Source organism: Atractosteus spatula, chromosome 10 (genome assembly GCF_055471065.1).
Source record: "Atractosteus spatula isolate fAtrSpa1 chromosome 10, fAtrSpa1.hap1, whole genome shotgun sequence".
NCBI classification, from domain to species: Eukaryota; Metazoa; Chordata; class Actinopteri; order Semionotiformes; family Lepisosteidae; genus Atractosteus; species Atractosteus spatula.
In genome coordinates this window covers 17135954-17208042 of record NC_142715.1, presented here as the reverse complement: position 1 = coordinate 17208042, position 72089 = coordinate 17135954, and the positions used below count along the sequence as shown (strand labels likewise).

Sequence of the window (72089 nt, the reverse complement as noted above, 5' to 3'; positions counted from 1 at the left end):
TCCTCCTAGGGGGCTAGTTTGTATCCTATGGCCTGTGTTCCTTCTGTACGTTTCTATATGAGTAGGTGCAGTTTCAGTTGGTGAATGGGTTTCTGCTTTCCCTGGTGGGGATTATGCATGGACCATTAACATCTCAATAGGCAATCAGGGTCTTTTGTTTTCCTCCCTAGTAGGACTGTGCAAGCTGTGCGAGTTTCCATAGCTGATTGGTTTCAGTTATTCTTCTGTTTGTTGCGTGTTGGTATGGTGAAGAGTTCCAGTCCCTGTAGGATCTGGCTAGTTAGGAGAGGGGAACAAAGCTCCTTCTCCCAGATTTTATCCGAGAGGGGACCATCTGGGACAAGGAGAGCACTCTCCTTCCAACGACTAAAACCCTCCCGGTTTTTCTGATGTTCAGGTCTTGTGTAAAGATAGTATTAAGTCTTTTGATCCACTCCCTTTCCTTTTTCTTTCTTTCTATCTCTGTCCAGTTGGGGTTGCTTTCCAGTCCCGTGGTTCCTGATGTACCTGTGTTGTGTCAGCTGGGTTCGGATGGAGTTACCCGTTCCCCCCACATAGGTCACCCCGCACTTTTTGCACTGGATGCTGTAGATGGCGTTATTGATGTTTTCTGAGAGTGCCCTTTGCAACTGGAAGATTTCTTTAGTTTCTTTGTTTTGGATCATTGTTTTCTGTTATGAAATGTTTGGCTCTTGGTGTATATGATCTGTTTTGTACAGGTTTTAGCTTGCTTTGGACTAATTAATGCTGAAGGTTTTTTGTTTTTTTCTGTGTGCAGATATGATTTTGTGCTCCCTTAGTATGTTTGTGTTTTCTAATATCATGGTTTTTGGTTGGTTTTTATGCTGAGTTGAGAATATGATGTGTTGAGGGGTATTTTTCTGTCATCTGGAGTTTTTCTATTTAGAAATGTTTGTGCCACATTTTTGAGGAAACTTTGTGTGTATCTTCTCTGGCATAAAGCTGGGAAGAGTGTGTATTTGGCTTCCTCAAAGTCTTGTTGTTGTGTACAGATTTTGTGGAAGTGTAGAAGTTGTGATTTTACCAGTCCTTTTAAAGTATGTTTTGGGTGGAAGCTATCCTTGTGCAGTAAGCCGTCTTTGAAAAATACCTTGATGTCCAGTTTGTCTGTGTTGTTGAAGGAAGAAACCTTGTATGTGGTGGTGTCTAGGAAGTCTATCAGGCTACCATGCTTGGTGTATTTGAGTTTAATGGACCTGTGGTGTGTGTTGAGGGTGTTAATGATTTCTTGTAAGGCTTGATATGTGCTGCCTATATGTTTATTTTTTATATCTTTGCCCTGGGATGGACTGGTGTCCTTTCCAGGGTGTAGCCTCCCATGTGTCTATTTCTTGCCACGTTTTAAAGTGGAGTTACAATCTTACTATTTTTACAGTTTTAAATTGAAATTTACAAATGTATATTGAAGCAGCTACCCACCTCAACTAAAATATGTCAGCATGTGAAGTCTGCAAAGGAACAAGTAATAGGTTTATTCCATACTGAAAAGAGAAGAGAGAAAACTCAATGTTTCGGCTGTGAAGCCTTCTTCAGGTGTGAGAAAGACAGGGCAGATTACAAAGATTAAATAGCACAGAAGAACAAAAGCTGGGAGAGGGGAGGAGGCAGGAGCAGCAGAGAGGCCACACAGGAAGTGCAAAATGGAGAGAGGTGAAGAAAGGTGTGAAGTCAAAACCTGCAAGAGAACAGAGAAAATTACATTAAAATAAGTCAGTCATTGAGAGATCCTGGCTATTTGAGGTGAAAAGAAAAACTATGGGCTTGGAGAAATCTTTAACCTTCCCAGCCCTAATATGTTCTCTGAAGCATTCTCCTAGTCTCCTTTCGGTTTCCCAAATGTAGATAGCTGGGCATTTTTTGCAAGAGATACAGTAAATGAGATACAGGATGTTGTCAGGGTTATCTGGAATTGTCCTGTGATGCCCTGAATGTCGTTAGATATGTATTTGCCAGTGATGCAGCGAGTGCTATTGCAGGGGAAGGTGCTGAGTGTGAGGGAGCTGTGAACAAGAAGCTTATGGTCAGCGATAAGAGATGATTGGGCGGTCGGAAAAAAGAGTAGCAATGGAGGGATCGTCCTGTAAAATGTAGTCATTGTTAATGATGGTCCTGGGGATAGAAATTGGGTTAGGGTGGTAGGGAAGCACCGAGGGAATGCAGTTGTGAGACTGGGAGTTCCTGATGGAGTTGATGATCCGAGGGCTGTTTTTGGCCCGGGAGTAGAATAAAGCGACACCTTTCATCAAACATTTTGACAGGTACCACGCCCCCTTTTTCAGCTAATGGGAGGCCACCATGGGCAGATGTCCTGCCCCCTTATCGGCCAATGGTGCAATGTTATGGGCGGATGTCCCGCCCCCTCGAGAGCCAATGGTGGGTCATAATGAGTGTTGTTGTCCCGCCTTCCACCCCTGGCAGCCCCAGGCCTCAGGGTCCAAATGCCCACCACCGCATCCCCTTCGATTTTTTAAATAAGTGTGTGAAAGAGCGTATTAGCAACGAGGGATGGAAGGTGATCATGTCTGCTGCAGGTTTGAATGCAATCTATTATAACCCTAGGGAATCGGCGGTGTGGGACGTCTGGTGAGTGCCGCGAGTTTCTGGGATGTGAGCGCGCGCACGCACGCACGCACGCTGGCTGGCTGGCTGGCTGGCTGAGTAAAGTGTCATGTGAAATGTGAACCACTTTATTTCATCAGTAGGTTTTAAATTACAGAAACATCCCAGTATACACTTTTAAACTTTTCACACACATTACAGACTACTGCTTGCAATCGCCAATTAAATGTTGGTGCAGAAAATTAGTTGTAGCTATCGCCCCAACATTGTTCAGAAACTCAGCAGCATCTGAAAAAGCATTCATAACGCCTTTTCTCTCGCCATTTCTATAGCCGTGAACACCGAACTGGGCGACCCTAACAGAGCAAATAAATTAGCCTGAGTGATCAGAGGGACGGTGTTACCACAGGTTCTATGTAAAATACGTTGTAGTTTTCGAATACACACCGCTGAATCCGCCAGGCTTCAGTTTCTGATCTGAAAACATCAGAATCGCAGTAATTTCAGTCATGTTCTTTACATACACATCTATCTCTTTAACAAATTCAAGGACATTAGCATTCAGTTAATTGATTTTCATTTCAAGCTTTGCAGAAAGAAGAGTGTAAAGCACTTTTTGTAAGAATTCTTACATATACATTTGAAATTTTTCATTCTTCTCACGATGGCACACCTGTGTCTGTAAAACAGAGTGAAAGCTCTATTCACATTGCGAGTATTTCACAGCCCTGGTTTCACATAGATCTTTTTTCTTTTCTGTAAAAATATGTATAAATAAGTATAAAATAAGTTTTGCAACGCACCAAAAGTCACATGTAGTATTTTTCCATCTACCTTTACATGTAAGGAGCGTACATACTCATATGGCGAGCGGTCGTCAATTATTTTTCTCAGCTAGTGCTTTATACTCCGCTCAGTATCATCTGTAAAAGTATAGGCACCCAGGCCACTGGCGATGTACAGAACAGCCGATAAAATTCGGGCTAAACTGAGACACTTATAAATTTCTAATGCGGCAAACAACACATCTTTGTACTGCAACATGACCAGGGGAAGGGTCATTCATAACAGGTATTTTCGGAATGACCTACTTAAAATACTAGATATGGACCTTAGCAAAATGGCTGCCAAAAAGAATCAGATGACCGGTAAATGGAAAGGGTCTACCCTGAGAAACAATGAGACACAGCTGAGCCGCATCAGGAACCGAAATATAAGTGCCCCGGAGGCAGTGAACAGGGCGGAAGCCGATAAGGTGAATGCAGTTTGGAGGAAAAGAGAGGAAAGAGGTGTATGTTAAAGATCGGGCTAAAGAATAACGGACTGCTGAAAGGAGAAAAGGTTTATGGTTTTTGGATTACGGACACTGGATAAGGATACATCGCGGATTGGCTTTATTACGGACTTTTGGAACTCGGATCGGATCAGGATTAAGGGAACGGATTACGGACTGTATTTGGAAGATAGTTGGAGGAAGAAAAGCCACGAAACTCAGGAAAGAAAAGTGTGGTGTGAGTACTACTTTCATTTACATAAACTTTCCCCCGGAGACACCACAGTACTCATCCGCGCACCCGACAACCAGGCTTGTGTGACCCCGTTGACCTGGATGATTAATCAAACAGGCCGCGCATTCATCAACCACAACCCCCTTTAAACAATGGTTGAAGGTGCAACATACCACCGACTTTACAATCTGATCCATAGCATCGGGCTCATTAGAGCCATCGTTAGCTAAACTAGGTTGAACATCATCATTAATCACATTTTGGCGAACACACATGAACAGACACGAAACATTCAAGCTTGATGGTAGTTTGAAGATTGATGCATCGACCTCTTCGTTATTCTATTAAAGGAAAAAAGAAAAGGAAGGCTTAACAAAATAAATAGGCATGCTTTTTACCTAAAATATTTACAATTGAAATGCCTCTTTTGTGTAAGAGTTTTTCGTTTGCTTCGAACTTGCTGTGGTTTAATATTTACCATTTGTAGCAACTCTTCATCAGTCGTTGACGGACCCCCAACACCTGAATCACCGTCAGAGTTCACATGACAGCCACTGTCACACACCACTGAGTGCTGGGTCAGCTTTTGCTAAAAAGAAGACGAAGTGTTGAAAATGATATACGCTAAGCGCAGATTGAAATAACAATTCCATTATCAGAAAAAATATTTTAGCAACTTACCTCTTCAGTTTGCATAGCAGAGGAATCCGATGTTTCACCACTTAAAGAAGCCATCTTCGCAGCAGTCAATATCGGGGCCTGACAGCTCAGGTATCACACTTCAAGACCGGCAAGTCGGCTCATTTAAGCATAAACTCCAAATCCCTAACCATGCCTACATAGCTCAAGACAGTTTTCAAATGGTTGTGATGTTTTAGAATACCCCACCATATCCCCCTGCCCCAAAATCACACGTGTTTTATCGAGAGCGAAAAGTAATCACGTTGAATTAAAATACGTAAGCTTATTTTTAATGAGAAATTCTCAACAGCTTTTCAAAAGTTTGAAATAATTTTCCACATACTGTGAATGTAAAGTCTTTGAACCCTAAAAATATTCACATGCAACCCAAACCTCAAATGATGTGTGTTTGCCTAGAAAAGAAATTACATTGAATCAAAAAATGTAACTTATTTTATTTTTTGAAAAGAGCATTGTGGGGCTGGTCTTTATATTTTAGTGGATAGGTCATAAAAGTGTTAAAATAATTGAATAAGACACATTTAGCAGCGATAACTTTTAAGCACAAGCAAAAAATTGATATTTATAACACTTATAGATTTTAACAATATAACGGACTTTACTAAAATGTTTACTTTTAAAATAAATCCTCACCCAGGCATCTGCCGTTAAAGGTTATGGGATGTAGACCCACGGTATCCAAAGAGGAACAGCTCTTTCCAGGGCACCCCGTCAAGAACAGCTCCTCGGACAGCGCGAAACAGGCCATCCAGCAGATCCGTCAAGCATGCCCTCAAATCCTTCAATCCATCACAACTGAAAAAAAAGAGGTGCAGCAGCCCCTCCGTCCACTGCCTGCACACAGGGCAGAGGGAGTCCTCCTCAGCATGGAAGCGCTGCAGTACGATCTTGGTGAAAACGCAGTTGTGACGGATGAAGTCCAGCTGCTTGCATCTCTAGGGCAGGAAAGGCAGCCTCAGACATGCCCAGATCCATGCCGGCTCGAGGTGGGGGAAGATCTTACCACAGAACTCCTCAGAGATTGGCGCACTGAACCGTTTCGCCACCATCAGTCTGTAGAACATGCTGGTGGTGCACTCCAGGAGGTCCAGCCCACAGTCCCCCCCACTTCACCCTCAGCTCCAGCCAGGCTGGGCCTGCTGCCCCGTCTTGTGGACGGAGCTTCTCCAACCAACTGTCCGGGAGACCGAGTTTGAGTTGCTCGTAATCCTGATGGATCTTACTGACAGGCAGCTTGTCATCGACCTCTCGGACAGTGTCGACAATAGCCTGGGTGGGCAGAAAACTGTCCTTTACTTCATAAAGAAGATCCTTGACCTTGGATATGCCAGCCTCGTAGAGCCGCCTGTTCCATCGAGACCCCAGCAGGGGGTTGAGGAACAGAGGCTGTTCCAGAAGCTGGGCCCGGGTCTCCGGCATGTAGGAGACATGCTGGGACATGAACTCCCCCCATGCCAGCAGGACCTCCCTGTTAAAAGGGGGCAGATGTTTTACCAGCCCCAGAGTCAGCCTCATCAGGAGGGTCTCCTGCCCCAAGCCCCCACAAGTCTTGAGGTAGCGTGCCATTAAAAATCTTCCAAATGCCGACATTATCCAGGTCAAGGAATTTCTTCACTACTTTCAGCCTAAAGCTTTTCAGCTTCAGGCCTACATCACACAGCTTCAGCCCACCCCTGGAGATTTCCCCAATGAGGGTGTCATGAGCAACCCGCGGAGGCTTCCCCTCCCACATGAATCCCACCACCAGTTGCCTAATCTCATTCTCTACCCATCCAGGAAGAGGCATCACAGACAGTGGGTACCACAAGAGGGACAGGCACAGTGTGTTAACGAGCAGGACCCTTCCCTTTAGGGTCAGGGACCTGTGTCTCCACCGATTTAGCCTGGCCCTCATCTTAATGAGCTTCTCCTTCCACAGGAGAAGCCCAGTGGCCTGCTCATCAGCGCTAATGTAGACGCCAAGGACCTTCAGGTGACCCGTCTCCACCCTGAAAGGGTAGCCGAGGAGCGGGGCAGGGTCTGCCCTCCCCACTGCCATGACCTCAGACTTTTCCAAGTTTACCTTGGCGCCCGAGGCAGCGCAGGAGGCCTGCACCACCTCCAAAATGGCCGAGATCTCCGCCACCTCTGCCAACGTCAGTGTGGTGTCGTCAGCATATTGATAGATCAACAAGGTGGCAGTGCCCCCAGGCAAGGTGACACCGCACACCCCCTCCTTACTGGGGATTGCCAGACCCAGGGGCTCAGCCACTAAGGAGTAGAGCAGAGCTGACAGAGGGCAGCCCTGCTGCACTGACCTGGTCACTGGAAAGAAGCTCGTGAGGGAACTGTTCACCTTGACACAGCTCATGATCCCCTTGTACACGAGCCTCACCCAGGAGATGAAGGCCTCGCCGAAGCCGAAGCTCTTCAAGACCTCAAACAGGAAGGAATGCTCCACATTGTCGAAGGCCATCTCCCGGTCCAGTTTCAGGACGTATCCGCCCTTCGGCTGCTCCCGCATAAGGTCCACGACATCTCTGATGGAACACACCGTGTCCGCGATGTCTCTCCCCTTGACGCAGTAGGTCTGCGAAGGCGACAGGATCTTGGGCAGAACCTTCCTGAGCCTGAGGGGGAGAACACGAGTTAGGATCTTATAGTCCGAGTTCAACAGGCTGATCGGGCGAAAGTTTTTCAAAAGGGAGGGATCCCCCTGCTTTTTGTAGACGAGAGATCACCCTCTTTCTCATAGATGGGGTTAGAGCACCGGTCCTGGCAATCTCCTGGAACACCTCCAGAAGGAGGGGCCCCTGGGACTGCTGAAAGTGTCTGTAGAGCTCAGAGGAGAGCCCGTCCCACCCGGGGCTCTTGTTAGGAGACGAGCCCCGAAGTGCCTCAAGCACTTCCTCCAAGCTCAGCGCACTGTCACAGAGCTCACGATCACTCTGTGACAGGCAGGTACTCACCCTGGCCAGCATTGCCTGGGTCTGCTGCTCATCCACCCATTCGGTCCGGAACAAGGCGCTATAAAAAGAAAACACCTCATTCCTAACGGCCTCAGGGGCAGAGAGCCGCACACCGTCCTCTCCCACCAGCTCCTTGATGAAGGAGCTGCGCTGCCTCTCCTGCTCCAGGACGAAGAAGAACCTCGTGCTCTTCTCGCCCTCGGCCAGATACTGGGCTCTGCTGCGCACCCTGGCTCCTCTCCACTTTTCCTCCTCCAGGGCTTGCAGCTCACCCCTCAGCTCCAGCAAGAGCTCGCAGCCCCCGCCGTGATCTGCCAGGAACCTGAGCTCTGAGGCGATCCGAGCCCGAAGCTCTCTCTCCCGCCCGGCCTTCTCCCGCACCCGGGACAGGCCATACGAGATACTGAACTCTTTGATGGCGTACTTGAGATTATCCCACCAGACCAGCTTTTCTGACCTTATTAAAGCACCAGAGGCCGGGGCCCCGGTCCTCCTGTGCCCCTGCTAGAGAGAAGTGAAGCACAGCATGGTCGCTCAGGGTCGTGAACACATAGTGCATCCGGCTCAGGCACGGGAAGAGACTCATGTGCCCCTGCAACAGGTCGATCCGGCTCTGTCTCAAGACACCTTCGACGACCTGCCGCCGAGAAAAGTCCCTCCGCGCACCATAAGCCTGACGCCATGCATCCACGAACCCGTGAGCTTCCGCACTGCGCTCCAGGAAGCTGTGAGCAGCGCTGCTCTTAAAGGTCATCCCAACCGCGACATCGAGCGGACTCAGTGCACAGTTAAAATCTCAGACGACCAGCCCTGGCTGCTGAAAGCAGCTCGCCTCCAGCTGCGTGAAGAAGGCGAGCCGTTTCTCTTCCCCACTGGGGGCGTAGATGTTGCTCAGCAGCACGGACTGTCCCAGAAACCCGAGACAGACCTGCAGGAGCCGGCCGTCCGTGTCGCGGTGCAGGAGCTTTATGCTCTCGTACACTCCCCTCCTCACCAGCACGGCCACCCCCCCTCCTGCACAGGCCAGAGGCGTTGCTATAAAACAGCTCCCCGTCCCACTGTGCTCGCACCTTCCGGACACACTCCTCGTCCCAGAAGGTCTCCTGGAGGCAGACAACATCCGTCCGCCCCAGCAGAGCTAACACTGCCCCCAGCTTCGCTCTGTCCCTCAGCCCATTGGCATTTAAAGAGGCGAAAGATGCCATCACGCATATGGCCGGGAAAGAGTGAAGTTAATTCTCCGGCCCGCGCAACAGTTCTCCCGCCCTTTCTGCCACATTCTCATTGCCAACACTTGCTGCTTCCTCCCCACCTCCTGTATCCACCACCGCAGAGACATCAGGGATGGGTCTGCGGACAACTCTTGAACTGGGCTTGAGGTTGGGCTGAGGCCTGACGTGGTGCCACTGGGTCCCAGCCTTCGAGGGCCCAGGCAGTTGTACCCCGGCTCGCCCACTCCCCTCCCCCTCCTCCCTGTCCTCCCTCTCCACCCCATCCATCTCCACCACCTCCCCTTCCCCCTCCATCTTCATGCTCTGTAATTCCCCCTCCGCCGTCCCTGCCCCATCCATCTCAAGACACCCATCCTCCATTCCTTCTTCCACCACTTCCCCTACCTCTCCTCCCACGACCATATCCAACTCCCCTTCCTCAGTCTCTGCCAACGGTGCCTGCCCGAGTATTGAAGAGGCTCCCTCACCTGGCAGGGTGTCTTGTGGCCACTGCAGGGCAACCGGGTGCTTCCCCTTAGGCTCCTCTGGGTCCTCGGGCGTCTCTTCGTTTGGGCCTATGTCCACCTTGCCAGGATCTTGTCGCCGTTGCCGCTGCCGCTTGGTCACACGCCTCGCAGCAGCGTCTTTGCTGACCCCAGCAGGTTTCTCATCCCTGGACCCAGAAGAGGGCCCTGCTGGCTCACCGGTAAGCTGGGGAACCGCTGACGGTGATGGTGGAGGTGGTGGTGGTTGTGCCGTCGCCTCCTCCCTCTGCCTCTCTCCCTGCACAGGCTGGGGTGTCATAAGCCCACTGGTACGCTGAGGGGCCACCTCTGGTGGTGGTGGTGCCCGTAGGATCTCAGCTGCATCACGCTGCACAGCAGCCTGTTGTGGAGCAACCTCCCTCCGCTTCTCTTGCAGCACAGAGTGGGACGCAGCATGTTTGTTAGGGCAACGGGGCGCCCCTGCTGGTGGAGATGTTGGCTGGTCCCCGGCTCCTTTCTGCTGCGCTGTACCCATTATTGGAGGGGCCTCCCTCTGCCTCTCCCCCATCACCGGCTGGGGCGTTGCTGGCTCACTGGGGTCCTGGGGCGCTGCTGCTGGCAACTCTCCATGGTCAGCTGCAGCGGCCACTTATAGTCCATCTTCAACCCCCTCGGCGTTGTGGGCAGCTACTCCTACGGCGGCTGGATCTTCCGGCTCCGGCTCGCAGTTGCAGCTCATGAGCGCGTGGAGGCAGTCCGGGCACTTGGCAGCGGTGCAGTTCCTGGCGCGGTGGCCGGGCTGTCTGCACTCATAGCAGAGGAACTCAGGGCAGTCCTTGGCGATGTGCCCCGAGTCCAGGCAGACATGACACACCCTTTGTTGCTGGTCGTGGAGGACCCTGAAGTACTGGTCCCCCTCTGCCGTGGCGAAGCGGGTGCTGTACGGTAACGAGGCTACATGCTCAGGAAAGCGAATCCGAACAAACCTCGTGCCATCAGCAATGGTGGTCCCAGGGTAGTGGCGCATCCTGATGTCCGAAATCACTCTCACCCCCCAGCTACTCAACTTCTCCTTGATAGTCTCGTCTGAGATATATGCCGGGAGGTGGAGGAAGGAAACCACTACCTCCTTCGGCTCCAGCCAGCGGCAGTAGCAGGGTGTGCCCTGCACATCCAGCCCCACAGCCACTGCGTCCGCATGTTCTTTTGAGTCCAGAGTCAGTTCAAACTCTTTTGGCGTCCGGGGGCGGCAGGCAAAAAGAGAGCCCTCCCCACAGACGCCGTGCACCGCTGCGATAATAGCACCCGCAGATGGTTTCTCCACGCCGCTCACATCCACCACAACAGTATGCGCCCTTGCAAAAACCCGCCGGGGGGGTTGGACTGAATTCCTCATCCTTCTCTTTCCTACACCACTCTCCTCCTCCACTACAATAACATTCTCTGCCTCCATGTTTTTTCCTTCCATTAAAACACAAACAGGACTCAGAAAGCAACAAAAAAGCAACCAAAAGTCTCTCCCCTCCCCAAACAGAGCTATGGGAGGGCTTCAAAAATCAACCAAAAACACCAAAAAACCACAAAAATTCACAAAAAACAAAGTCTTACTTGAGACAAACAAATGCTCTATTCCTCTCCTTTTTCCTGCTCTCACGCTGACCACGCCCCCTGTGACATCAGAGGGCCTGCTCAAGGGGGTGTGGCCGTAAGCGAGAGCAAGGCTCGCTGGCACCCTTCTTATAGAGAGGACAGCTCCGTCACCTCTTTTACGACGCTGCTTTTTTTACCTTGCGTTTTTCTCTTCTTCCCACGTTCTCTCTCTTCACTGCCTTCGTCCCCGCTCTATTTCACTTCAGCCTTTCACTCTTGCTTCCTTCCAATGAGGACGGAGCTGCGGGAGAAAGGGCGCTATAGAGGATCGCTGTGGAGAGCTGCTGCTGTGCTTTGACATCTGAGCTCTGTGGAAAACCATCTCAATACAATTCCGAAAAACGCGACTCCCCGAACGCCAGCCGAACAAGTCTCCACAGCCGAAGCGCTGTGTCTCTTTTCAGCTGGCGATAAACCTTTCTTTGATCCTTTGCGGACTTGTAAAACTGTTCATGATCAGAATAAAAAACGCTCACGCTAATACACAAGCACCTGTGTCTCGCCAAAGCTGACAAATAAACAGACGGACAAGCCGCACTGCACGTGTGAACAGGGGAATGAGCAAGCGAGCGGGGATAGGGCGCCTCCTGCGCTTAAAAGCTTACAGCACCTGGTATTCCCAGGCGGTCTCCCATCCAAGTACTAACCAGGCCCATCCCTGTTTAGCTTCCGAGATCAGACGAGATCAGGGGTGCTCAAGAGGGTGTGGCCGTAAGCGAGAGCAAGACTCGCTGGCACCCTTCTTATAGAGAGGATAGCTCCATCACCTCTTTTACGACGCTGCTTGTTTTCCCTTGCGTTTTTCTCTTCTTCCCACTTTCTCTCTCTTCACTGCCTTCGTCCCCACTCTATTTCACTTCAGCCTTTCACTCTTGCTTCCTTCCAATGAGGACGGAGCTGCGGGAGAAAGGGCGCTATAGAGGATCGCTGTGGAGAGCTGCTGCTGTGCTTTGACATCTGAGCTCTGTGGAAAACGATCTCAATACAATTCTGAAAAACGCGACTCCCCGAACGCCAGCCGAACAAGTCTCCACAGCCGAAGCGCTGTGTCTTTTTTCAGCTGGCAATAAACCTTTTCTCGATCCTTTGCGGACTTGTAAAACTGTTCATGATCAGAATAAAAAACGCTCACGCTAATACACAAGCATCCGTGTCTCGCCAAAGCTGACAAATAAACAGACGGACAAGCCGCACTGCACGTGTGAACAGGGGGATAGGGCGCCTCCTGCGCTTAAAATCTTACAGCACCTGGTATTCCCAGGCGGTCTCCCATCCAAGTACTAACCAGGCCCATCCCTGTTTAGCTTCCAAGATCAGGCGTGCTCAGGGGGTGTGGCCATAAGCAAGAGCAAGGGTCGCTGGCACCCTTCTTATAGAGAGGAGAGCTCCGTCACCTCTTTTACGACGCTGCTTGTTTTCCCTTGCATTTTTCTCTTCTTCCCACGTTCTCTCTCTTCACTGCCTTCGCCCCCGCTCTATTTCACTTCAGCCTTTCACTTGTAGCGGCAATGGTTGTTAATAAGACAGAATTAAGTGTTGCTGTGCTTTTTCAAATGAGGCCCCATCTCTCTGTTCATCTCTGTGGTGCAGCCACAGAGAAACTATTCCTGCAGGCTGATTTAAAGATGTTTTCTTTTGATAAGGGACAGCTCCCAAATGGGGATGCACTTAGCTAAGCCTAGCTATCATGATCAATGGTCATCCATTGGCGCCTATCTGTCTAGGGTGTGCCAGATGGACATCTGGACTGCATTCCTAAGTGTCAGGAGTAAGTGACTCACATCTCACCTTGATCAACCAATCAGGGACTGGTAGGGCCGAGTAACCCACGTGGGACTCTGATGCCCATGGAACTTTCAGCCAATGAACAAGCTAAAGTTCCTCCAGGTAAAAACAGGCAACACAGAGGGCCTGAGAGACTATTTCGTGGACTTTTCTAAAGGGAATTCAAAGGAGAATTCCAGGGCAGGACAGCCCAGGAGCAGAAGGCTCCCAAGGGCAGGACATTCTCGTAGCGCACCTCCTGACCATCCTAAGACTCAGCCCGGACAACCACGGAACGGCCAGTGTGTCCGAGTGCCAGAACTTTCCTTTGTTCGAAGAGAACAAAGCGGAGGTTGCCACAGAGTAACCAGAGGATCCACCCGAGGTTAGCACCAGCAGCAAGCCTCGTGAACAGGTCGGAACTGTGGACAGCTGAATCACTATTCAGAACTAGCGCTTCATCAGGAATGAACCAGTTCTCTTCCTGACTTGCTGGGACCCACAGTCATCTTTTCTCCTGTGCAGAAACTTTGCTAGTTAAAGCCAACACTAACTAGCCGGTCAGTGAGCATCTGCAGCACAGCACAGCCTGGCACGGAGCCAGAGAGCCCGCAGGAGATCTGAATCCCCAGAGATTGGATGAGTATTCAACTTCAATGCATTACAGCTTGAGAATTCAATTGTTATCCCAACCAGTTGATATCAATTTTATTCCTAAGAGTTATGTACTTGTTTTCAGTATCTAATGTAGAAGTTGTAACCAAGTGCACTTTATGAAACGGTCTAAATGAATGATATACTGAACGTATGTCCTCTTGATATATGTAACTCTTTGTAACTGATTGTATATATACCTTTTGTATTCTGTTAACCCTCTCAATAAGATCTGTTAGGTTTATCTGCATATTTTATGTATTAATAAATGTATCCTCGTGTATTAGTACCTGTGTGTGTGTGTGCGTTGTTTGAGTTATATCGCATGGTTGGATTCTAAGGCCATCAAAAGAATCATTTTGTGATTTACAGCTACAATTAATAAATGTCCCCGTAAATGCCCAAACCCTACAGAACTGGTGCCTTCAGAGAGCACACTACATTTATTGGCATCCCTGGAGTCATTTCAGTCATACCTGGGCTATGGTAAGACTGAAATGAGTCAACCAAGCGGAATAATTCAATATGAAACGCCGCGGGTTTCATATGCGACAATACAGTGTGCTGAAAGCCGAAAGGAAAAAAGTTCCCCTTGCTCTTTAAGCAGTGCTTGATTGTTTTGTGATCTTTTGCGATCAACGGGGTTGATTGCATACTTTATCTTGTGGTTTTCTGTGGTAGAACTGTGATTTCGTACTTAAAAGTAATACTCTTTAAGTTTAACGATGGTTGCTAAAAGGTCTGAATTCGAGTCGCTATTAAGCACTCTCTCTAGCAGCGACAGGTCTGACCACGATCTCCGTCATATCTCCGTCAGCGGAGAAGCTAGGAGAATAAACCTCCATTCTCTGAGAGAGCTAGCGAAGGACATGGAGAGATATGACCCTGCAGTGTCAGAGAATAATATCAAGAGTTATATTCAAGACCTCAGGTATACCCTGCAGTACCTGCCAAACGCCACAGAACAGGAGAAAGTGTTTCTGGTCAGGAAAACTAGCAGCAGAGCTGTACATGAGTGGATGGCTAGGCAGATGAAGAAAGTCTGTGATGACTTTGAAGAGCTGTGTCAAGCACTTATCCGAGAATACAGTGCGTTTATTGACCCGACTGCCGCGATAGCCGCCGCCCTTAACATTAAGCACGAGAGAGCAGAGTCCCCTCGCGAATAGTACGAGAGACTTAGACGAACTTATTTTGCAGGGCGAAATGATGAGGGTTGCGAAGAGAACACACATTTCAAGGGTCTATTCATTACGAATCTCCACCCGTCAGTCAGAAAGATGATCTTAATGCATACAGATGCACAGACCATGAAAATGACTGATACTAAGAGATTCGTGCAGAAAGCCTGGGAGTACGATGTCCAAAGTCACTCTGAGCAAAAAGCTGTTAAAGCGACTGTGTTCGCCGTCAGAGCCAGCAGGGTTAATTCCCCCCTGCTCGAAGGAGCACAGGCCCCTGAGCTGGCTAAGCCCCGTTCCAAAGCAGGCACACAGGACCGCACCCAGCGTCCCAAGTGCCATGAGAACACCGGGGAAGGAAAAGGGCTAGATAAAGCTGAACAAAAGGATTCAGTAGCCGCCCGCCTGGCCAGGCTTGAACAAGTTTTATTGGGACAGAGACAACCGCTCCCCAAGGCTGCCGGAAGAGTGAATGGGCTGATACTCTTCACTGGAGGAGGCGGAGACCCGCCCCCTCTCCCTCCCTCAGTCTATCTGATTGAGTGGAAGGGTTCCTGCCTGGATGAGGTCAGCCACTCCCAAGCGAGTGCTGACTCCACCCCTGAAGTCACAGAGCAGGCAGTAAAACAGAGAGGAAAAGCAGGAAGCTTTTACCTCAAGGCTGCCATGGGAAATGTCTTACACAGTGAGACATTGATTGACACTGAGGTTGAAAGGTGTTTGATGTCATACAGCAAGCTCAAACGGGTAGAAAAAGAAAAGGGCATGCGACTCAGAGATGAACCTTTGGTGGATCACCAGAAAGACAAGGTGTGGAAACAGGTCAAGGCTCCTATGCCTTCTGTACAGAAGGAAAGGGGGGCCAAGAGGCAGACTGTGCTCACACAGTGCCCACCGAACACAGAAGCCTATGTGGAGATTCCTTCTGTTCCCTCTGGACAAGAAATAAAAATATTTTCTTGTTCCCCGGATATACAGGGAAGTCATGTCCCGGCTGAGGTCACAACAGCCTCCATGCCACAGAAGCGGTGCTCCAAGCAGCCGCCTGATCCACCAGGTAAAGCACACCCCTTTTACATCCCTAAAGAGGAGCAGATCTCCCCACCTGGCGATGAAAAGGAGCTTTCCCTGTGCACCCTGGCACCCAAGAGGCGTCAGGACCACCACCCTGCAGTGGTGGAAGGGATCCAGATGGCAGGAGAGCAGGTTGGTGATGTAGCCCTCACCCTTAGCCCTGAGAGGTCCTCTATCAGTGAGGATCTGCTTGAGCAGCTGTCACAGGGCCACCACCAGGTGCCCCTGGTGCAACATTCACAGGTTAGACAGGAGGTCCAGCTGAACGCTGAGACTACTGCGCTGTGGACACACCTGATCCCAGATGCCGATTCCCTCTGCTGTGACCCAGGGAACCTGCAGTCAGGTAACATTATTTCTCACAACTACCAGTTGAGCCCCTAGCGAGGGAAGGGGGGAGCGAGCAGGTGTCCTACACCGGCCCCCAGCGAACGACTGTAAACATGCTGATAGAGGGATTCCTCAATCAGGAAGTGTGCAGGGTGGACCTGAACAGTGAGAATGGGGTAACAATCCCAGATCACTCAGGTGCTCCAGATGACCACTCAGCCGGGGGTCAGGCATGCTCCACCGCTGCACCGCCCCCTGCAGGGTTCCTAGAGCACAGGCATGAACAAATCGAAAAAGCAGATGCCCTGGAAATGGAGGAGCAGCATCAGCAGCTGCGTCAGATCTCCCCAGATTTCCAGGATGTCAGTGCCCAAGATGCCACATGGCATACTGAGAAAGACACCATGTACACACTGCGCCAGCTTAGAAAGGCAACAGTCACTCAGAAGGAGATGACTGGGATCAGCCACCCTAAAAGACTTTTGGGAGGAGTGATTGCTGCCGCCACTGTTGTGCATTTGCTATTTCTGGTAGGTTTGTTTGCTACTGGCACTCTCACCCTGACTGCCCCAAGAAGGCAGGTGTCAGAGATGCCAGAGGGTAGTGACAGACTGTATCAACAGCAGCAAAAGTTGGAAAGCATAGGGAAAACCCTACAGGCAATTTCCTATGCAACAGGGTTAAACCTTATCCCCCAACCAGTGGACATGATTGCCGGTGTTATACAGTGGGTTTATGCTTGTGTGCAACAGGCCAGAATGTAGACACAAGACCTGTTCAGGGAGCTTAGTGCCACTGTAGCCAGTCTAGCCATGGCACAAATCCCAACCCACTTGATTCCACTCTTCTCAGTAGAGGAGTATGTGACATTAACCCCATCGCTCATAGCTCACCCAGAAGGCAAACCAAGATTGTATTCGGTTCCAAATCTTGAGATGGGTATGGCTACTAAAGCTATCCATTGGCTGTGTCTAAACAATTCACCAATGAAGGGTGTAAAGCTACTAACGAGCAGAGGGAGGTTATTGAACCCCATGAAGAGCAGGTGGGAAGTAAATGGCTGGTCAGCACACCACATTTAACTGACACTATGACTTGTGACAGGTATGATACAGCTACCACAAAGCACCTACCTAATAAAACAGTTCCTTTAAGTTCCTGAGGAGGCCATAGTACAGCATGGTAACTTAACACTGTACGGTCTAGAACCAGACAACATAAGACCAAACTGGAGGTCGTGGATGCCTTCAGGTGCCACACTATTGAATTGGATAGAAATCCATGAAACACTATACCCTGAAGAGGTACAGGTAGTTAGTTTGCTTTAATGGAACAAACCTCCAACCCACCCTGGCAGGTGCCCAACACAGGTGTCGTGGTTTATCAGGGGGGCTGGGAACAGGAACTGTTGTTATTGTAACACTACTGCCGGGTAGCTGGGTCATGACTGGCAGTGTAATCTGAATGCTGTACTCTTACATCAAGATGTACTCCGGGTAGCATGAATGAGTCAAAGGTAGCATGTCAAAAGAAAGGAAGTTACTTCTTCCCAAATATCTGCCTACAGAGGTATCAGATATTGACAGTGAACTTCCTGATGTGTAATGCCTAGACTGAGATGATGTCTCCTACCGTGTTTATACATACTCCAGATTTTATTCATCCTGTTTGTTCCCAATGCTGGTTCCGGTATGAATTCTCGAGGAGTAATGTGGACATTTAAGGTTAATGTTCTAATGACAAGGGACATCACTTAACTCTGTTTACCAGGCAACAATGCCTCAGGACCCCGTGACCTTCAAAAAGGGGGGATATGTAGCGGCAATGCTTACTAATAAGGCAGAATTAAGTGTTGCTGTGCTTTCCCAAATGAGGCCCCATCTCTCTCTTCAAATCTGTGGTGCAGCCACAGAGAAGCTATTCCTGCAGGCTGATTTAAAGATGTTTTCTTTTGATAAGGGACAGCTCCCAAATGGGGATGCACTTAGCTAAGCCTGGCTATCATGATCAATGGTCATCCATTGGCGCCTATCTGTCTAGGGAGTGCCAGATGGACATCTGGACTGCATTCCTAAGTGTCAGGAGTAAGTGACTCATATCTCACCTTGATCAACCAATCAGGGACTGGTAGGGCCGAGTAACCCACGTGGGACTCTGATGCCCATGGAACTTTCAGCCAATGAATGAGCTGAAGTTCCTCCAGGTAAAAACAGGCAACACAGAGCTCCAAGACTATTCTAAAGACTTTTCTAAGGAGAATTCTAAAGCAGAATTTCAGGGCAGGATGACCCAGGAGCAGAAGTCTCCCAAGGGCAGGACATTCTCGCAGCGCGCCTCCTGACCATCCTGAGCCTGGACAACCATGGAACGGCCAGTGTGTCCAAGTGCCAGAACTTTCCTCTGTTCTAAGAATCGAGAGCGGAGGTTGACAGAGAGTAACCAAAGGATCCACCCGAGGTTAGCATCAGCAGCAAGCCTCATGAACAGGTCGGAACTGTGGACAGCTGAATCACTATTCAGAACTAGTGCTTCATGACTTGCTGGGACCCACATTCATCTTTTCTCCTGTACACAAACTCTGCTAGTTAAAGCCAACACTAACTAGCCGGTCAGTGAGCATCAGCAGTGCATCGTCGCAAGCCGCACAGCACAGCCTGGCACAGAGCCAGAGAGCCCGCAGGAGATCTGAATCCCCAGAGATTGGATGAGTATTCAACTTCAATGCATTACTGCTCGAGATTTCAATTTTTATCCCAACCAGTTAAAATAAATTTAATTCCTAAGAGTTATGTACTTGTTTTGAGTATCTAGTGTAGAAGTTATAACCAAGTTCATTTACGAAATGGTCTAAATGAATGATATACTGAACGTATGTCCTCCTGATATATGTAACTCTTCGTAACTGACTGAATATATACCTTTTGTATTCTGATAACCCTCTCGATAAGATCTGTTAGGTTTACATGCATATTCTATGTATTAATAAATGTATCCTCATGTATTAGTACCTGTGTGTGTGCGTTGTTTGAGTTATATCGCATGGTTGGATTCTAAAGCCATCAAAAGAATCAATTTTGTGATTTATGGCTACAATTAATAATTGTCCCCGTAAATGCCCAAACCCTACAGAACTGGTGCCTCGTGAGAGCACACTACACTGTGAAGGGGAAGAAGTTTGTGACTTCCAGGTGTTTCCAGAAGGGAGAGGTGGTGTGTGATTACAACGGCAAGGTCATCACAAAGACAACTGCTGAAGCTCACAGATGACAGAGGGAGACATGAGATGTCTTTTCTTTTCAGATGAACCTGCACAAAAACTGTGCATTGATGCTCGTGAAAAACACTGAGCCTGCCTCCCAGATAAGGAGGCAAATCGGAAGATGGATAAATCCATCAAAGAGAAAAGACAATGTAAGGGCTGTAAGAAAGTCATTTATAATCAACGAACAGTCTGTCATAATTCTGTCTCTGACAAAAATGGACATTTTTGAGGGGAGAAGAGCTCCTCTGTGATAACAGCATTTCCAGGAAATAATTTCAAGATGAAGGACAAGATCTGGAGTGGTTGGTTCACTGACCAGTTCCAAAAAAGAAACTAAGTAAGTATATTAAAGTGCATATTTTGAAGATATTCATTTTCTTGTACCTTGGAATTAATGTAAAAATTATATTCGTGTTAATGTCTTGAAAATAGCATTTCTCATTGTCATCAGCAAGGATATAAGAAAAGATGGAAATATAGCGACGGTTTACAGAAATCTCTCTCGTTGTGTGTCTGTTTTAATGTTTATTTATACGTTAATACTCTTGTTTTGTGTTGGACGCTCGATGTCTGTCATTACTTATGATAGACAAACGCTTTTAAACCTGAGGACATCAAACAACTTTTTTCACGTACCGGACCCCACCTGCTGGATCGGACAAAGATGCGGCAAACAACAACAACAGGTGGGCAGACGCCAGGGGAGACGAGGCGGCGTACTTGCGCGACTACGAAGGCGTCCGCACAGACCACCGCTGCCGTCTATTTTGTTAGCTAATGTTCAGTCACTGGACAATAAGATAGATGAGCTACATTGTCGGATCAACGCGGAAAGGGACCTGAGGGACTGCTGTGTTTATGCCTTCACTGAAACCTGGCTGAATGCATGCGTCCCGGACACCGCCATCCAGCCAAAGGGGTTCACCGTTTACCGCATGGACAGAAACCACCAAGCAACCGGCAAACACAAAGGAGGAGGCGTCTGCTTCCTGGTCAACAGCAAGTGGTGCACCGACGTGAAGGTAATCTCTAAATCCTGCTCGCCGAATCTAGAACACCTGACCATAAAATGTCGACCCTTTTATTTGCCAAGGGAGTTTTCCGCCACTATCATCACAACCGTTTACATTCAACCTCAAGCCTGCGTGGAAGCAGCACATAGCGAACTCCATTATCAACAAGCACGAAAACTCCAACCCAGAAGCCGTCTCAATTGTAGTTGGCGACTTCAACCACTGCAATCTGAGGAAAGTACTGCAAAAATACATTCAGCATGTCACAGTACCGACAAGAGGAGGCAATATTTTGGATCACTGCTACACAACAATAAAAGGAGCATACAAAGCGCTTCCCAAACCGAGTTTCGGTAAGTCGGACCACATCGCTCTCCTGTTGCTTCCTGAGTACAAACAGAAGCTGAAGACCTCCCCCATTGTGAACAGGTCAGTGCGTTGTTGGTCTGAGGAGGTGGAAAGCAAGTTAATAGACTGCTTTGATAGTACAGACTGGGACGCATTCAGAGCTCCCGACACAGATTTAAATGAGTATACGGACGCGGTCACCAGCTATATTAAATACTGCACCGACATTTGTGTACCAGAAATGAAAATTAGGTCATTTCCCAATCAGAAACCGTGGTTCAACAACGACATTCGCAATAAAATAAAGGATAGATCCATCGCGTTCAAATCGGGGGACAAAGAGCTGTACAAGAAATCACGGTATGCATTAGAGGAAGCCATAAAACGCGCCAAACGGAGCTACAGAGTGTGGCTTGAAACGCAGTGCGCTGACACCCTGAGGCTGTGGCAGGGATTACAGTCAATCACAGGCTACAAGGGCTGCAGCCAGGAGACTGACACGAACAACGCATCCCTGCCTGACGAGCTGAACCATTTCTATGCCCGCTTTGATGCTCTGAACACGGGCAAGGCTGAGAAGACCCCAAGTGTGCAGGGCGAGTTTGTTCTGAAACTCTCAGAGCAGGACGTGCAGAAGACTCTGAGCAGGGTGAAAATCCGTAAGGCTGCAGGGCCTGATGGGATACCACCTCGAGTCCTAAGGACATGTGCAGCCCAGCTGACCACAGTGCTTACGGACATCTTTAACTCCTCCCTGTCACAGCCCATGGTCCCCACCTGCTTCAAAAAAACCACTATTGTTCCAACCCCCAAAAAGGCAAAAGTGACATGCCTGAATGATTACCGCCCAGTAGCATAACATCTGTGGTGATGAAATGCCTGGAGAAGCTGGTGTTGTCACACATCAACTCCTCCATCACAGAGTCCCTGGACCCCTTGCAGTTCGCCTACCAGAACAACAGATCAGTGGATGATGCTGTCTCCCTGGCTCTGCATACAGCCTTGGAACACCTCGACACTAAGAACTCGTATGTGAGAATGCTGTTTGTGGACTACAGTTCAGCATTCAATTCCATCATACCCAGTCAACTGGTGACAAAGCTCAGGGGATTAGGTCTGTGCAACTCTGTCTGCAACTGGCTGCTGGACTTTCTTATCGAGAGACCACAGGTGGTGCGGATAGGCAATAAAACATCAACACCACTCACCCTGAGCACTGGAACCCCACAAGGCTGCTGTCTGAGTCCAAGGTTGTACTCCCTATTTACTCACGACTGCACAGCAAGACACAGCAACAACCGCATCATTAAGTTTGCCGATGACACCACTATAATAGGACTGATCAGTGATGATGACGAGTCCACTTACATGGATGAAGTTGTACAGCTGCTTAGGTGGTGTCATAGCAATAACCTGGACTTGAACATAAAGAAAACGAAAGAGCTAATAGTGGACTTTCGGAGACACAGGCCATACACTCACAGCCCACTCAGTATTGATGGAATGGAAGTGGAAACAGTCACCAGCTTTAGGTTTTTAGGAATTCACATCTCTAATGATCTAACCTGGACTGTGAACACTGACTCTATCATGAAGAAGGCTCAGCAGCGCCTTTATTTCTTGAGGTGCCTCAAGCGATGGGGGATGCCAATACATGTGTTGGTGAACTTTTACCGCTGCACCATCGAGAGAGTCCTCACCAACGGGATCACCGTGTGGTATGGCAACACCTCTTCGCGAGAAAGAAAGGCACTGCAGAGAATGGTCAATATGGCCCAGAAGATCATCAGCTGCGGTCTCACCGAGATTAAACAGCTCTATGAGGACCGCTGCCGTGGTAGAATTCTGGCCATCACAGAGGACAGTCACCACCCCGGGCATGAGCTCTTCACCCCACTGCCCTCAGGCAAGAGATATAAGAGCATACGGACACTTACCACTAGATTCTTCAATAGCTTCTATCCACAAGCAGTGAGACTGGCGAACACATTTAGCCATCCCCCTCGGACCTCACCTACACCATCACCATCTACCTCTTTATGATTTCTTATCTATTGCACATCTCCAGTCATTGTTTACACGTCTGTATTGTTTACATTCAAACTGTCTACCTGTTTACTTGCACATTGTCTATTGTTTGTTTGTACATTGTCTTGATGCACTGTTTGCACTTTGTCTTGTTTTTTACACTTGTTTTACAATCGAGAGACTTTCTGTAAGTAAGAATTCCATTGTACCAGTACCGGTTACGTATGGCAATAAAGTTCAAGTTCAAGTTCATAAGGAAGGGATATGGATCTTGCAACTTCTTAAAAGTTGTAAAAGTGATTACCATATTGCCAGTGGTTTATATTTAAAACCTAAAGATTTTTAATTGAATCTTTCTTAAACAAAGGACATTTTTCACAGGAACAGCAGCCTAAATCAGTTGATGACTGTAAATATGACAAGCTTGTGATAAATTTTAAAGTGCAAAACAAAGTTGTATTGTTTTGGTTTTGTCTTCAACATCATATTAATAGGCATGTTATTTTTAGAGCAGCTGCCTGCCATTCACCACCAGCCAAGATGCCACGAGGTACATGAAATGACCCAGAAGTACTTAATGATACAGAGAAGAGCATATGGGGGGAAAAAAAAGAAGACAAGAAATATCCATTAACACGTGCATCTAGAAGCCAGAAGACGGGTGATGATCAGCATTTCAAAAGCAGACACCGGAGGTTGAATTCAAGTTTTAACAGTGATTGTCTATGTTTGGCTTCAACACAAATCATATTAATATGCTCACGTTATTAATTTGTACAAAGTCCCCAATATTCATTACAGGCGACGTTCCCAGGAGTACACACGACCCAGCCAGAACGTGGCTAGCTGACGTGCAGTGGACCTCAGGAAAAGAACTCTTGCCCACATGGATGTCTCTGCTCTGAAAACCACTGGATAAAGGTATATGGCGGTCTGTTCTCAGCTGTTGATTTTGTGAAAACTATTGAATATGAAAGATTGAAGTGTCACTATTCAATGAAGTTCAGACATAAGTATTATGTTGAGAAGCTAGATCTGTTCTACTAATAGCTTTAGTACCTTAATATTGTACTGTTTGCTCTGGTTTTCAGACATCAGTCCAAGATCATTGGTGGGTTAATTGATTTCTGGTAAGATTGGCCCCACCTGTGAGTGTGTGTTTACAGTTCTATCTGGCATCCTCAAAAGATGGTTTTGTTTCCTTTTCTTAATTGCTCTTGATTACTAGAGTTTATTTGGCATGATACATCTGTGATAAATGCTTTTTCTTTGTGAATAGTCTTATTTTAATCTACATAATGTCAATGAGTTAGTACATTAAAGAACAAGCAGTAAAAGAAATGACATTTCAGGTTTATTAGCTAAAGTTTTTATAAGTGAACTGAGATTCCTTTACAGTGCAGAGACCCATCTTTAATATGCTGTGTGTGCTCATAATGGACTTGAAATTTGTTTTTGTCACAATGTAAAGGTATAATAAATAGATAATATACTCTATTTATCAAGACTTAACTATTTTAATTCCATACTTCCATTGACTGCTTTGGAATGCATTCCTTACAATTTTCCTAAATAATCATTGTCTCACAGTGTAGACCTGGGTGACATAACAGGGGTCAGGGCTGTGTTCACTGGAGGTTTGTGTAGACTGGCCATTATCTATGTGAGACTGTGGGATCACTAGGGGTTCCCCCCCAACACCTGTAACATTGTCAAGTGGTATAATTACCTACAAAAGCTAAAGTTCCCTCCATTAAGGGGTCACTGTTTATTACATTCTGGCGGAACAAGAGACAAGATAAACCTCTCACTGTCACTGACGGAGCAGTCCGGGACACTCTATGCTAGATTGGACTATTGTCTTTGGAAGATGAGGTCACAGGAGATGAAATAGACCACAGTGGCAGTCCTGCCTAGCTGTTATATCACTGACAGACTCACCCACACATTGAGAAGAGAGCACTGGTTTCTGTGCAGAAAGCAGGACAACTTACTTTAACTGTGAGTTAGACTTTAATTAGGTCTAATGAGTTTTATTGCCCTTGACATCTAACTTACTCCAGCCCCCCTTGTGGAAACAACCCCTAATTACTGTTCATGAGCTCCTGGCCACACTTGTTCCCAGTGGAACCAACCTGGAGCAGCAGAACAGAGGTTTTTGTTTCTTTAAGTTGTCTGCTGTTGTAAAACAAGTCATCCCTTAGGAATAAAAACTCTCCCTCTAGTCTGGTTGCTATCTCCTTTATTTGCCCCATATTCCCAGGGCAAAGCAGCTGAGTGATCAAAAGCTGAACTGCAAGGAGCTGAATTTCACACTGGGTTACAACAGACCCTGGTGGGAGAATGGGCAGGAGAGGGCCGGTTGTGCTCCTGAACTAGACCCCTCCTCTCCTACTCTCGTATTTGCATCAGTCTATAAACTCCAGCCCTATTGCATTTCTTCCAGTTCATTTTTTTAATACAGCTCGTGAATTATGTATACTCTTGTGAAGTATCAAGAAAACACTCATCTTTATTTCACGTACAGTATACAGCAGACTGCTTGATAAAAAAAAATAAATAAAAGCGCTATTCCCGACGGTCTAGCACAGTAACCACAACTCCAATAACTTTAACTAGAGGAAGAAATCCATCTTCTGCTCAAAAGAAAAAAAAAACATTGAAATCATAAATCTCCAACACTGGCTGGAGACTCTGTGTGTCCGTGCTCAGCAGTTATATAGGACAGGACTCAGCGCGCAGCAGTCTCATTGCTCTACGTTCCCCGTGCGGAATGCGCGTCTCCTCCTTCCAGACTCGTAACACCGCTGCATACATCCCTCTTAAATCCCAGAAACACAGAAACTCTGGGGTGTTTCTGTGAGTCAGTACTGGGTTCCTCTGTTCGAGGTTACAAGCAGAAACAAAAAAAGCGCTGAAAGCAGGAAGTTATTTCTGCTCGTAGGCATAAACATGTAAAAATAAATTTTCTGATTCCTAAAACCCTAATAAAATCCATTTAAGTCTCCCTTTCGTTCCCAATGCACATAACTGAATATAAACCAGTCAAGTTCAGGTACTTTTCTGATGTACAGTATCTGAATAGTTCTGGCGCGGCTGTTGTAACAAAGATACTTACGAACTTCTTTTTTCCATACGAACTCTTGCCGTTTTTAAAATGAATATTTTTTTGAATTCGCTAAATCACACGAAACACCAGCATCACTTATCGTAAGCATCTGACCAATTACATTCCTGAATGTTAAACCCATTTAGTATTTATTTTTAACTTGTTTTATTTTTTTTTAAATTACACACCTGTTAACTTAGTCCGGATCGCGGTCACCGAGGACCACTCCTGTCTCCCCAGATGACACTTTTTATTTTTAAGATAAACGCGAGATAAACAACGTTTGTTTGAAACCGCTCCACAAATTTTCTCACATGCACGTATTCTCAAATATCACCACAACAAAACCATAAAGTTTGTTTCCACAGACATGACACTATTATGCAATAAACCAATAAATTAATGAACTAGCAGAATCCCATTAAAAACACACGGCAACCCGGCCAGCACAGCATGTCAATATCATACATTTTTACCAACAAAACCGCAAAAGCAAAAACCAGCAAATATATATATATATCCCATGTTTTTACCTTATTCTGGAGCATGATATATATCCAAAATAACCCAGACTAGTTTATCTCAAGAGCTAGAGACTAGTAAACGTTACTGATTACGTAGTAAATGTTTGAAGAACGAGCGCCAGAAATAAGGCAATTTGATTGGTAAAAACCGCTGTCATTCTTTGTATTTTCAGCCATTCAGAGCCCTTAGGGGGTGAGACTTCCTCTAGAAGCTTCAGGCTGCATTTTTAGCTGTCAATCATTGACTCAGAAGGGATAATCAATCATTTTTTTTATCAGTTTCTTATCAGTGCTCCTATTTTTCACACCAGAAGGCAACTCTGAGGTTTTTTTTCATTGCATAACAGCAGATAAAGGCTCTCTACCAGTGTCTTAAGGTTTTTATAGCAATTGCAATGGTTTTTATTCTTATTATTTTCAATATTTTTATGATTTTTTATTATAGGCGTGAAATTTCATTCCAGGTCCAGTCTTCACAAAACATGATGTAGAAATTTTTCTAAATGATCAATTTGTCCCAAATTTGTATCCAAGCTAGTAGCCACCAGGTTTTCACATCATTCCCAGGTCCTTGACATGCATATAGTTGACAAATCCCAAAAAAAATGTTCGCCAGCTGTTTTTTTTGTTTTTTTTCATATGTTTGTCTGCTGAGTGGACACATTAAGAAATATGAGAAATTTGACTATTCACACTCAAAGCCAAGGGGGTTAGCTTCAATTTAAGACCTGAACCAGGCTCCTGCTATGTTCTGCTGCAGAGACATAACAAATGTTTAAGGGGGAGGAAATTCCAGGCGGACATTGGCTAAATATGTCACTGGTAGTAAAAGGTTAAGTATTCTTGCCATTTTTAGCATATTGTAAGTGGATTTTTTGCAAACATTTTATTTTTTAAATCACATGAAACACAATCAACCCATTGTAACTTCACATTGATAATTCCTGAGCTTTATAACTGTGTATTATTTCTTTTTACCTTGTTTTAATATTTTTTTATTATTTTTGCATTTTACAGAGCTTTTTAATATATTGTGAGCATTTTAGTGTCATTTTAAAATAGGACTATCAATGCTCCTGACTTTTAAACCTGTATTTATTCTGACATTATTCTCTCCACCTGCAGATGAGGGAGGTATTTGATTTTAAATTTGTTGATTTGGGGGGAAAATATACATTCATTTCCTTGTATGTATCACCAGTGGGAAACTTGGCATGTTTGGATGAATTGCAATCTTTACTGCAAGGCCTTCAGACTGATATAGAAATGACTGGAGATTTATCATGACACATTTGATAAATCAGACAAGAACAGCATAACATCTAAAATGGCAGAACCCTCTAAAGTACTGAAAAATTTCCAGCACATTCATAATAAATAACATTTATTTAATTTAAAGCATAAAATTTGCTTTAAAAAGAAAACCACAATTTGTACGATATCATATTTCAATATCGATGTTCAGATGAAGAATTTGAGGATTTGAATATCAATGGAGAGTGCATTGATTTTGGTACAATGTTTGCATCTGAATAATCCTTCCTCCTGGAAAGAAGGAAAAAAAAAGTTTTGAGTCTCAGTCTTCAGGATCCCCCCCAAAAAACGTGCAAATTTGTTTCCGATGTATTTTGGATAAAGATATAACTCTCATAGAAGATACATTTTATCAGTTGAATGCAGTCAATACTTTCGACTTTTTATATGATGATAGGACCTACATTTAGGGCTCAGTACTGATAACACTGCTGCTATTGATGGAGTAGAAATAACTGATGTACTGGCAGTTTTTTTTTTCTGAGGCAAGGAGTCCTAGAACACCTCCTATAAAAATGTTAAGATTCAGAGCAAGAAATATTTTTCCACCTCACCTAATGCTATTGCATTAACGAGGCTGAAGTTGGCTTCTTATTCGCCAGCTGCTGCTTTGCGTTTTTCGTTCCATCTTAATTGCTGCTGCTGTGATGTTATGTCGTCTTTCGCCTGTAGATGGCTCTCTACAGTCATTTTTAAAAATACCTATCCGGATGTATTACTGTACATTTCCTCAGTAAAGGGGAATATGTAAGTAGAGACTGTCCAAATTGCATTTTTGTATGAAACACATTTCAGAAACACAACTCACAATAAAACAAACTGGCATGTTATACCACGAGTAAATAAGACAAAGGCAAAACGTAAATTCACTGGCACTTTCTGCATATTTTCCACGACCTTGCCTTCTGATCATAAAAAGTCTCAAACTCTTGCATTTTGCAAGAAATTTTAATATAGCAGTTTTAAATGGGACATTTAGAACATGGCATATAAGACTATATGGTTAACTGAGGATGAGCAGAGGGTGATCGAACCTACCTCCTGGTTATAAAAATGTCTAAAAATTCTGACACAGATGTGTGAGAGAAAATGGAAAAGACTATCAAAATCCTGAACTTCAGGACATTGTACTGTACTGTTTTTTAAATACGACCCTCTGAACATGGCATGAGAGAATACATTGTCAAATAGTAAATGCAATGTTTGCTATATTGCTAGGGCCCTCCCTCCTGATTTTAAAATCGTCTCATATTTCTGACATCAAGGTGTGAGACACAATATAACAGACTGTCAAAATCCTGAACTTCAGGACATTTTATGATACCATTTTAAAAATATGACCCTCTGAGCATGGCATGTGAGAAAATGGCATGTGAGAATGCATTGGGAAAAGGTGAATGCAATTTCTGCTGAATTGCTATGGGCCTCCCTCCTGATTACAAACTCGTCTCACAATTCTGACACTGAGGTGTGAGACAACATGTAACAGACACTATTAAATTGTGAAGTACAAGAGATTATACTGTTACGTTTTTTTTTAATATTGACCCTCTGGCATGTGAGGACTTGTAGTCAACAAAATAGCACACATTCTGCCAATTTGCTTTGTCCCTCCTTCCGAGTTACCAAAACATCTTAGTATACCGACACTAAGGTAAATGTCTCTAAATCCAGAAGTTAAGTTGTCAAAGTATATCGGAGTCAACCGATACTGATTAGTTTCTGCTGATGCTGAGCCCGCAGCCTTCACCATAAGGTCCAATTCCCCAAGCCTGCTGACCTTATATGTCCATCTCTTCTCGTCAAAATTTGTATTTTCACAGGGTACCCTTCAGAAATTGCAGTATAGAATGAAAAAAACTCCAATAGATATCAGCCACTGTTGGCGATTTTCCTTTAAGATAGATAATACTTTATTAATCCCGTAGGGAAATTGACAAATGATTCTCCAGAAATTTTACGGAGTGTATCACTTTCACTGAGACCAAGAAGTGTTAAGCTGTACATGAGTCTTTGTGGCTCGGTTGTTAACCGAAAGGGTGGTGGTTTGAGACCTCCCAGGGACGCTATGAGCCTTTTAATGAACACACCCTCTTCACTTCATTTCTCCATGGCCGGTCTTGTACCGCAATCAAATACAGAGCCCGTAGGGGGCAGTAAGCCCGCATATATAGCTCAATGTGTATATAATGAAGAAGCGGAGGTTAGTTTCTCATCTGCATGTTGCAGAGCCTTATGCAACTCGTACCAACAGTTGGGGTTTGATCCCTACACGGCTATTAGTTGAAAGACCATTGTAAATGACGTGTAACAGATTTATCCAGCTGGCTTTTATGTTTCATACTAAATTGCTATCTTGAAACCAAAATAATTAGAAATATGGAACACAACTGTTGTTCCCCATGAAGGAAAGCTGTTTTACACTGACGTCACTCCTTTTTATTTCATCCAGATTTTAAAAACAACTCCGCCCTATCAAAGGAAAATGTTACACAAAAGTTGGAAAGCACAATCTGAATCCATCTGTATATTTGATTTACGCAATCCGTTCAAGGCTGCCTATGTTAATCGTAAGTGTATAGATGAAACATTTAATATATTGTTCAGTTTAAATCAAAATGCTTTACTACTACAAGAGAGAAGTATAGTATGGAGGATGCGACAAATGTGTGATTTCTTGGAAGAAAACTACTTTTCTTTGCATTCGAAATTAATCGAAACAATTGACACACAAACCCATTGTCTTTTTTAAAGAGATTATATCTTTAAACAGACAAATGTATAAAATGTGTTTTTTTACCTAGAGATTTTGGACAGGGGCGATGTATTACTAGTAGAGGCTGCTGACTAACACTGTACTGTCTGGAGATCAGCTCCATTTGCAATAAAAAAAAACGTTCGTAACAAAGCTGGAGAGCAGCTGAACTTGTGCTCAGTAGTCAGTATGGTGCTGAGGGTTCAATACTGGCATTGCTGTATTAGCACGAGCTGCACAGGCTCTGAATCAGACCATTTCAATTAGTCTGAGTAGTGCAGGACAAGTTAATGTAGAATTATTGCTTTGTCTGTCTCTTGTTTGTATATAAATGAATGTCTCTGATAACTTAATGTTAGTTTTTAATTTAGTTTTACGATGTAGGTCATGCGTTGATATATGACATGTCTCATTCCTGATTCAGCTCATGCTCCATAGGAGAGAAGAGATTCCTCCTGTTTCCCGTACAACCATATCAGAACAGAAGCCCATGTCACCCAGCTCTGATTCAAGATCGAGTTGCATCTTCAACATTTTGTTTTTGATTCTGATCATAAATTTCTTTAGTTATGATCAATATTGAACTTTTTCTAAATAAAACAAAAATAATCAAACATGCAGGCAGATTTTTGAAAAGTATTAGGAGTTGACAGGGCGCTCCTTCGGAATAGTCGTCAGAAAATGTGAGAAAAGGAAAGTTACGTAAGTTCTCACACACAGCATTAAAGATTGGAATCTGATCATAAAAAAACTAGCTGTCTCCCCGTCGGTAATCAAACCCCGGTTTCCCACGTGACAGGCAGGGACACAAACAACTTTACTAACTAGGAGCGCTTGCTAGCTATTAGGAGGCATTTACTCTTAAATATGTTACTGTTTTGGGATTTGACTTTAATTTTCCCAATACCAGCTTTATACAAAAGTAAAGGCACACGGCACATGTGTGCCACATCACGTCCGAGTTTAGTGACAACTACCTCAAAGATTGTAAGCTGGGTAGTTTCAGATCAGATCACTTTTTTTTTATCAAAGGTTCAAGCAAACCCGAATACTTTTGCAAGAGACATTTCAGAATCCCAGTCAAATCCAGTACGACTGAACTATAGCACAGATCTGCAGTCCACCATTAGAATACTGTGGGTGTGTTGTATAAGCCACACGGCCAAAATAGTTCTAAAAGAGGAGATGCATCCTAGTTTAGGAATGTGGTATAAAGTGAAATGGTCTGGGAAGAGTCCTACGTTTGAACAGTTCAAAATAGACGTAAAGGGGTATTTACGGACTCTTTCGAAATGTAAGAACAAGCTGTGCGGACCTTATCTTTATTTACCTTGTGTAATCGTTTTTCATAAAGTGTAATTGTATTATAGCATGTGCCCCTGATGATTTTCTTGATACGTTATATGTGCTCTTGTTTGTATTGTATGTAGTTTTGTTGTTCAAATAAAAGGTAAAAGACACAACTTTCCGGATGCGGCTGCTGTAAAGATAAAATGACATCAAGGGTGCTGTACGCAGAGGTCTGAAACCTGCTCCACAGAAGATCTTTATCCAGAGGTGCTAAAGAAGTCGAGATCTCGCCATGAGAGGGAAAGCATCTCAGAAAAAGCAGGTGCAGTCGGTTCCACAGGTCATAACGCCACTAAGTCGGGCGACAAGAGCAAAACCCACCCGACCTCCTCCAAGCAAGTAACGAGACAAAGAGATAGTGCACAGCGGGTAGCGTAGCCAAGCGTTCTAAGGCGCTGGTTTAAGGCTCCAGTCTCTCCAGGGGCGTGGGTGCGAATCCCACCGCTGCCAGGTGCTTCTGTCGCCACCTCCTTTCAGCTGACTTCAGACAAAAGGGAGGGAACTGCTTTTTGGCAGTCTCTCGAGAAACTAAGCAAAGTGTTTAAAGATACTTTCTCAGCTTGACATCAAGGCACAAAACAAAAACCTTCTTGCGTCCTCTCAACCCAAAAGCGCTTTGCCACTTTTTGCGTTATGCAGGGGATGACGTCTGCCCAGATCACTTTTGTGTCAATGCAAATCGTAGTGTGCCCTCCGTTTTAATGTTGGCTGTGCTTGCGTGCCGCTTCTGTCTGTGAAACTTGAATGTTCTGCTTCTTCACACCGAATCGTTGGCGGGGGTTGAGCTTGTTAAATCTTTGCGCATAGCTCTCCTTTGGAAGTACTTTGTCCAAGTTCAAAAGCGATCGTGGGATTTACTTCATGCGTTCAAGAAGCATGCCTCGCACGACAGATTTAAATGGGGAATGGAGCCTGCTTCTTGCTGTTTTTCCTGTGGTTGCAGTTACAAAGTTGATCGTGCTTTCACATTCTGTTAACAGTATTCACTGGCTGAGCTTTATCAGTTGGCTCGTAAAGGAATCTCTGCTTCGGTTCCAGAAAAGTCATCTGTAGTGTGTTTTTTTCCGTGCCCATGGCAGTCTTTTAAAGCTGGTAGTAATGGCGGCGAAGTTAATTTTTTATCCTCTTTAAAAGAATAAGGACGGGCTGGGGCGAGCTCCATTTGCCACTCTTTCAGCTAACCGCCGAACTCGCGAACTGATTACACTGCAGAGCCACAGGCGCCTCGCTTTTGTCCATTCTCTGGGTTAGGGTGAAAAAAAAACACTGCTGGTATTAGCTGGCCTGCTGGGAGTACCTCTTCTTCACTGATAAGCAAGATTTGTGTTTCATCTTTCGCAAGCTGTATAGATTTCTTTCAAAACAAGTTGTTCCAGAAAGGAAACGAACACTTGCATTCACCTGAATTAAAAGGCATGGGATTTGCCCGTAAGGATAAATTCTGTACAGTAAGACAGGAAGAAAGGCACCGCTGGGAATCAGACCCAGGATCTCCTGTTTACTAGACAGGCGCTTTAGCCAACTAAGCCACGGCGCCGGCAAAGTGCTGTCCTTTCACAGCCACTTGGACACGTCTCAACTGCTCTGAGACATCTGTGTTCGGTGTGCACCAAGCCTGCTCGCCTTGCAAGTTGCCTCATTTACATGCGATAGCTCCACCACTAAGAGAAAGGATGAGAAATGGCTTTTATCTGGCACTTTTCATGTCAGAGGATCTCAATCTGCTTTCCGTGTACAAGAGGATGTCCAACTCATGTAGCTAAAGACGTAGACGACAGTGCTCCACTGAAATCTTGATCTCACAACCCTCGGCATGACTCCGCTGTGTTCTGCTTTAGACAAAGGGGGGAAAAGACTTCTTTCATCACACGTTTTGCACTGTTTACGGTGTTTGCAGTGCTCTTTCTTAAATGAAAACCAGGAATCGGCACCATATGAGGTGAGACTAGATAATATTGGAACAAGTAGCCTCGCCATTCCACGCGTGACGTGAGCAAAGTGTAATTCCTGTCTTTATAGTGTGCTTGTTAGAGACTTAGCTGGCACCCAGAGCGCTTTAAATCAGCAGCCCAAGACAAGAGAGCTTCCTTCGTCTATGTTTTTTGCGTGAAGGGGGGAAACCATGCGTGTGCTGCAAACGATCTTAGTATCGAAGTGCCGTCCCACATAACGGATCCGAACAATCTGCTTTACAGAGGAGCACTGCCGGAGCTTATCGTTGGCAAACTGAAGACCAGGCCGACCTCTTCTGTGACTCTTGAACACTGAATCTCAAGGTTGTGAATTCAAGCTCCACGCTGGCGGGAAATTCCATAGGTAATGATCACATTTTCTTGCATGCTAATCAAAAGAAATATTAAGAAACTTTTCCCGATACCAGTTTTTTACAAAAGTAAAGGCACACGGCACATGTGTGCCACATCACGTCCGAGTTTAGTGACAACTACCTCAGAGATTGTAAGCTGGGTAGTTTCAGATCAGATCACTTTTTTTATCAAAGGTTCAAGCAAACCCGAATACTTTTGCAAGAGACATTTCAGAATCCCAGTCAAATCCAGTACGATTGCTGGATCCTTCGAATTCGACTGAACTATAGCACAGATCTGCAGTCCACCATTAGAATACTGTGGGTGCGTTGTATAAGCCACACGGCCAAAATAGTTCTAAAACAGGAGATGCATCCTCGTTTAGGAATGTGGTATAAAGTGAAATGGTCTGGGAAGAGTCCTACGTTTGAACAGTTCAAAATAGACATAAAGGGGTATTTACGGACTCTTTCGAAATGTAAGAACAAGCTGTGCGGACCTTATCTTTATTTACCTTGTGTAATCGTTTTTCATAAAGTGTAATTGTATTATAGCATGTGCCCCTGACGATGTTCTTGATACGTTATATGTGCTCTTGTTTGTATTGTATGTAGTTTTGTTGTTCAAATAAAAGGTAAAAGACACAACTTTCCGGATGCGGCTGCTGTAAAGATAAAATGACATCAAGGGTGCTGTACGCAGAGGTCTGAAACCTGCTCCACAGAAGATCTTTATCCAGAGGTGTTAAAGAAGTCGAGATCTCGCCATGAGAGGGGAAGCATCTCAGAAAAAGCAGGTGCAGTCGGTTCCACGGTCATAACGCCACTAAGTCGGGCGACAAGAGCAAAACCCACCCGACCTCCTCCGAGCAAGTAACGAGACAAAGAGACAGCACACAGCGGGTAGCGTGGCCGAGCGGTCTAAGGCGCTGGATTAAGGCTCCAGTCTCTCCGGGGGCGTGGGTTCGAATCCCACCGCTGCCAGGTGCTTCTGTCGCCACCTCCTTTCAGCTGACTTCAGACGAAAGGGAGGGAACTGCTTTTTGGCAGTCTCTCGAGAAACTAAGCAAAGTGTTTAAAGATACTTTCTCAGCTTGACATCAAGGCACAAAACAAAAACCTTCTTGCGTCCTCTCAACCCAAAAGCGCTTTGCCACTTTTTGCGTTATGCAGGGAACGACGTCTGCCCAGATCACTTTTGTGTCAATGCAAATCGTAGTGTGCCCTCCGTTTTAATGTTGGCTGTGCTGGCGTGCCGCTTCTGTCTGTGAAACTTGAATGTTCTGCTTCTTCACACCGAATCGTTGGCGGGGGTTGAGCTTGTTAAATCTTTGCGCATAGCGCTCCTTTGGAAGTACTTTGTCCAAGTTCAAAAGCGATCGTGGGATTTACTTCATGTGTTCAAGAAGCATGCCTCGCACGACAGATTTAAATGGGGAATGGAGCCTGCTTCTTGCTGTTTTTCCCGTGGTTGCAGTTACAAAGTTGACCGTGCTTTCACATTCTGTTAACAGTATTCACTGGCTGAGCTTTATCAGTTGGTTCGTAAAGGAATCTCTGCTTCGGTTCCAGAAAAGTCATCTGTAGTGTGTTTTTGTCCGTGCCCATGGCAGTCTTTTAAAGCTGGTAGTAATGGCGGCGAAGTTAATTTTTTATCCTCTTTAAAAGAATAAGGACGGGCTGGGGCGAGCTCCATTTGCCACTCTTTCAGCTAACCGCCGAACTCGCGAACTGATTACACTGCAGAGCCACAGGCGCCTCGCTTTTGTCCATTCTCTGGGTTAGGGTGAAAAAAAAACACTGCTGGTATTAGCTGGCCTGCTGGGAGTACCTCTTCTTCACTGATAAGCAAGATTTGTGTTTCATCTTTCGCAAGCTGTATAGATTTCTTTCAAAACAAGTTGTTCCAGAAAGGAAACGAACACTTGCATTCACCTGAATTAAAAGGCATGGGATTTGCCCGTAAGGATAAATTCTGTACAGTAAGACAGGAAGAAAGGCACCGCTGGGAATCGGACCCAGGATCTCCTGTTTACTAGACAGGCGCTTTAGCCAACTAAGCCACAGCGCCGGCAAAGGGCCGTCCTTTGACAGCCACTTGGACACGTCTCAACTGCTCTGAGACATCTGCCTTCGGTGTGCACCGAGCCTGCTCGCCTTGCAAGTTGCCTCATTTACATGCGATAGCTCCACCACTAAGAGAAAGGATGAGAAATGGCTTTTATCTGGCACTTTTCATGTCAGAGGATCTCCATCTGCTTTCCGTGTACAAGAGGATGTCCAACTCATGTAGCTAAAGACGTAGACGACAGTGCTCCACTGAAATCTTGATCTCACAACCCTCGGCATGACTCCGCTGTGTTCTGCATTAGACAAAGGGGGGAAAAGACTTCTTTCATCACACGTTTTGCACTGTTTACGGTGTTTGCAGTGCTCTTTCTTAAATGAAAACCAGGAATCGGCACCATATGAGGTGAGACTAGATAATATTGGAACAAGTAGCCTCGCCATTCCATGCGTGACGTGAGCAAAGTGTAATTCCTGTCTTTATAGTGTGCTTGTTAGAGACTTAGCTGGCACCCAGAGCGCTTTAGATCCGGGAGTCAGCAGCCCAAGACAAGAGAGCTTCCTTCGTCTATGTTTTTTGCGTGAAGGGGGGAAACCATGCGTGTGCTGCAAACGATCTTAGTATCGAAGTGCCGTCCCACATAACGGATCCGAACAATCTGCTTTACAGAGGAGCACTGCCGGAGCTTATCGTTGGCAAACTGAAGACCAGGCCGACCTCTTCTGTGACTCTTGAACACTGAATCTCAAGGTTGTGAATTCAAGCTCCACGCTGGCGGGAAATTCCATAGGTAATGATCACATTTTCTTGCATGCTAATCAAAAGAAATATTAAGAAACTTTTCCCGATACCAGTTTTTTACAAAAGTAAAGGCACACGGCACATGTGTGCCACATCACGTCCGAGTTTAGTGACAACTACCTCAGAGATTGTAAGCTGGGTAGTTTCAGATCAGATCACTTTTTTATCAAAGGTTCAAGCAAACCTGAATACTTTTGCAAGAGACATTTCAGAATCCCAGTCAAATCCAGTACGATTGCTGGATCCTTCGAATTCGACTGAACTATAGCACAGATCTGCAGTCCACCATTAGAATACTGTGGGTGCGTTGTATAAGCCACACGGCCAAAATAGTTCTAAAACAGGAGATGCATCCTCGTTTAGGAATGTGGTATAAAGTGAAATGGTCTGGGAAGAGTCCTACGTTTGAACAGTTCAAAATAGACATAAAGGGGTATTTACGGACTCTTTCGAAATGTAAGAACAAGCTGTGCGGACCTTATCTTTATTTACCTTGTGTAATCGTTTTTCATAAAGTGTAATTGTATTATAGCATGTGCCCCTGACGAAGTTCTTGATACGTTATATGTGCTCTTGTTTGTATTGTATGTAGTTTTGTTGTTCAAATAAAAGGTAAAAGACACAACTTTCCGGATGCGGCTGCTGTAAAGATAAAATGACATCAAGGGTGCTGTACGCAGAGGTCTGAAACCTGCTCCACAGAAGATCTTTATCCAGAGGTGTTAAAGAAGTCGAGATCTCGCCATGAGAGGGGAAGCATCTCAGAAAAAGCAGGTGCAGTCGGTTCCACGGTCATAACGCCACTAAGTCGGGCGACAAGAGCAAAACCCACCCGACCTCCTCCGAGCAAGTAACGAGACAAAGAGACAGCACACAGCGGGTAGCGTGGCCGAGCGGTCTAAGGCGCTGGATTAAGGCTCCAGTCTCTCCGGGGGCGTGGGTTCGAATCCCACCGCTGCCAGGTGCTTCTGTCGCCACCTCCTTTCAGCTGACTTCAGACGAAAGGGAGGGAACTGCTTTTTGGCAGTCTCTCGAGAAACTAAGCAAAGTGTTTAAAGATACTTTCTCAGCTTGACATCAAGGCACAAAACAAAAACCTTCTTGCGTCCTCTCAACCCAAAAGCGCTTTGCCACTTTTTGCGTTATGCAGGGAACGACGTCTGCCCAGATCACTTTTGTGTCAATGCAAATCGTAGTGTGCCCTCCGTTTTAATGTTGGCTGTGCTGGCGTGCCGCTTCTGTCTGTGAAACTTGAATGTTCTGCTTCTTCACACCGAATCGTTGGCGGGGGTTGAGCTTGTTAAATCTTTGCGCATAGCGCTCCTTTGGAAGTACTTTGTCCAAGTTCAAAAGCGATCGTGGGATTTACTTCATGCGTTCAAGAAGCATGCCTCGCACGACAGATTTAATTGGGGAATGGAGCCTGCTTCTTGCTGTTTTTCCCGTGGTTGCAGTTACAAAGTTGACCGTGCTTTCACATTCTGTTAACAGTATTCACTGGCTGAGCTTTATCAGTTGGTTCGTAAAGGAATCTCTGCTTCGGTTCCAGAAAAGTCATCTGTAGTGTGTTTTTTTCCGTGCCCATGGCAGTCTTTTAAAGCTGGTAGTAATGGCGGCGAAGTTAATTTTTTATCCTCTTTAAAAGAATAAGGACGGGCTGGGGCGAGCTCCATTTGCCACTCTTTCAGCTAACCGCCGAACTCGCGAACTGATTACACTGCAGAGCCACAGGCGCCTCGCTTTTGTCCATTCTCTGGGTTAGGGTGAAAAAAAAACACTGCTGGTATTAGCTGGCCTGCTGGGAGTACCTCTTCTTCACTGATAAGCAAGATTTGTGTTTCATCTTTCGCAAGCTGTATAGATTTCTTTCAAAACAAGTTGTTCCAGAAAGGAAACGAACACTTGCATTCACCTGAATTAAAAGGCATGGGATTTGCCCGTAAGGATAAATGCTGTACAGTAAGACAGGCACCGCTGGGAATCGGACCCAGGATCTCCTGTTTACTAGACAGGCGCTTTAGCCAACTAAGCCACGGCGCCGGCAAAGTGCTGTCCTTTGACAGCCACTTGGACACGTCTCAACTGCTCTGAGACAACTGCGTTCGGTGTGCACCGAGCCTGTTCGCCTTGCAAGTTTCCTCATTTACATGCGATAGCTCCACCACTAAGAGAAAGGATGAGAAATGGCTTTTATCTGGCACTTTTCATGTCAGAGGATCCCAATCTGCTTTCCGTGTACAAGTGGATGTCCAACTCATGTAGCTAAAGACGTAGACGACAGTGCTCCACTGAAATCTTGATCTCACAACCCTCGGCATGACTCCGCTGTGTTCTGCTTTAGACAAAGGGGGGAAAAGACTTCTTTCATCACACGTTTTGCACTGTTTACGGTGTTTGCAGTGCTCTTTCTTAAATGAAAACCAGGAATCAGCACCATATGAGGTGAGACTAGATAATATTGGAACAAGTAGCCTCGCCATTCCATGCGTGACGTGAGCAAAGTGTAATTCCTGTCTTTATAGTGTGCTTGTTAGAGACTTAGCTGGCACCCAGAGCGCTTTAGATCCGGGAGTCAGCAGCCCAAGACAAGAGAGCTTCCTTCGTCTATGTTTTTTGCGTGAAGGGGGGAAACCATGTGTGTGCTGCAAACGATCTTAGTATCGAAGTGCCGTCCCACATAACGGATCCGAACAATCTGCTTTACAGAGGAGCTCTGCCGGAGCTTATCGTTGGCAAACTGAAGACCAGGCCGACCTCTTCTGTGACTCTTGAACACTGAATCTCAAGGTTGTGAATTCAAGCTCCACGCTGGCGGGAAATTCCATAGGTAATGATCACATTTTCTTGCATGCTAATCAAAAGAAATATTAAGAAACTTTTCCCGATACCAGTTTTTTACAAAAGTAAAGGCACACGGCACATGTGTGCCACATCACGTCCGAGTTTAGTGACAACTACCTCAGAGATTGTAAGCTGGGTAGTTTCAGATCAGATCACTTTTTTTTATCAAAGGTTCAAGCAAACCCGAATACTTTTGTAAGAGACATTTCAGAATCCCAGTCAAATCCAGTACGATTGCTGGATCCTTCGAATTCGACTGAACTATAGCACAGATCTGCAGTCCACCATTAGAATACTGTGGTTGCGTTGTATAAGCCACACGGCCAAAATAGTTCTAAAACAGGAGATGCTTCCTCCTTTAGGAATGTGATATAAAGTGAAATGGTCTGGGAAGAGTCCTACGTTTGAACAGTTCAAAATAGACATAAAGGGGTATTTACGGACTCTTTCGAAATGTAAGAACAAGCTGTGCGGACCTTATCTTTATTTACCTTGTGTAATCGTTTTTCATAAAGTGTAATTGTATTATAGCATGTGCCCCTGACGATGTTCCTGATACGTTATATGTGCTCATGTTTGTATTGTATGTAGTTTTGTTGTTCAAATAAAACGTAAAAGACACAACTTTCCGGATGCGGCTGCTGTAAAGATAAAATGACATCAAGGGTGCTGTACGCAGAGGTCTGAAACCTGCTCCACAGAAGATCTTTATCCAGAGGTGTTAAAGAAGTCGAGATCTCGCCATGAGAGGGGAAGCATCTCAGAAAAAGCAGGTGCAGTCGGTTCCACGGTCATAACGCCACTAAGTCGGGCGACAAGAGCAAAACCCACCCGACCTCCTCCAAGCAAGTAACGAGACAAAGAGACAGCGCACAGCGGGTTGTGTGGTCGAGTGGTCTAAGGCGCTGGATTAAGGCTCCAGTTTCTCCGGGGGCGTGGGTTCGAATCCCACCGCTGCCAGGTGCTTCTGTCGCCACCTCCTTTCAGCTGACTTCAGACGAAAGGGAGGGAACTGCTTTTTGGCAGTCTCTCGAGAAACTAAGCAAAGTGTTTAAAGATACTTTCTCAGCTTGACATCAAGGCACAAAACAAAAACCTTCTTGCGTCCTCTCAACCCAAAAGCGCCTTGCCACTTTTTGCGTTATGCAGGGAACGACGTCTGCCCAGATCACTTTTGTGTCAATGCAAATCGTAGTGTGCCCTCCGTTTTAATGTTGGCTGTGCTGGCGTGCCGCTTCTGTCTGTGAAACTTGAATGTTCTGCTTCTTCACACCGAATCGTTGGCGGGGGTTGAGCTTGTTAAATCTTTGCGCATAGCGCTCCTTTGGAAGTACTTTGTCCAAGTTCAAAAGCGATCGTGGGATTTACTTCATGCGTTCAAGAAGCATGCCTCGCACGACAGATTTAAATGGGGAATGGAGCCTGCTTCTTGCTGTTTTTCCCGTGGTTGCAGTTACAAAGTTGATCGTGCTTTCACATTCTGTTAACAGTATTCACTGGCTGAGCTTTATCAGTTGGTTCGTAAAGGAATCTCTGCTTCGGTTCCAGAAAAGTCATCTGTAGTGTGTTTTTTTCCGTGCCCATGGCAGTCTTTTAAAGCTGGTAGTAATGGCGGCGAAGTTAATTTTTTATCCTCTTTAAAAGAATAAGGACGGGCTGGGGCGAGCTCCATTTGCCACTCTTTCAGCTAACCGCCGAACTCGCGAACTGATTACACTGCAGAGCCACAGGCGCCTCGCTTTTCTCCATTCTCTGGGTTAGGGTGAAAAAAAAACACTGCTGGTATTAGCTGGCCTGCTGGGAGTACCTCTTCTTCACTGATAAGCAAGATTTGTGTTTCATCTTTCGCAAGCTGTATAGATTTCTTTCAAAACAAGTTGTTCCAGAAAGGAAACGAACACTTGAATTCACCTGAATTAAAAGGGATGGGATTTGCCCGTAAGGATAAATTCTGTACAGTAAGACAGGAAGAAAGGCACCGCTGGGAATCGGATCCAGGATCTCCTGTTTACTAGACAGGCGCTTTAGCCAACTAAGCCACGGCGCCAGCAAAGGGCGGTCCTTTGACAGCCACTTGGACACGTCTCAACTGCTCTGAGACATCTGCGTTCGGTGTGCACCGAGCCTGTTCGCCTTGCAAGTTGCCTCATTTACATGCGATAGCTCCACCACTAAGAGAAAGGATGAGAAATGGCTTTTATCTGGCACTTTTCATGTCAGAGGATCTCAATCTGCTTTCCGTGTACAAGAGGATGTCCAACTCATGTAGCTAAAGACGTAGACGACAGTGCTCCACTGAAATCTTGATCTCACAACCCTCGGCATGACTCCGCTGTGTTCTGCTTTAGACAAAGGGGGGAAAAGACTTCTTTCATCACACGTTTTGCACTGTTTACGGTGTTTGCAGTGCTCTTTCTTAAATGAAAACCAGGAATCGGCACCATATGAGGTGAGACTAGATAATATTGGAACAAGTAGCCTCGCCATTCCACGCGTGACGTGAGCAAAGTGTAATTCCTGTCTTTATAGTGTGCTTGTTAGAGACTTAGCTGGCACCCAGAGCGCTTTAATTCCGGTAGTCAGCAGCCCAAGACAAGAGAGCTTCCTTCGTCTATGTTTTTTGCGTGAAGGGGGGAAACCATGCGTGTGCTGCAAACGATCTTAGTATCGAAGTGCCGTCCCACATAACGGATCCGAACAATCTGCTTTACAGAGGAGCACTGCCGGAGCTTATCGTTGGCAAACTGAAGACCAGGCCGACCTCTTCTGTGACTCTTGAACACTGAATCTCAAGGTTGTGAATTCAAGCTCCACGCTGGCGGGAAATTCCATAGGTAATGATCACATTTTCTTGCATGCTAATCAAAAGAAATATTAAGAAACTTTTCCCGATACCAGTTTTTTACAAAAGTAAAGGCACACGGCACATGTGTGCCACATCACGTCCGAGTTTAGTGACAACTACCTCAGAGATTGTAAGCTGGGTAGTTTCAGATCAGATCACTTTTTTTATCAAAGGTTCAAGCAAACCCGAATACTTTTGCAAGAGACATTTCAGAATCCCAGTCAAATCCAGTACGATTGCTGGATCCTTCGAATTCGACTGAACTATAGCACAGATCTGCAGTCCACCATTAGAATACTGTGGGTGCGTTGTATAAGCCACACGGCCAAAATAGTTCTAAAACAGGAGATGCATCCTCGTTTAGGAATGTGGTATAAAGTGAAATGGTCTGGGAAGAGTCCTACGTTTGAACAGTTCAAAATAGACATAAAGGGGTATTTACGGACTCTTTCGAAATGTAAGAACAAGCTGTGCGGACCTTATCTTTATTTACCTTGTGTAATCGTTTTTCATAAAGTGTAATTGTATTATAGCATGTGCCCCTGACGAAGTTCTTGATACGTTATATGTGCTCTTGTTTGTATTGTATGTAGTTTTGTTGTTCAAATAAAAGGTAAAAGACACAACTTTCCGGATGCGGCTGCTGTAAAGATAAAATGACATCAAGGGTGCTGTACGCAGAGGTCTGAAACCTGCTCCACAGAAGATCTTTATCCAGAGGTGTTAAAGAAGTCGAGATCTCGCCATGAGAGGGGAAGCATCTCAGAAAAAGCAGGTGCAGTCTGTTCCACGGTCATAACGCCACTAAGTCGGGCGACAAGAGCAAAACCCACCCGACCTCCTCCGAGCAAGTAACGAGACAAAGAGACAGCGCACAGCGGGTAGCGTTTCCGAGCGGTCTAAGGCGCTGGATTAAGGCTCCAGTCTCTCCGGGGGCGTGGGTTCGAATCCCACCGCTGCCAGGTGCTTCTGTCGCCACCTCCTTTCAGCTGACTTCAGACGAAAGGGAGGGAACTGCTTTTTGGCAGTCTCTCGAGAAACTAAGCAAAGTGTTTAAAGATACTTTCTCAGCTTGACATCAAGGCACAAAACAAAAACCTTCTTGCGTCCTCTCAACCCAAAAGCGCCTTGCCACTTTTTGCGTTATGCAGGGAACGACGTCTGCCCAGATCACTTTTGTGTCAATGCAAATCGTAGTGTGCCCTCCGTTTTAATGTTGGCTGTGCTGGCGTGCCGCTTCTGTCTGTGAAACTTGAATGTTCTGCTTCTTCACACCGAATCGTTGGCGGGGGTTGAGCTTGTTAAATCTTTGCGCATAGCGCTCCTTTGGAAGTACTTTGTCCAAGTTCAAAAGCGATCGTGGGATTTACTTCATGCGTTCAAGAAGCATGCCTCGCACGACAGATTTAAATGGGGAATGGAGCCTGCTTCTTGCTGTTTTTCCCGTGGTTGCAGTTACAAAGTTGATCGTGCTTTCACATTCTGTTAACAGTATTCACTGGCTGAGCTTTATCAGTTGGTTCGTAAAGGAATCTCTGCTTCGGTTCCAGAAAAGTCATCTGTAGTGTGTTTTTTTCCGTGCCCATGGCAGTCTTTTAAAGCTGGTAGTAATGGCGGCGAAGTTAATTTTTTATCCTCTTTAAAAGAATAAGGACGGGCTGGGGCGAGCTCCATTTGCCACTCTTTCAGCTAACCGCCGAACTCGCGAACTGATTACACTGCAGAGCCACAGGCGCCTCGCTTTTGTCCATTCTCTGGGTTAGGGTGAAAAAAAAACACTGCTGGTATTAGCTGGCCTGCTGGGAGTACCTCTTCTTCACTGATAAGCAAGATTTGTGTTTCATCTTTCGCAAGCTGTATAGATTTCTTTCAAAACAAGTTGTTCCAGAAAGGAAACGAACACTTGCATTCACCTGAATTAAAAGGCATGGGATTTGCCCGTAAGGATAAATGCTGTACAGTAAGACAGGCACCGCTGGGAATCGGACCCAGGATCTCCTGTTTACTAGACAGGCGCTTTAGCCAACTAAGCCACGGCGCCGGCAAAGTGCTGTCCTTTGACCGCCACTTGGACACGTCTCAACTGCTCTGAGACATCTGCGTTCGGTGTGCACCGAGCCTGCTCGCCTTGCAAGTTGCCTCATTTACATGCGATAGCTCCACCACTAAGAGAAAGGATGAGAAATGGCTTTTATCTGGCACTTTTCATGTCAGAGGATCTCAATCTGCTTTCCGTGTACAAGAGGATGTCCAACTCATGTAGCTAAAGACGTAGACGACAGTGCTCCACTGAAATCTTGATCTCACAACCCTCGGCATGACTCCGCTGTGTTCTGCTTTAGACAAAGGGGGGAAAAGACTTCTTTCATCACACGTTTTGCACTCTTTACGGTGTTTGCAGTGCTCTTTCTTAAATGAAAACCAGGAATCGGCACCATATGAGGTGAGACTAGATAATATTGGAACAAGTAGCCTCGCCATTCCATGCGTGACGTGAGCAAAGTGTAATTCCTGTCTTTATAGTGTGCTTGTTAGAGACTTAGCTGGCACCCAGAGTGCTTTAAATCCGGTAGTCAGCAGCCCAAGACAAGAGAGCTTCCTTCGTCTATGTTTTTTGCGTGAAGGGGGGAAACCATGCGTGTGCTGCAAACGATCTTAGTATCGAAGTGCCGTCCCACATAACGGATCCGAACAATTTGCTTTACAGAGGAGCACTGCCGGAGCTTATCGTTGGCAAACTGAAGACCAGGCCGACCTCTTCTGTGACTCTTGAACACTGAATCTCAAGGTTGTGAATTCAAGCTCCACGCTGGCGGGAAATTCCATAGGTAATGATGACATTTTCTTGCATGCTAATCAAAAGAAATATTAAGAAACTTTTCCCGATACCAGTTTTTTACAAAAGTAAAGGCACACGGCACATGTGTGCCACATCACGTCCGAGTTTAGTGACAACTACCTCAGAGATTGTAAGCTGGGTAGTTTCAGATCAGGTCACTTTTTTATATCAAAGGTTCAAGCAAACCCGAATACTTTTGTAAGAGACATTTCAGAATCCCAGTCAAATCCAGTACGATTGCTGGATCCTTCGAATTCGACTGAACTATAGCACAGATCTGCAGTCCACCATTAGAATACTGTGGGTGCGTTGTATAAGCCACACGGCCAAAATAGTTCTAAAACAGGAGATGCATCCTCGTTTAGGAATGTGGTATAAAGTGAAATGGTCTGGGAAGAGTCCTACGTTTGAACAGTTCAAAATAGACATAAAGGGGTATTTACGGACTCTTTCGCAATGTAAGAACAAGCTGTGCGGACCTTATCTTTATTTACCTTGTGTAATCGTTTTTCATAAAGTGTAATTGTATTATAGCATGTGCCCCTGACGATGTTCTTGATACGTTATATGTGCTCTTGTTTGTATTGTATGTAGTTTTGTTGTTCAAATAAAAGGTAAAAGACACAACTTTCCGGATGCGGCTGCTGTAAAGATAAAATGACATCAAGGGTGCTGTACGCAGAGGTCTGAAACCTGCTCCACAGAAGATCTTTATCCAGAGGTGTTAAAGAAGTCGAGATCTCGCCATGAGAGGGGAAGCATCTCAGAAAAAGCAGGTGCAGTTGGTTCCACGGTCATAACGCCACTAAGTCGGGCGACAAGAGCAAAAGCCACCCTTTTTTTTCCGGGCAGGTAATGTGGCTCAGTGGTTTAAGTCTCTGGCTTAAGGCTTCAGTCTTTTTGGAGGTGTGGGTTCCAATCCCATTGCTGCCTGGTGTTTTTGTTTTAGAACCACCTTCCTACTGTTTAGGAATCCAATGGGGGACATGTGTTTTTTGATAAATGGAGCAAAAGCTATTTTATCAGCTTAACATCAAAGCAGGGAAAAAAAAATGTTTCGTCTTTTCAACACAAATTCTCGTTTCCACCTTCAGCAGGGAAGTTTGTCTACCAAGATCACTTTTGATTCAGTGCAAATCACAGTGTGCCCTCAATTATGATGTCGATTGTGTTCCTTTTATCGTTCTGCGTCTTCAAGTCGAGTCGTCCTCAGAGGTAGAGCTGATAAAGTCTTTCTGCATAGCGCTCTATCAGAAATAACTTGTCCAAGTTCAAAAGAGATCGTGGGTTTTACTTCAAGCGATCACAAAACATACCTCACATGTCAGATCTAAGTGTGGAATTGATTCTGTTTTTTTATGTTCTGCTAGAGTATCTATTGGCTTGCCTTTATCAGCTGTGTTGGAAAGATAATCTGTGCTTCGTCTCAGAAAAAAATCATCAGTACCGTCATTTTATTCTGTGCGTATGGCCGTTATTTAAAATATATAAAAATCACGAGTTCATAGATTTCTCCAAATAACAACGACACCTTGTAAACCTGTGATAAGAATTCCTTCAATCCAATAGTTTCACTCCAGGGAAAAGGCAGGGAAACATAGAGGATTCTTATTTAAAGACAACATCCGTATTGGATTGCATGTAAGCAGGCATCACTCAGAATTCCTAATATGATTCTGAATTTAGTTTTGCAGTTCTTTAGTGTTTTACTACTTTCAGAGAGTCCTTTATTGACCTTGCTGAAGCAGAGAAGCGACATAATCACAAATGTGACCAGTTTTTTTGCTGTTTCTGGTTAATAATGATTATTATTTTGTATTTTGATTAGTATTTTTCGTAGCATTCTTCTTCAGCTTTTAAGTTATTTGGTGAGCAAGAACCACTGAGAACGAATCTGAATGTGTGAGCCCATTTCAAAAAATAAAAAAAATAAGTTATATAAATCAAACCTTTTCTTCTGTAGTAATTTCATTTGATATTAAAATTAGTCCTGATTTACAATTTTTGGACATGGTTCATCTTAAATAATTTTGTAATAAGTTTCAGTTTAGGAAAATCATGCCCAGAAGCTACCAAAACTGGTAATGTTCACATAATGTGTAATGCAATAGCAGCAGTTGGGGTGGGAAACAAAAGGCATCTTTTGGTATGAATCCTAAAACTTCATAGATGGCATTCTAGGATTTCTTGCTTCAGATAAAGCTGTCAATACAACATAGATTTCTACTCAGTCAATATCAGCAGTGTTATCACTACCAAACACTAAATATAGATCCTGGCAATACTTCATGAGTTGTTCATTAGAAAATTGTTTATGTTTTTTTTAACATATTTTCAATACCAGACAAAAAGTCGAAAGTTTCAATTTCATGCAAATGATGAAATCTCTCTTCGATGGAAGTTATAAGTACAGTACATCCAAAATACTGCGGAATCAATCAAATTTACATGTTTCTTGTGGATCCAGAAGATCATTTTGAGACTCAAAACATGCCTGTCTTTTCTTTTTTCGAGGACGAAGGAGTAGCAGCAGGAGTAGCAGTAATGGCAAGAACATGTTTAGAGTTCAGCACTTCTCATTTCTAATGCGGAGCCATCGACTCGGAAAGCACCAGCCCCGATAAAATAAATTGCAGAATTGCTGCCTACACGCTTTGAATTGCTGGCATTCTCTGAAAGCGTTCCTTTTTGAGGGTTCATGAAATTCCTCACATTTGAGCCAACCCTAAAATATTTCATTCGGGGTCGCCTAATTCATAGTGCAAACCGAATCTACAGGGGAATGCTGTGGCACATGAAGCCGTTTGTTATTCTGTTGTAAGGTGTGAAGGGCGGAATGCAAATCGAGTTGGTGAATAGAAAATGAAACAGGAGTCACTTCTTGAGCTACAAATTCCAAAAAGTATGAAAACCTGTGCATTTTAACAGTGCAGAATACTCACAAATTGCACTGAGTTGCTTGCTTTCTTCTGCTGCTTTTATATTTCAGTCATTCACTGTCAGCTAGCACTGGAACAATTCAAGAGAGGTAAAAACAGAAGCGGTCAGGAGTGAGATTTGAACCCACGCCTCCACTTGGAGACCAGAACACCCAAGCCAGCTGAAAAGACACACATCCTTGAGTCTGGCGCCTTAGACCACTCGGCCACCCTGACAAGCGAACGCAAGGGGTGTGCTGAATGTACCAGTAGTTGACTAAACTGAGATTCTTCCCTGAAATTATTTGCTTGCGAAGAGCCAAGTTGCCTTGAATGGATCTTGGAAATCAAATATACGGATGGATTGTTATTCGTTTGTGAGTTTTGAGGGGCGTATTATAAATTGAGTTGGTGAAAAGGCGCTTTTTGTTAGTCTGTCGGGAGGCTGCACAAGGTGTTTAGAGGGAGAACTTCAAAAAGACCGGCTCTCTATGTTTAACATCAAGGCAGATTTTTTTTTTCTCAATGGAAATGCTCTTTGGCGCTTTCAGCTTTACGTAGGGAACAACGTCTGCCGAGATCACTTTTGAGCCAGTGCACAAGGTAAAGTGCCACCAATTACATTTAATATTGGCTGTGGTAGCGAGCTGATTTTGTTTGTGAAGCTTTTACTTCTTTAAGCTGAATCATCAGCAGGACTAGCTTATTAAATCTTTGCTCATAGCGCTCAATCAGAAATACCTTGTCCATGTTCAAAAGAGATCAGGGGATTTACTTCATGCTTTCACATAGCATACCTTACACGAAAGATTTAAATGGGGAATTGATTGTGCTTCTTGATGTTGTTCCTGTGGTTGCCTTGATTACAATGGTGAACGTTCTTCCATGTTCTGCTAGAGTATCCACTGGGTGGGCTTTATCAATTGGCTCGGATAGGTCATCAGTGCTCCGTCTCCAGAAAAATAATCAGCACTGTCTTTTTTCTGTGCACATGACTGTCTTTTAAAACGTGATTATGAAATCACGAGTTCATTGATTTCTCCAAATAACAACAATACATTTTAACCCAGCGGTTAGCATTCCTCCAATCCAATAGTTTTACTCCAAGGAAAAACCGGCGCAATATATAGAGAGATGATATTCAAAGATTTCAACATTCTTATTGGATTGCCTGTATCCAGATATCGCTCAGAATTGCTAATATGATTTTAATTCAGTTCAGAGTCTTTTATTGACCTTGCTGAAGCAGAGAAGTGACATAACCACAAATGCGACCAGTTGTGCAGCTGTTTCTGGTTAATAATGATTAATGCGGAAAAAAAACAGCTCCTTGCATTAAGAGCAAGAGCAACCAATGCGCTTGCTTGTTGAGTTGGGTGTTTTCCGAGCCACTCTTTTGCTCCCTTTTTGACCAAGACACAGATGTGTGCTGATTGGTTGAGAGTTTGGCGGGCATTGGAGACCCACGTGGTGTTACCACGCCCTGGCAATCCCTGATTGGTTGATGAAGGTGAGATATGAGTCACTTACTCCTGACACTTAGGAATGCAGTCCAGATGTCCATTCGGCACTCCCTAGACAGATAGGTGCCAATGGATGACCATTGATCATGATAGCCAGGCTTAGCTAAGTGCATCTCCGTTTGGGAACTGTCCCTTATCAAAAGAAAACATCTTTAATCAGCCTGCATGAATACTTTCTCTGTGGCTGCACCACAGAGAGGGAGAGTGAGATGGGGCCTCATTTAGGAAAGCACAGCAACGCTTAATTCTGTATTATTAACAAGCATTGCCGCTACAGCTGTAAACTTATTTGGCGAGCATGGACCTCTGAGAAGGAGTCTGAATCCATCAAGAAGACAGGAATTCTAATATCGCACTGCCGTCTTGTGTACAAAATATTTGTTCAGCTCTAACGTCTGTGTGCATTGACAAGGCATCTCAAAAGGATGTATTAAATAAGAAAATGATCCTTTCTGTTACCATTCCTGTAGTTGGAGCATTGTTTCACCCTTTTACGTTCTACAATATTTACAGACAAGGTTTTATCACTGGAGTTGTACAGAACAAGTGTGCATCAGTCCATGAAAATCATCAGTACTACTGTTTTTCTATGCATAGTTTAATCAAGAGCACTTAAAAGATACAAAAGATGGATTGTGTTCTGTGAGCACCTGCACATCTCTAAGTCACTCCCACAGCCTTTTATGTGGGGGATGTAGCTCAGTGGTAGAGCACATGCTTTGCATGTATGAAGTCCTGTGTTCAATCCCAGGTATCTCCACGTGCTTTATGTTACTGTGCTTACATCGCAGTCTTCTGTTGAGTGAGAACTCTTTGCTCGTGCTCATAGAGAGCCAGGTTTACACAATTAAACTCGAAGTGCTACAGTGTTCTCTGCAGTTTTAAATGTACCTCCAAAGCATTTAGTTCTGTTAACTACCAAAGAATGTGAACTAATTTAAAGTCACATTCAGGAAATCCAGAGAACGTCTTCACACTTGACATGGCTGTTGCAGAAAAACCTCACCCGGGATGTTGAATCTCACCCGGGATTTCCTGAGAGATCATTCACCGAGCGAGTCCTCCCTCTGGATTCCGCACTGAGCTGAAAGCTGCGCAAATTCCTCATTGTGTGTCCTGTACTGTGAAGCACAGTGACAAGAACGCCTTGAGTTTTTTTTCCGTATGTGAAGGAAAATGCAAAAGAGCATGAAAAGTATTGATGGCATAAAATATCCATGGTACAACTCGAGAAGGAACTGACGGACAAAACAATGCCATTTGATGATTACAAGAGAAACACAACCGTCCGAACATGGGCTTGGATCCTGAATGCTTGCGTTAAAAGACAAAGCAAAGGATATAACCTGTAAATGTCTTCATGTCTTACACTTTATGAAATAACACAATTGCTTCCTTTCTTAATAATTTCTTACTATTGATAGATGCTTTTTTGAATTTTAACAGAATCACAATTACAGACATTTGGGGTTAAACTGTTATTCACATACTCTAACGAAGAGAAACGTTAGTGTCTTCTGGTTTGTGAGCCCATTTCTCAAAAAATAAAAAAATAAGTTATAAATATTAAATTGTTCTATTTGGTAGGCTTGCATAGTCTTATTCATATTTCAGTTAAACATTTTCTTCTGTAGTAATTTCATTTGATATTATATTAATCCTGATTTACAATTTTTGGACATGGTTCATCTTAAATAATTTGTAATTAGTTTCAATTTTGGAAAATCACGCCCAGAAGCTACTAAAACTAGTAATGTTTGCATAATGTGTAATGTAATAGTAGCATTTTGGGTGGGAAAACAAAAGGCATTTCTTGGTATGAATCCCAACACTTCATAAGCGGCGTTCGAGGATTTCTCGCTTCAGATAAAGCTGTCAATACATCATAGATTTTTACTCAATCAATATCAGCAGTGTTATCGCTACCGAACACTAAATATAGATCCTGGCAATACTTCGTGAGATCTTCATAAGAAAATCCAAAAAAGTACAGAAGCAATCAACGTTTCTTTTGGATCGAGAAGAGGATAATTATGAGACTCAAAATATGCCTGTCTTTTCTTTTTTCGAGGACAAATGGATAATTGAGGTGTAAAGTTGGGTTCAAAACCAAAGTCATCTGCTATTGCTGCTGTTTCTTTGATAGTTTCTTCAAATCCTTCAATTGATCATTGATATCGAGGAATAATATTATACAAATTGTGGTTTTCTGTTAATTGCCAATTTTATTGTTACATCTTCGTTTACAGATGTCTTCCATGTATCACAAGGTATAATAGTCGCCGTGTGTCCTCAGCTAAAATGTTTTAAAAAGTACGACAAAAGTACAATATGCTTAACAACATTTATGGTTATATCTATATTAAAATGAAGGTAAATATACCAAGATATTAAAAAACAATTGTACAGTCCTAACCTAATAATGCTTGTGAAGTTTTCCAATAAATCTGAACTGTAATTTTGAAATATTATTGCTGAGAATGCAAAGAGAATACAAAGATCAAATTCAATGAGTGAAAATACAAAAGTAGTTCACTAAACTGAGTTTCTTCCCTGAAATTATTTGATTTGCTTGCGAAGCACTAAGCAGCTTTGAACAGATTGCGGGAATCAAATATACAGATGGGTTCAGAGTGTGCTTTCCAACTTTTGTGTAACATTTTCCTTTGATAGGGCAGAGTTGTCTTCACAATCTGGGTTACATAAAAAGGAGTGACGTCAGTACAAAACAGCTTTCCTTCTTGGGGAACAACGGTTGTGTTCCATATTTCTAACTATTTTGGTTTCAAGATCTCAATTTAGTGTGAAACATAAAAGCCAGCTGGATTAATCTCTTACACATCATTTACAATGGCCTTTCAACTAATAGCCCGTGCAGGGATCAAACCTCAGCTAATGGTACGAGTTGCGTAAGGCTCTGCAACATGCAGGTAAGAAACTAACCTCTGCTTCTTCATTATATACACAGTGAGCTATATTTGCGAGCCTACTACCCACTGCGGGCTCCGTATTTAATTGTGGTACAAGACTGGCTGTGGAGATGAAGTGAGACTGGTGTGTACATTAAAAGGCTCATAGTGTCCCTGGGAGGGCTCAAACCACCACCCTTTTGGTTAACAACCGAGCCACAAGACTCATTATACAGCTTAACACTTCTCGGTCTCGGTGAAAGTGATACACTCCGTAAAATTTCCGGAGATTAATTTGTTTTTAAAGGAAAATCACCAACAGCGGCCGAGATCTACTGGAGTTTTTCATTCTATACTGCGATTTCTGTAGGGTACCCTGTGAAAATACGAAATTTTACGAGAAGGGATGGACATATAAGGTCAGAAGGCTTGGGGAATTGAACTTTAAGGTGAAGACTGCGGGTTCAGCAGCAGCAGAACCTGATCAGTATCAGTTGACTCCGATATACTTTGAAAATTAACTTTGGGATTTAGAGTCAGACATGCTACCGTTGCACCATGGGGTATTTAATTAAAAAAAATAGAAAAACAGTCAGTGTTCCTGGATCTGTTATCGAGAACAACACCTGCACAAGAGCTGCGCAGGAAGAATAAAATGTGGTCTGGGATGAAGAGACTCTCTTCGGAAGAGCGGCGCGCTTCACAGGAGAATTTTTTGTGAAGCTGATTTGTCTCCTTTGGGGAATTCAAAAGTGCTAATTGTTGTGGCGCAAAGGTAGCATGTCTGATTCCACATCAAAAGGCTGCGTGTTCAAATCACGTCGAAGTCTGCTATTAGTTTTTCAGGTTCTGCTGGTCCTGAACACGGAATTCACACCATGTAGTTGAGTTCTATCTGTACACTACATAGATAATCTAAACAAAACAGAGCCCTACTGGACATGCAGTTAGGATCTCACACAGCGAATACCCTTGAACACAAGAGAGAAGGCACAGTTCACATCTGCGAAACATCACCTCTCTCTTTAGAGACAGCTACATCAGAGAATGGAATCCCGGAAGTTTCAAATAACTTCTTTTAATACAGGTTCAAGAAAGTTAGGGAGTTTCCGGACACTTTTGTTTTATTAAAAAGTGTCTGAAGCCTGAAAATGTAATTTGAAAAAAAACCCGCTATTGGACATTAGCAGGTACTTTTTGTAACGATTTGCTATTTCATGCTGGAAAACAAAGGAAACAGACCCAATGTTTGCTTTCAGGTGCGGTTCATTACATAATACACATCTATTACTGAGGAGCTTGAATAAAATTTACACGAGCCAGGTAGAAGTCGAACCTACAATCTTATGATCCAAAATCAGATGCGTTATTTATTAAACTGCTGGTATTTCACATAACCGGAATTCCCCCATAGTGTGCTCAGCGTCGCTACTAGTAATATACCGCCCCGCCTAAAATTTCAAAGTGAGAAACATGTTTTCTGATTTTTTATGAGTTTTAAAATATTATCTCTTTAAATCAGACAAAGGGTTTATGTTTCGCACTGAAATTCTGATTGATTGAGAATTTAAAGAAAGACTGTTTTCTTCCACAACACCGTATAATTATCACATCCACCAGACTCTCCAACTTCTCCAGACCTTGCAGGGTGAGCAATTGCTCCGATAAATTAGGTCACGTATCATGTTAAAACACCTCTTCTCAACACAACATTTCCTGGTGCACGTTTTCTCTATGAAAAAAAGACATTTTTCCCTTGCACGATTTCTCGTTTTTTATCAAAGCGTACAGAAAGAAAAAAGAAGAAGAAATAGTGTTGCAAAAGAACTCTGTCGCCCTTGGGAGATGTCAAACGCATTGGACATGAAAAATGCCAGATAAAAACCAGTTCTCTTCGATTCTCAGTGTCGGGGCTGCTACTGTATGTAAAAGAGGCAATTTGCTCTGAGAGCAGGTTCAGCGCTTTCTGAACGCAGATGTCTCAGAGCAGTGTGTCCAAGTGGCTGTAAAAGGTGATGGACATCCTGTCACCATAGCTTAGTTTGTTAACGCGTCTCTTTATTAAACAAAAAAATCTAGGTTCAAATCCCAGCCGTGTATTTCTTCCTATCTTGTAGTACAGAACGTACCATTTTGGGCACACAAAGGGCTTGATTTCGTTAAATGCATGTGTTCATTTCCTTTCTGGAAAACTTGTTTTTTGATGAAATTCACACAGCTTGCGAAACATGAAATTCAGTTCTTGGTTATCAGTGCAGAAGAAATATTACCGGGTGGCAAAAAGTACGGTAAGAGATTTTTTTTTTGATTCGAGAAAAGGCTTCCACAGTCAGTCTCTGTGGTGCAATCAGTTAGCGTGTTTGACCCTTATCTAAAGGGTGGGTGGTTCAAATCCCCCCCAGGGATGGGTTTCTTTTGTGATGTAAACATTGTTTTCGCATAGGTCGATTGGATTTCTCAGCTAAACCATAGCCATTTTAATATTTGTAGGAAATGCGACTGTTCAACACGTGTCAAAAATGTCCAATAATGCCCAACATCGCAACTCCCCAGAAAACCATATTCACCCAAGAAAAATGATCATCGAATCGTCATTTATACTCCCGTCACATCCTCTGCTGAAATATTTTAAAAATACAATGCAGATTTGTTTGAGAACTTGACAAGCATTGTTTTGTTAGCACTGTGCAGTTGGATTTTGATATTTTGACATATTTACCTTAATTTTAAACTGTTAATACTGTACAATCTATTGTAATTGTGTTATAATATTAAAATATGTTAGCTGAGGATGCAAAGGGGTGAAAGGGAAAGGTCATAGGGTACAGTAACAACAAGGTTAGGATTGGTGGAGGTGGTGGGGGTGTTGATGGTTTTTCTCTGTAGAGGATGATTGAGTTTTTTATCCTTCTCTGAAGTGAGAAACTGGAAGAGTTGGGAGTTGAGAGATCTGATGAGGTTAGTTATAGAAGGAAGTTGATGTGGAGCTGTTAGCCGTAAGAATTCCTTAATGTCTTTGATGTTGTCATCAAAGATAAACTGCAGTAAGCAAAGATAAAAAGAAAATTATCTTTGCATACTGCCCTGTCTTTCTAACACCTGAAGAAGGCTCCACGGCCAACACGTTGTGTTTCCTTTCTTCTCTTTTCAGCATGGAATAACCCTTTACTTGTTCCTTTGCAGCATACGCATGCTGACGCAGCTACTCACCTGATATTTAAATTTCCTATAATCACAAATATGAATGTCCACTGTGGGTATTTTTTCCATGATTATTTATTCTGTCATTGAAGCATATTTTATGTCATACCGAAGTGTCATAATCACTGAAATTTTTTTTTTTCATTTAGAAAGTAAGAAAATGATAAATCACTATGAATTGCATTTAGCCTGTTCTGATCTAGATTTTCTATATACTTTAACATGCCATGTTCACAATGTCACAACTCAGAAATGCAACAGTGAAGTGTTGTAATTACCAATGTACATAGTGTCGGAACATTGAGATGTTTTGGTAATGAGGAAGGAGGGACATGCCATGTTCACAGGGTCATATTTAAAAAAATGGCACAGTAAAATTTCCTAAAGTTCAGGATTTTGATAGTCTGTTCCATTGTCTCTCACACCTCAGTGTCAGAATTTTTAGATGTTTTTATAACCAGGGGGTAGGTTTATAGCAAGAAGCAGAAAGTGCCATCACCCGTTGCTCATCCTCGGTTAACAATATATTCTCATATGCCATGTTCTAGACGTCCCATTTATATTAAAAAGTTCTTGTAAAATGCAAGATTTTAAGACTTTTTATGGTCAGAAGGCAAGGTTGTGGTAAATATGCAGAAAGTGCCTGTGAACTTCTGTTTTGTCTTATTTACTTATTGTGTTTGTGTTACTATGAGTTTTGAAAATTGGTTTACAATTTTCTGAAATGTGTTTCACACAAAAATGTTATTTGGATAGTCACTACTTACATATTCCCATTTACTGAGGATAAATACAGTAATCCATCCCGATTAGTACTTTTAAAAATTACTGTAAAGAGCCATCTACAGGCGAAAGGCGGCATAACATCACAGCAGCAGCATTTAAGGCAGAAGAAGAAGCTGGCAAATAAGAAGCCAGCTTCAGCCTCGTTAATGCAATACCATTGGGTGAAGTGGAAAAATATTTCTTGCTCTGAATCCTAACATTTTTATAGGAGGTGTTCTAGTACTTCTTGCCTCAGATAAAATTGCCAATACACTTATTTCTACTCCATCAATAGCAGCAGCGTTATCGGTACTGAGTCCTAAATGTACGTCCTGTCATCATATAAAATGTAAAAAGTTTCAACTGCATTCAACTGATCAAAGTTCTCTTCGATGACAGTTATAATTTTATCCAAAATACATCCGAAACAAATTTGCACTGTTTTTTTTTATCCAGAAGAGCATCATCATGAGACTCAAAACATACCTGTTTTTTCTTCTTTCCAGGAGGAAGGATTGTTCAGATGCAAACATTGGTCCAAAATCAATGTACTCTCCTATCGCTGTTGCTTCTTTAAATCCTTCATTTGAACGTCGATATTGAGGGATGATATCGTACAAATTGTGGTTTTCTTTTAAAGCAAATTATATTAAAGTATGAGCCTCTGTTATACTGTAGTTGTCTTGGAAGTTTCGGAAGGTATAATAAACCCCCTTGTGCCCTCAGCTAAAATATGATAAAATACAACAAAATTTATTTACATAGAACAGCACTTATGGTTACATGTATATTAAAATTAAGATAAATATACAAAAGTATTAAAATACAAATGTACAGTCCTAACATAATCATGCTGTCCAACTGTCTTTTTTGCTTGTCAAGTTCTCCAACAAATCTGTGTCGTAATTTTAAATATTCTAACTAAGGATGCATCGAGAGCATAAATGAATTCTTCTGCCAGCCGTTCGAAGATCAAAGTCCTTGGCTGAATATGATGTTCTTGAATGTTGGTCATTATTGGCCATTCCCAGTGATATTGACTTACGTACTTAATTGTTTAACAAAAACATTCACATGTCTTGCAAATATCAAGTGGGTTAAGGTTTTGCTAAGAAATCCGAAAAAGTAGAGATGAGGTTTACATTGCAATAATGAGAAGTGCATTTCTGGGTGGGCTCAAACCACTAACTTTTCAATTAACAGAGACTCACGTGTGTCCTTTTTCTCCATTTGCAAGCTTAAAAAAAGAAAATAATGCTTTTTTCTTACCAGCCTGCGATATACAAGGCAAGATTTGTATTTCATCTTTCACAAGCTGTATGAATTTCATGAAAAGCAAGTTGTTCCAGAAAGAAAATGAAAACTTGAGTTAAACAAAACCAAGCTGTACGTAATCATCCATAGTGATTCATTTTGTAAGACAAGCACTGCTGGGATTTGAACTCAGCATCTCCTGTTTTAAGAGGAAAGCATGTTAACCAAATCAGCCAAAGTGCCATCAATGGATCAACACCATGTCTGAGTCAGTGATTGCAGCTGACTGTCACTGGAGGACAGTTCATCGTTCAACAAGTCAGCCTGCATAATGAGGGGGAAGAGACTGACTTCTGTGATGCAGTATCGACAAATACTAACCTTCTGTCCAACTGTTCTCTGCTGCATTCTGGATTAGCAGGTAAATATTGGTTTCCATGAATGTGTAGGGGTTTTGTGTATTTACTGGGACAATTATTAATTGTAGCAGTAAGTCACAAAATGATTCTTTGATGGCTATTAGAAAACCGACCTTGTGAGTTAACTCATTAACGCACACACAGATACTAATACACTTATTAATACATAAAATGTGCATATAAACATAACAGATCTTAAGAGTGTGGGTTAGCAGAATACAAAAGGTATATATTAAATCACGAAGAGTTCCAAACCAAGAGGGACATTCATTCAGTATACCATTCATTTAGACTGTTTCGTAAATGAACTGGGATTACAACTTCTACACTAGATACTCAAAAGCAAGTACATCACTCATAGGTATTAGATTGATATCAATTGTGGTTGAGGTAACAATTGAATTGTCGAGCTGTAATGCAGAATGTTGAATACTCATCCGATCTGTGTGGATTCAGATCTCCCGCGGACACAAAGAAGTAGTGGCAGGCTGTTGCTGTGTGCAATCGGCACTCTCTGGCTCGGTGCCAGGCAGTGGCCGGTGCAGCTGGCGAGAGAGAGAGGAGGGAGAGATTCCTGCTGCGATGCCCTGCTGATGCTCTTTGAAGACCGGCTAGTTAGTGTTGGCTGAAACTAGCAGAGCTTGTGCACATGGAAAGTGACTGCGGGTCCAAGCCAGTCACACTCTTTAGATGGGAAGAAGACCAGTTCGTTCCCGATGTAGCGCTAGCCCTGAATCCTGAGATTCAGCTGTCAACAGTTCCGACCGTAGTTCACTCGTTGATCAGGCGAGCTTTGGCGGTGGAGTACCAGTGGTTCACGAGGCTGTCAGCTGGGCTAACCTACGGTAGTTCAGTGGCTAAAAGTTCCGCGGGCATTCGAGACCCATGTGGGGTTACCCTGCCCTACCAGTTCCTGATTGGCTGATTGAGGTGGAGGATGAGTAACAGTGACCTCTGACCTTAGGGTTGTAAACCTTGGGATGAGACTCTCCCATGGAATCTCCCAGACAGTAAGGCGCCAGAGATGACCATTTATTAGGATGGCTGGTGAATCTCAGCCCTGGGAGCTGTTCCTTATCAGGAAACTCTATCAGCTAGAAAAACACCTTAAATGTGAACCAGATGGAATGGCCTCTCTGTATCCAGCTGCACTGAGATGAGGGAGAGAGGGACTGGCAAGGGAGCAGCAAACTTAATTCCTGTATTTTAAATACGCCTTGCCGCTACAGAAGTGTCCATAGAAGAAAAACATCTTCTATGATAGTGGTACAGTCCAGCACGCCCCTCCTATAGCCTTTCAAAGAGAAAAAAAACTGACAACAAAGTATGTCTATGTGTGGTAATCAACCAGGTCTTACAAACATTCTTAAACCCTTCCACCTCCTTTCACTGCAAATGATTTGTACATGTTAGAAGGTTAATTTTGGCTTCTGATATTATGGTGGATTAAGAGTCCTGGAATCTTTGTAGAAGTACAAAGATGAAAGAAAGGGCAGTGTAATCATGGCCAAGAGAAGGCAAATGTTGGGCTATCTGCTTGGAGTGAATGAAGCAAAACATAGGCAACTCCTTGAGCAGAACCTGCTTCATCCTTCAGACTGGGGTTTCTGAAGATCTGTACATTTGAACTTTCAAAGTGATTAAAGTAAAGGAGTTTTCCCTTTTTACCACATAATTCCCACAGATCAACACTTACAGAGAGCCTAATTCCAGCCAGGATTCAATCACTGTCTCTCAGGCACCCCAGCAGTGGATTTCATGACTTCAGAAAGCCATCTTCACCAGTGGAGAACTCAATGCTCTGAGGTTTACTGGCAGAGTCTCACACTGGGTAGTGTTAGATGTTGATAAATAATGTCCTATGGAATTCTACTATTGATAAATTATACTATGGAACTACATCTACTATGTGTCCTGAAAAAAATCTTCTATGATAGTGGTACAGTCCAGCACAGCCTTTAAAAGAGAAAAAAAAAACTGACAACAACAAAGTAAGTCTGTGGTGTAATCAACTAGGTCTTGCAAACATACTTAACCTCTTCCAACTACCAACATTACAAATGCTGTTTACACATTAGATGGTTATTTTTGGCTTCTGATATTATGGTGGATAAAGAGCCCTGGAATCTTTGTAGAAGGACAAAAGACGGAAAGAAAGGGCAGTGTAACCATGGCTAAGAGAAGGGAAATGTTGGAGAGATCTTTTTTCATTCACTTTTTATCATTGTTTTTCCAGCCCAACAAAGATCAACATATATGAGCAGGTATCCTGTGTCAAATACAATCTGCCTTCCTTCCAAGCATACAGGAATGTCAGTGAATTAAATATTGACATATGAAAATACACAAAAATATGCAACCACACATATGCAGTTTGAGCAAACATAAGACAATAACCAAATACCACAAACTACCAGGCATCTAGTATCATTAGCAGTTCAGGTGGGGAGCTGTGTCAGCATGTGTAGGCTGCAAAGGAACAAGTCATAGGTCTATTCCATGCTTAAAAGAAAAGAAAGAAAACACAACATTTCAGCCGTGGAGCCCTCACACCTGAAGAAGGCTCAACGGCCAAAACGTTGTGTTTTCTTTCTTCTCTTTTCATCTAGTGTCATTAGCCGTTTAACAGTTCCTGTCAAAATAAAATATAAATGGATAACATTCTAGAGAGAGTTTGAAATACCAAGGTACAATTTAAACCATATTTCTTCCACTACAACCACAATATTTTGGAGAGATCGCTGAACCTCACTGTTCTGGCATGTCTGTTAGCCTCCATCCTGCTTCAGCAATGAATGCAGCGGGGCACATTCTGAGAGAGATGCGGTCAATCAGGTTGCAGGAAAACCACGCTATGCTTTTTTTTGAGATCCTGAAAAGGACAGGAAGCCATGTATATGTGTGCAGCTGGATATGTATTTGCAGGTGGCATAGCAAATTCTGCTGAAGCCCCAATGCCTGGTGTGGACGGTAGCTGTGCATGTTGCAGCAGAATTGTGCATGTGGGATCAAGGGGCCATGTCATGTGTTTCAGCACTTCACTCCCTTCAGTAGCACATGATTCCCTGAGTCCAAAACAATTGTAAGTTCTTTAGATGACCTGTGGACCGATCTTTCACGATGAAGAATTCCTTAAGAAGAATAGATCTCGGCCCACCATCCCAATGCCCCTGTCTCAAAACAGCAACCTCCCACTGCCCTTAGTCTGCAAGGCAGTCCTTTCAAGTGCGATGACAACGCCGGGACCTTCATTGCCTATTGTACAAGCTGAACTTTTGTGCTCATCAATTCAATGCTCTTTCCATCAACTCATCTTTTGACGCTTCGTGTTTTGCGCTCCTTTGACCATCGGCATATCGGGTGACTGCAAACACTGAAGTTCTTGCTTACGGAGTGTGGAACATTGTTTTGAAAGGATCGCTGTTCTGTCATGTTGACGCCGAGTGAATCTTTCTTTGGCAACATGGGCAGCCTGACAGCAGCGCGAAAGAAAGTAATGGCAAATTTCTTGACTTATTTCTGAATGTGAATATTCTTCAGGAAAGGGATGCGGCGTTGCTTCTCCCCCATGTAAAGGTCACACGTTCCAGACGTGGTTATGAGCAAACAGTTGCCGCAAGTGTCTGAAAAGAGCAAGAGAGGAAGTGGCCCTGCCCCGAAACTCACAACTTTCTGATGATGAGGTTATGAGGATGCGAGAGGTCCCTCATTTGTAAGGAATCCACAGTAACAGCTGCTGCCCTGTAGTCGTTGGTGCAGTAGGTGACTAAGCAGAACACCAGATGATATTAGAACGTTCCTGAATATAGTGGAAATAATATCCTCAGTCAGAAATGAACTTGCATCAGTCGCTTGAATTTTATTGTAATATTTCCCCAAAATTGCTTTAAAGACACACCAGAAATATACACAGTGAAGTTTAATTAATTCTTGTTTATTAATCAGTGCAATTTAACAATGTATTTTAATGTCTATAAAATTCGATATTTCAGCTAATAGATGTAGAGCCTTAATATGCAATAGTGAATTTTCAGAATTCCTGGGGAGCAACAAGAACAAAAATTAAATACATATTTAAATTCAGTGTATGTCTTAAATGCGATCTGGCCCCTCTGACTGTTAATTTAATAGATTTGTTGAAATTTTCATTAGGATGGTACTCTACACTTTTGAGAGTGAAAAGGGATAGGATTTGGGGATTCCGAGCATAACGTTTGTAGGCCAGTGTAAGGACATGTCCTCTTTTTAAAAGTCATTATTTAAGACAGTTCTGAACACTCTCACTTCTCTCACTCACTCACAAAGTCAGAGGAGCAGATTGTTTCAGGTCATTTTAGTTCACTGTAGTTACAGAGGTCTCTCCTCTGTAGCATTTTTGACTTATAAGTAAAACAGAAATTATATTTGCAAATTAATTGTATTTGCAGTTCTAAAAAGATAAACTTCAGAGACTTCTGTAACAGATCTTTTCAGGTCATTTCAGCTCAGTGCTGCTCCTCTGACCTTGGGAATGAGTCTTAGGAAATTCAGAACAGCGTGTTGCTCGCCTCTCACTTGCTCTGTGGACCAGTCCAGTAGGAGCTGCACAGTCACTATGACGTGTGCAGTCCTACACCGCCTTGATATCAACAGGATGAACCTCCTCTTCCATCTGCAAGACTATCAGCACTCTGGCTGTATATTACTGGACCACAGCCACAGGACAGAGAAGGGGCAGTGTTCCTACTAACTATCATGAATAATCACTTTTAAAAAGACGTAGAAGGTTCTTTCCTTGAACGTACCCTTACATTTGCCACCACAACTTAATTCTCTGTACCCCCAAATCCCCAATATCCCTGCTTTCCCCAGAGAGTCCTGGCACCCTCTCAAACTGCTAGGCGGTGCGGTCAGTTACAAAATAAAAGAAATTCCTTTATTTAGGCATCGTCATTCCCCGACATTTCCTTGGCCCAGTGTACAACATTGGACACACACCTTCGGAAATGTCTAAGAGGACACATTTTGTGGATACCAGAGATGAACCGCTGTTAATAAAGACCCTGCCCTTCACAAGCACTTGAATATTCATTCAACCTCTGGGTGAAGCCATTTCCAATAGGGGCTCCTTCTCGCCAGTTACTTCCCACAAGTAACTCCAGTCGTTGGGATGTTGGAATGACAGATGACCCAACTGTTGATGTGCTTGTGTGAGCCTCAGTTAACTGGTGTCATGGGATACCAGATTACAGCGAACAACAGTCCCTCGGTAACAACAACATAGTGAGAGCTATTACAGCAATCTACAGCTAGTCCATATTAGGAGAGCAGGACGAATGACCGGAGACAGTTCATCACATCCTTTTACAGAATACATTTGGTTACAAAACAGATCATGACCCTTCTGCCCTTTCTATTTCCACATAAGATACAAGAACAGTGTAAGATTGCAAGGCTTAAGGAGTTGTTTCAGACCTTGCACAGGGAAATGTAAATATAATTAATATGAATATATTTAGAGGTCTCAGGTTTTGCAGTCTTATTTTCCAATAATAGAAAAACACAGAGACAGCAGTTAATTAGTACAAGTACACATCTCATTTCATTTCAAGTACACCTGTACTTCACCGGGTGCCAACAGTGTCCGAAAGCAATGGTCGAACGGGGATTGATTTCTGTTGTTTAAGTTGTGGTACGTGTTGCCAACTAAAGTTCAAACGCTTTCTACAATCTTTGGCTGAACGTGGATCTTGTAGGTCAAACGAATGTGTCGTGACTGAGGATGCCTCTTCTTCGTGTCTTCGAACAGCTTCCAGTCCATTTCGTCCAGCAGCCAGCCCGGCAGAAGAACATGCTGGATTCTAGGGAGATGCGCGATGGCCCTTACACAGGCGACGACCAGGCAGGAAGAAGGTTTCAGCAGATGAGACACGGGTCTGGAGATGTCCACCTTCACCAGGTTACTCAGGCGCCCCAGACAGTGGAATAATTCCTGCCAACCTCTTTCTGTGGTGTTGATGCTGTGATCTATAATGAGTTTATGAAGTCCAAGGAAATGGCCATTTTGAGTTGCCTTTGCTAAAAAAAATATTTATATTTATTTATTACATGGAATAAGATAACATAAGATCACTTTATTAGCCATATACAATTTCTTGCATTAGGAATTTGTCTTTTCGCATACCACAGCTTGCCTTCCATGAGACAGACAGACAGAGAGAATCTTGGGGTCAGAGCCCAGGGTCAGCCATTGTACAGCGCCTCTGGAGCAGTTGGGGTCAAGGGCCTTGCTCAGGGGCCCAACAGAGTAGGATTCCTCTGCCGGCCACGGGATTTGGACCAGCAACCTTCTAGCCAGAGGCAAAGTCCCTTAGCCACAGAGCCACCGCTCCTCCCATAGGCTGAATACAGTTGTGGTATCACAGCTGTAGGTAAGGACAGCTAATCAAGCATTTTAATTCATTCGGATGTCATTTCCAGGAACGTTTCAAAACAGTAGTATCAACCAAGATAATGTTTTCCTGATAGATAGGTTTAAACAATATTATTTTTTGAGAATACTAATGCTACTAAGTTTATATATATATATCTAATAAAAAAAACTTCAATTGCATTGAAAAATGAAATGCACTATTGTTAGAAATAGAACTACTGTTTTCTTACAACACAGTCCTAACTTAATAGGATAACAATTCTGGCATGCAGCTTATCAAAAATTAGAAAAAGCTCTATTTTATGATTTCCTATGCCTGATTAAAATAACTAAAAGCACTCACTTTATTTAGATCTTTTGAATGTTTTATAAACAGACATAGAATGCATCCTAAGCAATGTATTTGAAAAATTACATAGAAAACAAAAAATATGATAAAGTAAAGAGTACTGTTTCTGAGCTGTGTTCTGTAACCCATCTACTTCCTAACCAGGATATCCCACACGGGGTCGGAGGGGAGCTGGAGCCTATCCCAGCAAGTAACAGGCGTAGGGCAGGATACACCCTGGATGGCACACCAGTCCATTACAGGGCAGACGAACACACACTCACAAACAGCAGGGTTAATTAACCTACCAGCATGTGGGTGGAAGCCCACATCAACACAGAGAGAACATACAAACGCCACACAGAGAGCATCTTAGGAACTGAACCCAGGGCCCCAGCACTGACAGGTTTGATTTAGCTCTTATTTTTACACCATTTGAAAATCATACAGTAGACTTGTCATAACAAGCACTTATTCTGTTGTAGATCTATTCTAAACATAAAGGATCTCTGTACAACTTACCAAATGTGACAAGACTGTCATCGTTCAAACAGGAGTGCATTCGAAGGGACCTTAAGCATGGCAGAGTTTGACAAACTGTAATAATCATCTCAGCTGCTTTTTTAATGCCTTTTCCAAACGGCAGATGCAAGACTTCAAGGTTTTTAAGTTTCTGCAGTGCACAAGCTGAGAACACAGATAATTAGCAGCACTTATTTACTCAGCTCTTTTCAGAACGGCCTGTCCCTTCAGGACATTCAGTCTCTTTACTATACATACTGTACAAATATGTGCAAGAGGGGAGTGAGTCAAGACAAACTTGAGGTTCTTGTCTGGACCGCATTTCCCAGAATGCTGTGGGGTGTGAGCTGCTGCCCGCTGTCACAAGACCTGCTGATGGAAGATTATTGGTCAGGTGTCAGATCACAAAGAAGGAAGCTCAAGCTTCCAAAAGTCAGTTGCTTTGCTTTCTGCCATTTGAAGACAGATGGCAGATCCTCCGTTAGGCTTTGTGCATCTGAGGGACCAAGAGAAAGACACAGAGGACAGAGCTGCAAGGTTCTGGAAGTGTTTAGTGTGAAGAGACTCAGGGAAACACATGTTTTTTGTGAAGAGTCACAGAGAAAGAGACTGGAGCTAAGAGTTGTTCAGTTAAGGATGGCAATTAGCTTAGCTGCCCACTCCTGATAGTGAGGGACTGAAAAAGAGCTAGATTATTCCTTTGGAGTTTGTTTTTTATTTCCCTGCACTATAAATAAACAGTCCTGTTTCTGAGCCTTATGCCTGTATTTGCACATGTCTGTTTCTCTGCATTAGCCTGTGTTTAAAGACTGTTACAGCAAGTCCAATGGACAGTCAAATGTTTTCATCATTTGGTTTTCCATCACAGGGCACATATAGATGCCAGCTGTAGATATTTTAATGTTTTATAGACACACATACAATACAATATATATGCAATGTATTTGAAAAAACTGATAATTCTGTCAACCAAATTCATCCATCCATTTTCTAGCCATGTTATCCAGTACAGAGCTGCATGGCAGCTGGCGTCTATCCCAGCAAGAAACACGTGCCTGGCAGATACATCCTGGATGTATCTAGATGTGCACATACCTATATAACCTACCACTGTGGGAGGACTGTGGGAGGAGACCAGAGCATCTGAAAGAAACCCACACTAAACCGGAGAGAACATGCAAACTCCCCACAGACAGAACCCAGGTCCGGAATTAAACCCAGGGCTCCAGAACTGCTAATGCAATGACAGGCAATGCCAATGTCCCAGCAATACACCCCAGGGAGCCACCGTGCCACCCATGGACAGAGCAAGCTAATTGGTTTTAGGTCAGCACAATCATGCCCAACATCCCAAAGAAATTGGAGCTGAATTGCAGAGCAAACAATCATTTCGCCTATATTAAAAAACTCAAAGAACTTTTGATCAAATCATAAATATGTTACAGTCACATTGTCAATAAGACGAGTCGTTCACATGAAAGCTTCAATAACTCAGTGAGAAGTGCCTGGCTTTTTAGAAGTTAGTTTCCACCTACCGAAAGCTGGCGTTACTTCCACAGTGTCAAACACTTCATTACACAGCTTCAGCACTTTCAGATTTGTGAATCTTCCAAGCTGTGCAACTGAGAAAAAAAAAAACAAAACATTACAATTAGCAGAGATCACAACTACAACTGTTAGAGTGATTGTTTACTTGATAAAAGACCTCTTACATTTTCTCTTCTATTATGTCCAGAAATAGAATACCTTCTGTACAGTTTGATCTGTGAAAAGGTTGTGCAAGGGAAATAAACCTAGAATCACAATTTATTTTACTTTTATTCACACACTGTAAAATACATCCTCCAAGTGAAAAACAAATGGTCAGACACTCTAAACAGTAATTTCAAATGAAAATGAAATAGAAACACTGGCTGGACATCTTCAGAATGAACAGTGAAATGTGAACCAAAGAGGACAGAAGGAAACTATGAGAGTGCAGAACAAGATACCCAGGCATGTTGTTGAGGATAATGCCCTGGATTCAAGTGTTTCATAGCAAAAGCAAAAAAAGTGAACTACTCATGCAAGTTACATTCTGTCTTAGATTTCTAATTGATTTGGGATGAGCTGTAGACTTTTGTTATTTTGACATTATTTTGTCAGTAATATGTGAAAAAGTCTAGGCCAGGGTTACTAGTTTTGATAAACTCTTTAAAACCCGTTGGTGTGGATAAGAACTGCTAGAACAACAATCTGGAATATGATCCATCAGAACATGGCACAGACTCATTGGCAGAAGGAAACGGCTCACCAAAAGAGCTCAGCTGAGAACCAGTGAACGCTATGCAGCCCAGTCTGAGCTCCTGCAGGCTAGCGCAAGGCAGGGGGCTGATGATGCCTTCCAATGCAGGACAGGAGTCACTTTCCAATACAAAGCTGGACAAGAGTGGGAAATGCGTGAAAAGCCACGCTGAAACAGAAACAAAAAAACAAAAACCACCCATCAGCAGCTTCATACTGTTACTGGTGCAGACAATGACTGGTCACTCCTTCTGAAAACCACAGCCTCTGGTTCTTTCACCAAGAAGGGCAGTGCAATCACATTGCAATAATACAGTAGGATTTTTCCCAATAATAATTACTGTATATTGATTTGACCTCAGCATTGTCCTTACCTTGATTCATTTTGGTATTGGTATTCTTAATTTATCTGCTTGTGCCTTTTCAAACAATGCTGTGACAACTCCCAAAGTGCACTCTATTCCTTCGTCCTTTAACTTTCCATCAGCACTTTTGTAAGACTTACATTTTGGTTATTTGTAAGCATTAATGTAGCTTCTACTTGTCACACACTATCGCATTTATAAAGGGAAATTTGTAGTTGATTACATAAATAAGTTTGGAAATTTAAGATGGAATGCAGTTAAGGCAGATATTTAGATTCATGCAGCAATATTTTTTGCATTCGTATTGCTCCAAGGAACACATCTGTTCGGTCATGTTAAGTGTTTTTAAAGACAAAATGGTTTGATGTTTTAGAAGAAAATGCAGTCCAAACACCCATATTTGTTTGCTCTGGCACAATATTTTTGGAATCATGTTTTGATCACCTAAAAACTGCTTCCCAGTCTTGGTCAGGAGTAGCCATTTATTCCAACAGATCTTTGTTAGTCTGACTCATCCATCCACCCTTTTTCTAACTACTTATTCCAGTTCAGGGTTAGGGTTAGCTTTGTAGCGCAGTGGCCCTGGGTTCAATTTCAGTGCTGTCTGCATGGATTTTGCATGTTTTCCCTGTGCTCATGTGGGTTTCCTCCAGGTGATGCAGTTTCCTCCCACATTCCACTGGCAGTGCTGGTAGGTGAACAGACCCTGATCTGAGTGTGCATGTATGTTTCTATCTGTCTGCTCTGCAGTGGGCTGGCATCCCATCCAGGGTGTATCCTGACTTACCCCTGTTACTTGCTAGATAGGCTCTGGCTTCCTCATGACCCTGTACTGTATAAAGCACTTTAGAAAATGGATGGATGGATTAACCTGATATTACCTAATATAGTGTCTTCCTCTTGTATGGTAATATTCAAGTACAGTTTCCTTAGAGTAACCACCTTACTGAATCCAACTGGTAGGACACACACAATTCCTGGAGATGGACCCAGTACTAATTTCAGTTCCTCCAGTTTTGAAAATTTGTCCATTTGACGGAGTAGTAATTCTGGAAAATTAGAAAAGGCGGTTTATTCATTAAACTCTAAGCTACTAACAGCCAACTTTCTGTAGTAAAACCGTGTTCAATATTCGTGATTTCGCTTCTTTGCACAAAAGTGTTATAAGGTTTTACAATGTTATAAGGCACAACTGCATTAACATGACTTAACATGATTCTGGAGCAGTGCATCCTGGGTAATGCTTCAGTTGTTCAGTTTCCTTCAGGAAAGCGTAAGAAGTGGCTTGTATGTGGACCTGTTACCAGAGCAGTGCCTGTGCGTGACTCAGTGTTGTGTTGCCAGATAAAAGAAATATTATTAAAACAAATATCTTCCATGAATCCCTAAACTATCAATTTCAATTTACTTTCCTGTCAGTTATTCCTGTGAGGTAATAAACGTCATTACAAGACGATAGTGCTGCATTTTTTAACAATAATAAAAATAAGATCTAAAAAGAAAGAAAATGCACACAACAATGAAAAGAAAAACTTAGTCCAGTACATGGTAATCTGTTATATAGCAGTGATCTTATTAGTTTGCACATACAATAATTAGAATTATAGGGAGGACGGAATGCTTTTCTGAAGTTTTCAGTACTAATTTTCATTAAAAATACTAATAACTAATATCACTTATTTCTGATATAGTTATAACAAAAATAATTATGGTTTTGTGAACTGTGGAACCACACATTATTTTCCCGCAAGGCATTAAGTTCCATGTTTGAAAATTCACCATCTGAGGAGACCTCAGGGCACCTAACCCTCATAAATACCAAAGTGTTACTGTACACTGTACTAGTACACTAGAGGGCACAAGTGAATTTCAAATTGGCTTCTTTACGAAAGCAGCTGTAGGTGTGTGGAACATGCTGCCCAATGATAGTGTTGAAGCCGATACCCTGACTTCATTCAAGACAGCTAGATGAGGTCCTCCAGTCAGGAAGGGAGGCACTCCTTTACACAAAGGGATGTGGGAGCATGGAACAAGCTAAATATCCAAGTTGTTTCACAAATGGAAACCACAGGGAAGTACATTTAAAAATGAGCATGGGAGACAGTAGCTCACACAAAGGGTGGTGGGATAGTTTTCTTTCAGGAAACAAATGGATGACATCCTGGGATCAATTCAGTACTAGCTACCAAATAAAAAAAAGGTCAGAATGCTGTTGTAGTGTGCTCTCATGAGGCACCAGTTCTGTAGGGGTTTGGGCATTTACTGGGACAATTATTAATTGTGGCAGTAAATCGCAAAATGATTCTTTTAATGGCCTTAGAATCCAACCATGCGGTATAACTCAAACAACGCACACACACAGGTACTAATACACTAAAATACATTTATTAATACATAGAAGGTGCATGTAAATCTAACAGATCTTATCGTGAGGGTTAGCAGACTACAAAAGGTATATATTCATTCAGTTACAAAGAGTTACACATATCAAGAGGACATACGTTCAGTATATCATTCATTTAGACCGTTTCTTGAATGAACTTGGTTACAACTTCTACATTAGATACTCAAAACAAGTACATAACTCTTAGGAATTAAATTGATATCAACTGGTTGGGATAACAATTGAATTCTCGAGCAGTAATGCAGTGAAGTTGAATACTCATCCAATCTCTCGGGATTCAGATCTCCCCCGGACAAAGAAACAGTTGCAGGCTTGTTGCTGTCCAATCCGTGCTCTCTGGCTAGGTGCCAAGCGGTGCTCGGTGCGGCTGAAGAGATTCCTGCTGCGCTGCTCTCTGAAGACCGAGCTAGTTAGTGTTGGCTTTAACTAGCAAAGTTTGTGCACAGGAGAAAACTGACTGTGGGTCCCAGCTGGTCAGGAAGAAGAACGGTTCGTTCCTGAAGAAACGCTAGTTCTGAATACTGATTCAGCTGTCCACAGTTCCGACCTGTTCACGAGGCTTGCTGCTGATGCTAACCTCGGGTGGCAACCTCCGCTCTAGACTCTTAGAACAAGGAAAGTTCTGGCACTCGGACACACTGGCCGTTACATGATGATCCGGGCTGAGTCTCAGGATGGTCAGGAGGCATGCTGCGAGAATGTCCTGCACTTCCCAACTGTTCTGGCCTGCGGGCCGTCCTGTCCTGGAATCATTCGCACCCCTGGAATTGTTCTTTTTGGAATTCTTCTTCAGGCCCTCTGTGTTGCCTGTTTTTACCTGGAGGAACTTCAGGTCGTTCATTGGCTGAAAGTTTAATGGGCATCAGAGACCCACGTGGGTTACTCGGCCCTACCAGTTCCTGATTGGTTGATCAAGGTGAGATGTGAGTAACTCACCCCTGACACTTAGGAATGCAGTCCAGATGTCCATCTGGCACTCCCTAGACAGATAGGCGCCAATGGATGACCATTGATCATGATAGCCAGGCTTAGCTAAGTGCATCCCCATTTGGGAGCTGTCCCTTATCAAAGAAACCTTAAATCAGCCTGCATGAATAGCTTATCTGTGGCTGCACCACAGAGATGAAGAGAGAGATGGGGCCTCACTGGCAAGAGAGCGCAAAACTTAATTCCTGTATTTTAATAAGCCTTGCCGCTACAGGTGTAACAGTAATAGTATCATGAAATCTTTATTCCTCCCTGCAGTCTCACTCTCTAACAATGTAAAATAAATGCATTATGACATTATCCATAAACA

General features: G+C 43.7%; 6 non-coding genes and 1 pseudogene across 6 annotated transcripts; 3 read left to right on the top strand and 4 right to left on the bottom strand.

The window, feature by feature from the left end:
* Positions 1-11682: 11682 nt before the first annotated feature.
* On the bottom strand, positions 11683-11801 carry LOC148825553 (5S ribosomal RNA; annotated as a pseudogene).
* A 23196-nt stretch (positions 11802-34997) lies between these two features.
* trnal-aag (transfer RNA leucine (anticodon AAG)) lies at positions 34998-35079 on the top strand. The gene has a single exon. It is a non-coding gene; the product is annotated as a tRNA-Leu (tRNA).
* Positions 35080-37843: 2764 nt separating this feature from the next.
* On the top strand, positions 37844-37925 carry trnal-aag (transfer RNA leucine (anticodon AAG)). Its single transcript has one exon. It is a non-coding gene; the product is annotated as a tRNA-Leu (tRNA).
* A 1005-nt stretch (positions 37926-38930) lies between these two features.
* trnat-agu (transfer RNA threonine (anticodon AGU)) lies at positions 38931-39004 on the bottom strand. The gene has a single exon. It is a non-coding gene; the product is annotated as a tRNA-Thr (tRNA).
* Positions 39005-44617: 5613 nt separating this feature from the next.
* trnat-agu (transfer RNA threonine (anticodon AGU)) lies at positions 44618-44691 on the bottom strand. The gene has a single exon. It is a non-coding gene; the product is annotated as a tRNA-Thr (tRNA).
* A 3840-nt stretch (positions 44692-48531) lies between these two features.
* Positions 48532-48644, bottom strand: trnal-caa (transfer RNA leucine (anticodon CAA)). The gene is made up of 2 exons: positions 48607-48644; positions 48532-48577 (listed from the first exon to the last, which is right to left on the bottom strand). It is a non-coding gene; the product is annotated as a tRNA-Leu (tRNA).
* Positions 48645-50618: 1974 nt separating this feature from the next.
* On the top strand, positions 50619-50690 carry trnaa-ugc (transfer RNA alanine (anticodon UGC)). The gene has a single exon. It is a non-coding gene; the product is annotated as a tRNA-Ala (tRNA).
* The last annotated feature ends 21399 nt before the right edge of the window (positions 50691-72089 follow it).